The sequence below is a fragment of the Hipposideros armiger genome, unplaced genomic scaffold, assembly GCF_001890085.2.
Source record: "Hipposideros armiger isolate ML-2016 unplaced genomic scaffold, ASM189008v1 scaffold_9, whole genome shotgun sequence".
In the NCBI taxonomy this organism is placed as follows: Eukaryota; Metazoa; Chordata; class Mammalia; order Chiroptera; family Hipposideridae; genus Hipposideros; species Hipposideros armiger.
This window is the reverse complement of record NW_017731359.1, coordinates 7692759-7764847: the sequence shown is the minus strand read 5'-3', so window position 1 is coordinate 7764847 and position 72089 is coordinate 7692759.

Sequence of the window (72089 nt, the reverse complement as noted above, 5' to 3'; positions counted from 1 at the left end):
GCTTACTTATTGTCAGAAAATATCAAGACTTGGGCTGACAAAAACCGGAACCAGAGTGAGAAGTTGGCAGCTCATATTTGCTGTGCAACAAATCATAGGGATGTACCAGGCAGATATGTTAAGGGAATCCCTTCATCTCTTTATTGATATTTCTTACCTCGGTTCAGAAATGATTTATTTGTCAACTCTGCAATCATTCTTCTACCAGTGCATATGATTTTCAATTGAGACTGCCTAGGGGTTCTTCCTTTCTCATCCATATCAAGAACTCAATTACTACTTCTATTCCTGGTCTAGAACATGCAGCTACAGGGATGGGCTACAGAGGGGGTGTCAGGAAGGCTCTTGGTGGACATGCATGCAAGAGATTGCTACTGTCAGGTATTCCAACTGCCAGCTTGTCTGAAAACTTGACATTCAGGGTAAGACTCTCTCTCTTCAGTCTAACAGGTCAACAGTAGATTTAAACAGATACTATACTGGAAGTGGTTTCAGAGCTATTTACAACAACCTACTTCCAGCTGTGGAGCTCCATGGGCATTCCATATAATGAAATGGTTGGCAAATGCCAACTACAATGTCTCTCCTTATTTAGGTTATCAATGTGAGGTGAAAGTAAAATAAATCTACCCATCTATCTATCTTCATATCTCTTTAGAAATATAATTTAGAGCAATGGAAAGGTATATCATTCAGACAATAAAGGATAAGTGCTATCAGTCATAATTAAATATTGTTCAGGACATTCTGTGTTTATAGACTAGTTAATAGAATGAAATATGAGTCAGTTAAAAAATAAATACACAAACGTACATGCAATATGACACCAACTCTACCGATGACAAAATGTGTGTTAGGGGTTATGGATTAATCTTTATCTGAAAGGAAATGCATGAATTATATAATTACTATCTCTGAGTAATGGACTTTGGATGACTTTTGCGTTTTCTTATATACTTTTCTATGGTTTCAAATTTCCTATAGTTGCCACATATTTTTCTTTGTAATGCATGTTATAAAGATTTAAAAATAAGTAAGTAGAGGGGCATGCACCAAGCTTCTCATGGGCTGCTTAATAATCTTTTGCTTCTATTTAGCATTCAAGGACTTCCATATTTTAATTCTAATTTTCACTTCAGTCTTATCTTCATTACTCTATTAAAAACTTACAAAATTGACTTTCTCACTTTAAGAAAGGAGAAGGTTCTGGCCAGGGCACTGTAAACACACAAAAAGGAGAAAACACATATTGAAAACTTGATGTTGTTGCTTTTATAGTCTGACAATTGATATTCAGTGTTTAACTCAAAAAGGCTCTATCTCTCTAGATAACTTCACAAGCCCATCTCATTATCAAAGGGTTTACTTTTATTTAAACGTATCATGGTAAGGAAAAACATAATCTCAGAATCACTTAGCAATTTATCTTTCTCCATCCATATTTGTATATAATTTCCTTTTCCCACCATATAATCCAGACCATATGATCCACTGACCAGAGCCCATGTACAGATCACCTGTAGCTTCTACATGTCTTGGCTTCACTTGCTATTTCCATCTGACATCACTTTTGCAAAGTAATACTTTCAGGACAAAATCGAATGTCCCAATCAGTTAGCGATCATATCCCTCCTTTGGCCTCTTTGGGCAATTCCCCCACCATACCATTTTGCAAGTAGTTTTCCCCACTGCATTACTGTGTAACAGTAAACTTTAGGAAGGAAAAGGCTAGCTTCCTCTGTGTTCTCTGGTTGGCACATAGCTGGTCATACAAAATTAATAAATATGCATTAAAAAAGGGACAATCAAGGTTTCATTAGTGAAACTCAGTCCTTTGGAAATGTGCCTGGGAGCACAGAGGAAGTGTCTGACTGCAGGAAAGGGGCTGTAGGGACCAAGAGGGAAAAGGGGACAGGGCACCGAAACCACTTTTACTTCCACAATTTTGCCTTAGGCATGACCCAAGGTAGCATGAGTGGGAGAAATGGGTCCCTGATATTGCAATCGATCCCTAATATACTAACTGGAAATTGCTCCAATCAATGCAAATACTAAGAAAGTATCTCCAGAGCCAAAGCAAAGCTAATTTACTTCCTTTTCTTAAAAATAAAGATACCAAGAGTTATAATAGGAACAAAAAAAGAATGGCAGGGCAGGGAGCCCTGCCTTTTCCATGTTTTAATGCATTCTTCTCTTTGGTATAAAACAAGAAATAAATGGGGGATTGTTGAAAACTACATGATGAATACTATGTTATGTCTTTCAAATAGATGCATGTGTGTGTGTGTGTGTGTGTGTGTAAAGATCCCCCATTTATAGCTCACCTCTCTAACAACTCAGTAGTAGTACTTGGGACTTTAAAGATTAAAGAAGCCAAGATGTCATCAGGTCTGACTTTTCACCTACCTATACGGCAGACTCAGTCATGCCAGAGCATGCGGTCATTCAGCCACTGTGGTGTTACTGTCCTCCTTTGATATTATGTCACTCCTAGTCCACCACAAGTTTCTCAAAGGAAGCCCTATGTCCATTTTCTCTCTATATCCCAAACCCCTATCTTGGGAATTGTGGAAATCAAGAACTACTAGGATGAGTGAATACATCATTAAGCCACTCTGCTAATTCAAAAACTGTTACGTTGCTTATATTGTATTGAAATATCCCTGTCTCCCGCTTTCACTCAGCCTGACTCTGAAAGCATAAAGGAGGAGGCTGTTCCCTCTTTAAATTCTTGTTTGCAACCGCCAAGACTTCTGTTCTGCTTCTAACACTTCTTGTGGTTCCTGAATGTCACATTTTCATCTCTTTGAACTTATGATCTCAACGTTGGTTCCACTTCGCCAAGGCTTCTTGCTCATTCATAGACACTGGGAATCACAGATCCTCGTTTCCTGGATTTACGTTGCTTGCCTCAGCCCAGATTGGGTCATGATTTGAGCATGGAGGCTGCCTTTAAAAATACAGATTTCTAGAATCTAACTCTAGAGATTGTTTCATTCCATTAGGGAGGATTTCAAGTACAGAAATTTCAAGTTTTCCAAAGAAAGTTACCAAAACAAAGAAAAATATACATAAAAGACACATAAAACGCTTAAGAGGTGACGCAGTTGGTAATTCTCAATGCTTTTATCTCTATTTTGTACCTTTTATAAACACCACACTCCACAGAATAAGAAATCTTTACAAAATATGATTCTAATATACCAATAATTTAGTTAATTTTATGGAGGTGAGGAAGGCAATTATTTACAAAAGAACAGAGGTTGCCCAAGAAAATGACTCTATGCAGAAAAGCTGGCATAAGGAAGACAGGCATGAGGCCAGGAAAAGAACAGTCAGGAGGTAAAATTTACCACTGAAGATGGAAATGGTCAATAATAATATTCCTCAAAGCTCAGTGCACATATCATTGTATTACTAGAAGTAATAAGGTGGTATTAAAGAGTACCTCGTTAACACTGATTCAAGTATATAGTAACAAGTTTCTTCTCTTTGAACTATCTTTCAACCACGATGATTGCAGCAAGGAGAAAGTTTCATGTCTCTAATGCTTTCTAATTTCCACTTGAAAGAAAGTTGGCTCAGGTTCAGAGATTTCGGAGCACTGAGGTCTTGCTCATTAGAATTGAATAGTATTCTCTTGCTTTCTTAGGTTTATTTTTATTTTGTCTTTATAGCAAGTGATACCAGTTTTCCATGTAAAACACAAATATACCCAAACCTCTTTTGTACATGCATTTTAGTAAAATTGGTGAGATTATTAAAATTTTGAGTCAATATGGCCAATGACAATTGGTTATAACAAAACCATCCAAATGGAAAGAAATGACTGTAGCTTAAAAAAATGGATCAATAGCAATGGAAAAAAACAGCAAGTAATCAATCTCCCAGAAATATATTTCTGATTGATTGGGAGTGGAGAGACAATTGGTATGGGCTAAAAACTTAAGTGGCATTAGATTTTTTAAGGGTGTCCCTGTTGAGGTCTCCATGTCTCATTTAGAAACTACTGGGTCCCACACTGCCAGGGCAATTAATGAGAGAATGAATGAGAAAATGGATTACCTCACACTGCTTGAAATCTCCTCTTCCTAGTACACCAAAACAGGTCTATTTGTCAAGATTATCCAGAGAAACAGAACCAACATAACTTCCTTCCTTCCATTCTTTCTTCCTTTACTTTTCATCTTCTAATTATTGATTAATTATAAGGCATTGGTTCGTGTAGTTATAGAATCTGACAAATCCCAAAATCTCAGTCAGCAAGCTGAAGACCTGGGAGAACTGATGATGTAAGTGGTCATCCAAAGACCAGCAGGCTTCATACCCAAAAAGAGTGATGTTTTAGTTTAACTTGAAAGCAGGAAAAACCAATATCCCCGCTTGAAGACAGTAAGGTAGGAAGCGTTCCCCCTTACTCATCTGGGAGAGTAAGCATTCTGGTTTTATTCAGGCCTTCCACTGATTGGATGAGGCCCACCCACGTTAAAGAGAACAATCTGTTTTACTCAGTCTAAGGATTCAAATGTTACTCTCATCCAGAAACACCCTCATGACAACACAGAATAATATTTGACCCAATGTACGGCACTCCATGGCCTTGCTAACTTGACATATAAAATTAACCATCACAATGGGTATTAATTTAAAAATACATTGGTAGACTGTAAGACTTAGGCACTCTCTACTACAATGCTTGTCGTATGCTTAGTGACTAAGATTTGGTAGTTTCTTCCTCCTGAGTTTTCATCTTCCTTTCTCTTGTATACCGCCTGACATACTCGTATGTTAAAAGCTCAAGGCATGTTTTCTGAATAGAATGGAAAATCTGTCAAATTTGTAAATTTCTAAGCGTGAGCTTGAAAATGTTTCTTGTGGTATCTATATTCTTTTGGCTTTTGTCTCTATATTGCCTCTGCCTTCACAGGTGCCACTGCAGGAAACCTCCCTGTGCAGCCCAACCTCTGGCAATGTCCCCTCAGGAGCTCAGGAGCTCTAGAAAGAAAACAGTGTCTTAGGGAGCAGGACTGTATGAGGTACATTTATTTAGGTCAAATTTTCTTAATCATTACGACTATCATCCACAAACAAGATTCAACCAGCAAAGATACGGTCATATGCTTATGAGGTTTGCCAGGAATGGAAAGGATTTATGTTAAGTCAAAGGAAGAAGAAAGGAGACTCATAATGAGTATAAAAGGGATTTTTTTTTAACAAGTAAGTTGACTCTCAGTAAAATAGGTCAAAAAGGCTTTATATTTGAATTTTCAAAACAAAGAAGAAATTGAGAGACAGTGTAGGTGACAGGGTCATACTAGACCAGAACCTGGCTTTTAAAGGACTGAGGTTGTAGGTGGCAAATAAATCCTGAACTATCACTTAATTGTTGCATAAGTAGTGATTTACCTTAACCTTTCTAAGCTTTAGTTACTTCAACTATAAAATAAGCATAGTGATACCTTTCTCTTGGGGTTCTGATGACAATATTAGTGCATAAAATGACACAGCCACTAGTACACACTAACACATTTTCTCCTCCTTCACTTTAAAGAAAGAAATTAAGGATGATAATACATTAGCTACTAAAAGGCTTATATTGATTAGTTTAAATAGCCATGCAAGCTCATCATAAAAGTGAGTACATTGCAGGAGTTTATAAATGCCATTATCTTATCTACAGAATGTTGGGTGGAATGGTGGATGCGTGCATGGGTTGATTCCAACCAAAACAAAGAAAAGGGTGTCTATATATGAAATGCTCAAGAAGTTCAGTACTTGGTAATTCTCAATGTTTTTATGCCTATTTTTGCACCTTTTATAGACACTACATTCCACAGAATAAGAAATCTTAACTAAATGTGAGAATCCTCCTTAGTTTTGAGGAAGCTATAATTCAAATGAGAAGGAAAACATATTCTGTGGCAATGAACTAATTTGAGCATTATCCTGGAAAAAGTTTTCCCTTGAATTTTCACCCATAACCTTTCCAATGTGCATTAAGTGTGAATTATGTTAATGTTTATTTGAATATCAAATTCATCAAAAAGGCATTTGGGCTTAAAACTGCATTTATGCAATAAAAGCACGAGGGCATACAGTCTTACAAAAACCATTTTCCTCTTAAGATACACTTAGGTAAGACGTAGAGCATATTATACATTTGCTCTTGATGCATATTATTAAATGCTCTTCTCAGAGGAAAAATATTTGAAGTTAAAGTCCATAGAATGAATATAGAGCATGGGCAGGCCCCATTGTGTAACGGTTAGCACTCTGGATTTTGAATATACAAAATGGTCTATTTCTTCTTGTAACCATTAAATTTGTATAGGGAGTACTTAGAGAGAAATAAAATTGACATTGAGTAGCCATCACTTTATGAAATCTCAGAGAACTCTTCAGAAAAAAATTTTCTTATTCATATGTTTAGTGTTTGCCCAGTATCACAAAGTAAGTGGCAGAACAGGTATTCCTATTCCATCCATACTCAAAGTTATAGAGTTCCATTCTGATGCAGGCTATATGTCTCTGAAAAGATATATGGCTGTAACAATATTTTTAAAAACTATATTAAGTATATGCTATTGTAATTTGGAAATACAGAGAAATGGTCTAAAACTTAAGTAACATTCAAAGAGAAACTGCCAAAACTTATATTTGTCCTGTAATCACAGTTCCATTCCTAAGAAACTTGATGGTATTAAGTAAAGTGAGGCTTTTCTTTTGATGAAAAAAGTTTTTGAGAGGCTACTTTATGGGACTATAATTATTAACTTATTTTTATTCCTGACATGAATTTCAATAATATAAGTGATTTTTTAGCTCTAAGTCAAAACATCACTGAACAAATGCAGCTTCAGATGCTGTCTATCATGTTACAATGTTTCTAAAACTAGAATAATAAAACTATTATTTACAGAGGAAAAGAATCAGACATCCTGTGAGTTGATTTAAAACACTACAAAATTATTTAAATATATGCAAACATTATTTTAAGTATAAAACCCTGATACTATAGAACTTTAAAACTGAAACAAAAACATAGATTAAAACAAATAAATTTTAAAAGGAAAATCATTATTTTAATGTGCAACATAAGGTTGTATATAGCAAGTGAGCTAGTGATTTAGACTGAGAGTATATGGTAGGTAGTGGCAGTTTCCTGTGAATTCTTCATGAAATTGCTGAGCACAACGTGATGAGTCAGGTTTTAATGCCATTTTTTTTATATTCAAATCACAGAGAAATCTTCATTCCCACAGAATGCAAAGATGTGAGCTTGTCTTCTCTTATGCAAACAAATAATGTATATATTATATCTCATTTTCAACTAGCATAAAAACCCAAACAATTTCCACCTGGTACCAATACATGTATAACATTAGAAATTAACAGCAAAATATAGAGGGGGTAGGGAGATGGAGAGAGAGGAGGAGGGAGAGAGGGAGAGAGAGAGAGAGAGAGAGAGAGAGAGAGAGAGAGAGACAGAGAGACAGAGAGAGACAGAGAGAGACTGCACACATGGTAAAAAGAAGGTTCATAAGTGGTACCTAGTATACCCTTATTTAGAATTTCGGTATGCCAATATTTTCTGGAAAACCTTACCACTGAATACACATCTGACTTTGTGTCATCCAACATTTCTCAAACTTTTGTTTTTAAATCATAGATTTAAATAACATATTTTTTTTAATAACATACCCAGCAACATAGTTTGAGAAATGCTATATTAGGCTGTTAATTTTAAAGAGCACTTTTATATAATTGTTTTTATTAAAATGCATTATTTCAAATCTCTTTTTCAGTTAATTATAGTGAACAGCTAGGATGAAAAGTGCTAAGTGCATGAAATTAAGTAAATACAGCCAGTGGAAAATGAAAAGAATACATATTTCTCTTTCTTTGTCTTCTATATAGAAGGGAGGGAAAAAGGTTTTTGTATTTAAACTAATAAGTAAAAAAGGGTTTATTGACTTTATACTTTACCACTTAAAAATATAATTTTATCTGAAATCAGGAATTTTTTAAAAACATTTTGTCAAATTTGATACTGTCAAATAAGTTTTATAGAATTCACTTAAGTGTACTGGCAATCGTGATTGGGGTAGGGAATTATATATCCAATAATACAGCTCTATTTTAGTAAATGTTGCTTTAGTGTTTTGTACAAAAGATAATTGAGGTAATATATGAAAGAAAAATGAAATATATAAAGTATAAAATATACTATTTAACAATGGATATACCATTAGAGAGGGGATAAAAGATGCTTATGACAAATGATTAGAAAGGACTCTGTGTAAAGTGTGAAACACATATGCATAGCACTAGAAAGCGTGTAGATGTTCAAGAAAGCAAGGAAAGGTCTTCATAGATAGATATATGCCACATCCAAATGGTATGAAGAAGTATGACCTGTTTTGCTTTGCACATCCTATCGCATGGCCAGGCCCTCACTAGATACTCTGCTACTTAAATCCCCAGGACTTCATCTCTTAAACAGACCTTGTTTCTAAACTTGATCCCACTGGACCAGTTCTCAAACGTTTCTCGAGACTTCTTTCGATTTGGGTGAAACTCAAAGTGGGAAATTGGAAGAGAAAATGTTCTCACTTGTACCACTATCATTTCCATTTTAACTCTCAACGTGACAGTAGTTCCCCCATGTTAGACTCTTCTCCCTAAAAATGAATAATAAACTATAATGTCTCCAACATCATTCATCTTAACTAGCTTAGCTAGTTTGTCTATTTCTGTATTTATTTCATACATAATTAGGGGGTTTTCTCCATCCAGATTCTGTGGTGACTCTGAGAATCAGAACACAGTATAAAACAGCAGAAGTCACTGACTATGGATTTGCACAGCAAACATTTTAATAAAGGTTAAGACTTAAATAATTGATTCACACAGAAATAGCTAGCATTATGTGTGAGGGGATGACAGGAAAAAATGTCTTCCTGGAAGTGATAATAAGTCCTAAAGAATTACTTGGAGCTAACTTGGTAGAATTACCAAAAAGAGATTGAAGTCTATCCGTACTTTTCTGGAAAAGAGGGGAGGTGTGTGGGTGTAACACCACACTGATATAATCCTGATAAGGGAAGACAAATTTTATATATCCTATCGCCATCAGTCTAATGTAATTGCGTTACAGTAATGAAGTCATCAGAAGTTTTTCAATTTAAATTTTATTATCTCAAAGTGCTTCCAAGTACTTTTATTGTATACGTCACAATGTTATTTGGTAAAATTGTCTTTCCTCTTCTTATTCCATTATATCCCCCCAAATACTCCAGGTATTCATACTACTTGCAAGATGCTCAAATAGCATACTCTGACACACATGGGGTTTTCTTGTCTTTCAGTTAGGTTTCCTTTTTTATTGTAGTAAAAACATTAAGCATGAGATCTACACTCTTAACAAACTTTTATGTATAAAATACAATATTATTAACAATAGGCAGAATACTGTACATCAGATCTCTAGAGTGATTCATCCTGCCTAACTAAAACCAAACAGCTCTCCATCTCTCCGTTTCTCATAGCCCCTAGCAATTACCATTCTACACTTTGCTTCTAGGAGTTGGACTATTTTAGATAAATCATATAAGGGGAATCATAGAGCATCTGCCCTTCTGTAACTGACTTATTTCATTTAACATAGTGTCCTCAAGTGTCATCCGTGTTGTTGCATATTGTAAGATTTCCTTCTGTTTTGAAGCTAAATAATATTTCATTGTATGTAGATACCACATTTCCTTTTTCCCCTCATCTGTAAAGGGATATTTAGATTGTTTCCAATTCTTGGCTATTATGAATAAATGTTCAATGAACATGGGAGTTCAAGGAAAATATATAAATTATCAACAGGTATATAAAAATATAGTCAACATCACTAACCATCAGGGGAATGCAAATCAAAATCACAATGAGATATCAACTCACACCTGTTAGAATGGCTATTATCAAAACAAAAAAAACAAAAACAAAAACAAAAAACACAAAGGAAAACAAAGCTGTCAAGGATGTGAAGAAATTGGAACCTTTGTACACTGTTGGCAGGAATGTAAAGTGATGTAACAAATGCAACTGCTATGGAAAACAGTATAGAGCTTCATCAAAACATTAAAAACTGCCATATGATCCACCAATCCCACTTCTGCATATTCACCTGAAAGAACTGAAATCAGGATCGCAAATACATAGGTCCCCTTCTCTCTGGGTACTTTATCATTTCATTGATTTCATCTTTGTTTAGAGATTCCTCACACACAAATAAGCAGAGAATTGCCACCACTCTCTCTAATTTTTCTCTCTATATATGAAATTTTCTGCTCCTTAGAGGGTAGCAAGAAGGAAACGGAATGTTCAGGAAAAAGATAAAAAATGTGCCGGTAAAGACACAAATCAGATCCCACTTCTCTCCCAATTTACTGTATTATAGGTATTATAGTATATATTCTGTTTCCCTGCGGGGAGTTCACACTCAGAACTTCTTATATCAGAGGTCAGGCAAATTAGGAGAAGAGATTCATTCAAGATAGTTTAGTGGTTACCAGAGGGTAAGGGGGCAGGGGGGTGGTAGATGAGCATAAAAGGGATCAAATATATGGTGACAGGAGAACTGACTCTGGGTGGTGAACACACAATGTGATATACAGATGATGTATTACAGAATTGTACACCTGAAACCTATGTAACTTTACTAACAACTGTCACTCCAATAAGCTTTAATTAGTGTGTGTGTGTGTGTGTGTGTGTGTGTGTGTGTATTAAAAATAGGAGGAAATGTTTTACAAACTTACACATATTTCACTTCACTAGCGTAGCCTGGTTTTATCCGCCTACTTTAGAGATTTTGTACTAACTCCTTCTCTTAAATCTCCTTTCATGTAAAGTAGGTTTTCCAGATGGTACATAAAAACTCAAAGAACAAACAAGCTCAGAAATCAAGGCATGGTTTCCCTCTGCTAACCTGTTAGAATGAGTCTTTTTTCTTTTAAAAATCTCTAAAGGCTCAACAGACTTACTACAACTGTCAGACTTCCGTTAACACAAATCGGCCATTTAATGTAAATAAATAATCTCACCTTTGTAATGCTAACACTTAGCAGAAACAGAAACCTCAAAAGCCACAAAAGGAAGGCTGCCCTGAATTAAGGATGAGGTCTTCCAACATAAAAATAAAATCACATTTAGGTGTGGAGTACTTCCTCAGTGAACATGTAGATGAAGTTAGAATTAAGACTGTAAATTCAAAATATGCAAAGTCCTTAGGAACACCTGACTCAGTTGTTTTTCTTTACTCCTTGAAGTTCTTGGGATTCTACAGGTAGCCCTAAGACCCACCTAGTCATTCCAAATTCCCAAAAGATATTATTTTTTGGAATTTGATGAAAAATCAGAATTCCCAGAAATTCTCAGGAATTTCTGAAATCACAAGCAATTCTGTATTTCCATAGCACTTTTAAAATTTGTTTTAAAATAATGAATAGTTAAAAATAAACAGTGAATCTTTTTATGACAAGATTATATTAAATATTTTGGGAGGGATTTTGTTTAAAAATTATATAAAATGCATGGGTGGTTATTATTATAAACAAATATATTATTACAATTAGGGTAAAGACAGTCTATTTAATAAATGGTGCTGGGAAAACTGGACAGATATATGCAAACAAACAAAAGTGGACCACCTTCTATCGCCATATACAAGAATAAACTCAAAATGGATTAATGACTTAAATGTAAGATCCCAAACCATAAAACTCCTAGAAGAAAATATAAGAAATAGACTCTCAGACATCACCCTTAGTAATATTTTTACTGATATATCTCCTTTGGCAAGGAAAACCAAAGGAAACTAAACAAACGGTACTACATCAAATTTAAAAATTTTGCACAGTAAAGGAAACCATCAAAAAAATGAAAAGAAAAATACATCCTACTGAATGGAAGAAGATATTTGCCAATGATACATTTGATAAGGGGTTAATATCCAAAATGTATTTTAAAACTCATACAACTCAACACCAATAAAACAATCCAATGAAAAAGTGGGCAGAGGACCTGAATAGACATTTCTCCAAAGAGGACATACAGATGGCCAATAGACATATGAGAAGATGCTCAAGGTCACTATTCATCAGAGAAATGCAAATTGAAACCACAATGAGATATCACCTCATACCTGTCAGAAGGGCCATCATCAGTAAATCAACAAACAAGTGTTGGCCAGGAAGTGCAGAAAGGGGAACGCTTGTGCATTGTTGGTGGGATTACAAATTAATGCAGCTATTATGAAAAAAAAGTATGGAGGGTTCTCAAAAAATTAAAAATAGACTACTTTATGACCCAGCGATTCCACTTCTGGGTATTTATCCAAAGAAATCCAAACACTAATTGGAAAAGATATATGCACCCCTTTGTTTACTGCAGCATTATTTATAATTACCAAGATACGGAAACAATTGAAATGCCCATCAATAGATGATTAGATAAAGAAACTGTGGTACGTTTATACATTGGAGTATTACTCTGTCATAAAAAAAGAATGAAATGTTACCATTTGCAATAATATGGATGGACGGAGAGGGTATCATGCTAAGTGAAACAAGCCAGACTGAGAAAGACAAATACCATCTGATCTCATTTATATGTGGAATCTAAAGAACAGAATAAATGAACAAACAAATCAGAAATAGACTCAGAGATACAGAGAAGAAACTGATTGTTGTTAAATGGGAGAAGGGTTGGGGAGATGGGTAAGAAAGGTGAAGGGGTTAGAAAGTACAAATTGGGAGTTATAATACAAAAGAGCCATGGGGATGTGAAATACAGTATGGAAAATATTACAGTCAATAATACTGTAAAAACTATGTATAGTGTCAGACGGGAAGTAGACTTAGCAGGGGGATCACTTCATAAATTATATAAATGCCTAACTACTACACTGTACACCTGAAACTAATATAAAATAATATTGAATGTCAACTATAATTTATAAAATATGTAGCCATGGAATGTACAGCATAGGGAGTACAGTCAATGGTATTGTAATAGCTCTCTCTGTACAGTGTCAGACGGGTAGTAGACTTGTTGGGATTATCACTTTGTGAGGTGTATACATGTCTAATCACTATGTTGTTTTGTATACCTGAAACTAATAATAAAATAATATGTTATGATAAGATTATATATTTAAATGATATGCAAAATAAAGTTTCTCTAATAAGGGGATATTTGGTAACAGAAACATTAAAAAAGGGAACATTGCCACTAATGAATGTCAATTAAAATAATTTAAAATTAAAATAGCAGAGGTATATAATATTTAAAAGTTATTCTCCTTAAAAATGAAAGCTTAAAACATGCGTAGCTTAATTGTGCTGTCCTGTCGTCTTAATCTTTGAGGCACAACAATTTTCCAGATGTAGAAAAATTTATCTTATTTTGCATTGATGTTGGCTGCATTGTTATGGGTTCATTCAATCAGCTGCAAGTTGATATATGATATATGATGATCTATATGATGTTTCATATAAGCTCATTTCCTTTTTTAATAATAAAAATATTTTGTCTACTTGTATTGATTTTTATGTTGCCATTGAAATCACATTTATTTTTCTACTTTAGATTTTAGGTCAGTTTCTAATTTCATGTTGGAGTATTTCCACAGAACCATTCATATATTCTCTTCGCATTTCTTCTTTCAAAGATCAATAACATACAGTGAATATCCAAACATTGGAAAACTCCAGTTAACATTATTAGGTAGCATTTAATTAATGTAACATACAGAACTCCTAGCAAAACTTAGAGCACTTCACATAATTATGCATTAAAATTAACAATTTAAACATTAATTTGCCTCCAAAAGTTATTTCTTGGAACACTGCTCAAAAGATTTGTTTAATGTGTACCATATGTCTAAACTTATTAATATTTAGTATTTTTGCAAGAATGAATCACCTTTGGCAGCAACAGATAGCACCAAGAACATTTACTTATAGCAACAGCTATGAGGAAGATTAAATTATCAAATGGTTATTGTTTATTTTCTACACACTTTTATCCTGGTTCCCTGAGATAGCTACTTTATTCTTTAATTCTACATGTCATTGTTTCTTCTCTTGTTTCTACTTGATATTAATTGATTCCTTCATTCCAGTAGGATATCCATGTTAACTGTGAAGCCTTTATTTTCAAAGCATAATTATGATACTTTTTTCTCTTTTCCCCAAATAAACAGCCTCTCACAAACCAATGGATTAATACCAAACGATAAAATATTTGCATGATCCAAGTCCCAGAAAAACAAAAAAGAAAAAAAGACTTTGAGGCCAAAAAAAGAGCAAAGATCATATTTTTAATAATAATAAGTACCATTATTTATATATACATATATATACACCTAAGGAGGTCAGTGAAATTTAAGCAGGATAAGTCCCCCCAAAATTCATTCCTTTAAACATATTCAAACTGCTGAAAACTAAAGTCAATGAAAAACAGAGAAAAGTAACACACTATTAGGGAACACCAGTCCCAAATACTAATGATGTCCCATTACAAACCTTGGAGGATGTTAAAAAAGTGCCATAATACTTTTATAGAGCTAAAGGGAGAAAGGGGGTAGTCCGGAATTCTATACTCAGCAAAATTATATTTCAGGAATGAGGCTGAATAAAGGCATTCTCTCAAACGAAGAAAAATGAACAGAATCTGTTGCCAGTCAACTTCCTTTAAAATAATCACTAAAAGAAATTCTTTTAACAGAAAGAAATTATATCAGAATGAAACTTGGAATATTGGGAATAGAGTAAAAGCAACACAGATAGTTAATATCTTACAAAATATAATAGACTATTATTTTCTGAGATCTTCAAAATGTTTGATAATTGAAAGCAAAAAAGCAAAATATTATAACATCACCTGATGAGGTTTTCAATGCATGTAATTTTAATTTATAAGAAACTATAACATAAAGGAAAGAAGGTAAAGGGAATATATGGTGATGAGCTTTCTACATCTCATATGAAGTGATAAAATGTTCATACTAATTATACTGTGAAAACATTAAGAATCTATATTGCAATCACTAGAATAATCCATAAAAATACCATAAAAATTATAGTCCAATATACAATAGATAAATAAGAATACTAAAAATGTTAAAAATATGCCAAACATATAGGAAAGTAGAAACAAAAACCAAGAGGCAAAACAAAACAAGCAATACACTTGTGAATTTAACCCAAACACACCAAAATTACATTAAATGTAAATTATCTAAATATAATTATTAAAAAACAGAAACTGTGAGATATATTAAAAAAATATGACCCACCCATATGTTGCCTACAAGAAATTTACTTCAAATCTAATGATATAAATGAGAACGAGGAAAAAAACATATCAAATGAATGCTATTCAAAGGAATGCTGGAATGGCAATATTGATATCAGACAAAGTACATTTCCAGTCAAAGAAAATTACTAGGGATAAACAAGAAGCCTTAAAAATGACAAAAATATAACTAACTGAAAAAAACTTAATGATCTTAAATGTGTATATACTTTACCACAGAGCTTTTGAATACACAAGGCAAAACTGAGAGAAATGAAAGAAGAAACAGATAATTTCACAATAATAATTGAAGATAAGCACTCCATTGAACAGCAAAATATGCATTCAAATGCACATGGAACATACACCAAGATAGATCATACCCTGGATCAGAAAACAAATTTTAATACATTTAAAATAATAGAAATCATAATAAATTTTGTTCTCATCACAGTGAAATTAAACTAGAAACCAATGACAATCACTTACCTTGTTGGACAAGGTTTGCTTTTAAAACTCTACTCATGTAGAGCAGGTTTTCCATGTTATACATCAAAACGCAAAAATCCCCCAAAAGTATTACTAAATAGGAGTCAACATAATATATAAAAAACAATAAAGCACAACCATGGCTTATTATGAGAATGAAAGGGTTTTTTTTAACATTTGAAAATAAATAAACATATTCCACTATAATCACAGTCTAAAGAAAATTTACATAACCATATTAATTAATGACAAAAATGCATTTAACAAAATTTGACATCCACTGCTAATAAAAATTCTCAGTAAATTAGAAACAAAAGAGTACTTACTCAACTTGATAAAGGGCATCTAACAACAACAACAACTGACACCTAAATGAATGGTGAAAGATTAAATGTTCTTCCTCCAAGTTTAGGAACAAGGCAAGGGTATCAACTCATACCAGTCCTATTAAACACAGTATTCCTATTAAATAGGAAGCTCTAGTCAGTGCAAGATGACAAGCTAATAAAGTAAAAGTCATACAGATTTGAAATGAAGAAATATATAAAATTGTTCTTACTTGCAGATGACATGATCATCTAAGTAGAAAATCCCAAGGAGCCTAAAAACAAAACAAAACAAAAACTTAAAACCTTCCAGAACTAATAAGTGAATTTAACAAGGTTGTAGGATGCAAGGTCAGCACATAAAAATCTGCTGCATTCCTAGGTACTGGAAATGCAATATACGATTATAAACTGAAATTCCAAAACAATATTGTAAACATTTAGAATAATTTTGAAATACTTTAAAAAGCTCCAAGATGAAATACTTATGTATAAATATATGTAAAACATATACAGGAACTGTCTTCTGAAATCTGCAACACAATGATGAAAGAATGAAAGAAGACCTTAACAAATGGAGATGCATACTGCGTTGTTCACAGATTGGAAGACTCAACCTGGTAAATATGTCAGCTCTCCCTTTTTTCTTTTTTTTTTTCTTTTACAGATTTAATTCCAATCAAAATTACAGCAGTATATTTTTTTGTAGATACAGGAAAGCTTGTTCTGAAATTTGAAAGTGGGTGGGGCTGACAATACCAAGATGGTGGAGCAGGAGACCACAGCCTCAGTCCCCTTACAAAGAACAACAATTAGACAGCTATTAGCAAGTGAAAATAGCTCTGGGAGAGCTCAGGAGTCCACCCAAAAAGCTTCAGCAAGGCATAAGAAGTACAGGAAGAAAAAAACAAACAAACAAACAGATAATACTGTATCCACAAGCTAAGTTGAAAAAGTTACTAAATATTCCATTAACTGCCCTGCTAGCGTATTTTCCTGGAAACAATTGGGACTCCAGATAACCACCTGCACAAACCCCTGAGGGGCTTTCGAGGGATTTGAATGGAGTAGGTTGAGGCAGCCATTACAAATTTTACCAAGAGCTCCTTATAAGAGTAAAATCCCTGCCTCTGGGAGGAGTTTAGACGCCGTTTTCTGAACACGCAACGTACGAGCGACACCGGCCTAATGAAGCATGAACCCTGTGCTGTACACGCTATGACAAAAATTTCCATTATTAATGTATATATTAATTTGACGGGATAAAAGCACATTTACGGGAGCCATAGCCTTGGAAGTTATTCCCCACGCGCTCCTTATTTGCTGCAAATAAATCGTGTTGTGTGTGGTAACTCCCCTTGGTGTGTTGTCTGGTTCTGTGCTCATCAAGGAGCGAACCCAAGTTAGGTTCTGTAACCAGTTCGGTTCTGTTAACAATACAGCATAACATGGGTGGGAGGAACTGTCCCAATGTGCCTGCCTCATCCCATCCCCCAGGCTGGCTCTGCCTGGCACCAGGTGCAACTCCCAGACCTGAGAGAGTTCCACTGGGCGAAGGAGAGCAACCAGTTTCCCCAGCCTTCCAGGACTGCCTGGAAGACCCACTTCGGTTTCACCCCACCCAGAGACTGGCGAGAGCTAGAAAATGGGACAGTGACCACGCTGTGACCGCAGGTGGGAGCTCCCAGAGACCTGCTCTGCACAGGGCTCCCACAGCCTTTGGCCTGAGGACCTCAGCAGCCCTTGCAGATGCTGCGGACATCTGCCGCTTTCGTCGCTGAGGCCACTGCTGTGGCCTGTACAGCCAAGAACGCCAGCAGTTTCCTCCACTGAGGAAACCAGTGGTCAGCCACCACAGACCTCTGCGTTTTTTGCGGCTGCCTGAGCCATAGGTTTTCAGGTGCGTTTGCAGACACCAGCTGCCTGCGTCCCTAGCTGGTCCTATCCTCTTCCTCCTCCTCCTCCGCTGGTCTGGCCAACACCACCACAGACAACCATCCCCAGCCTCCAAAGCAAATGACTTACAGCTGCTCAAGTGCCTGGATCTGGATTTGGCGGGATTCCGTCACCAGCCTCCACCACCGTGCGCATGCCCACAGCTAGCACCTGCAGCTTGTCAAGTCCACCAATAGCCAGCCCCACAGATGCTCAAGTACCCGGATCTGGCGGGATTCCATCAGCTTCCAACGTTATGCGCATGTCCACAGCTAGCACCTGCAGCTTGTCAAGTCCGCCAATAGCCAGCCCCACAGATGCTCAAGTACCCGGATCTGGCGGGATTCCATCAGCTTCCAACGCTATGCGCATGCCCACAGCTAGCACCTGCAGCTTGTCAAGTCCGCCAATAGTCAGCCCCACAAACGCTCAAGTACCCGGATCTGGTGCGATTCCTTCACCAGCCTCCACCACCATGCTCGTGCCCAGGGCTAGTCCCTGCTTCCTCAGGAGTGCGCAGCAACAGCCAAAGCCCAGACGGCTGTTCTGACGCCTGGATCCAGCCTCTGCTCCCTGTTGGTTTGCAAACGGGTCCTCCTCTGCGGAAGGCAAGAAGAGACTGAAGAAAGTGGCTGACCTCTGCAGATTGGTAGGTGGCGGTTTTAATTAGCAAGGGAACTTACATACAGGGCTTGATTTGGAAGGCCACAAGGAAAGTAGGTCTCTGCACTTGCGGGAGACCAGCTCCCTCAGGTCCAGGGGTTCCCTCAGGTGGAGGCGGAGTCGGAGAGGAAAACACGTGCAAGACACAGGAGGGCTTTTTCAAGAAGAGAAGTGCCTCACTTTATTTTACAGCAGGCCCCTTTTTATACCGGGCAGTTTAACCATTGTTCCATTAGTATCAGGGTTTTACTTCCTCATAATTCTTATGCTCCAGGGTACAGCTGTACCTTTTCTATGCTAAAAACTAACTTATCCCAACTACGCCCAAATCCCTCCACCCTCAATGACTTCGACCTAGACCTGAGCTTCTACATAATCGCCTAAAGGATGGTTACCATGACCACTCAACATTTATTCTGAAAACTATTGTCTAAAGAGGATCTTAAGATTTACAGGGTGTGTACTTTGACCTTTACTAAGAGACTAGTAGTGTGACTAAAATTGCTTTTAGTGTATAAAATATAATTATTGTGATATATCTATTAGAAGGGGTGTAAGATCTTTGTCCTACTGGGGGGCATCCAAAGAGGAATTTAAATTCTTTAAGATATAAAGCAGTATCTGTTTCTCAGTCAGCGCTTCAGAATTTGTCACTATTGCAGTGTGTTTGGCCGTGTCAGATACTGAGGCGCAGACGGCTCCCGGCATGCACTGGCCCGCAGAATCTTAAAAGTTTATATGGAGGACTTACCCGGGTTCAGTCACATATTCAGTCCAGAAGGTCTGAATAACATATTACTCTCAAGGTTGTGTCTTCCAAACGTCTCCAGCTATGGGATTGGTGGGTAGAACATGCCCGCCAAGGACGGGGGGTGGGGTGAGGAGCCTTTGAGATAGCCTGGGTCCAGCTCACAGGTCAGTCAACCAGTGGTCACATCCTCTCGATGACATCCTCCAACACTTTATCCCTGTGGCTGGCTTTTACAATCTTACATGCCCCTCTTCTGAAACATGCCCTGAGTGGGCAGCAGGGGTTTCACTAGCTTGGAAGTGGCTCATGTGGTGGCTGCCTGCATCATCATGGTGGGATGTCTCATTGTAAATTCCAGTAGCTACACATTAAAAGAGGAGAGAGAGAGAGAGAGAGAAAGAAAGAAAGACTATGTGTGTATATATATACATATATATATGTATATATATATTTCATATATAGGTAGTAGTATTGTCAGAAAGTGGGCCCTTCTCAGTGCAAAATCCAAGTCCTTGGCAACTCGAGCAAAGAATTGAACGAGATGCCGGAGTAAAGTACTGAAAAAGTAGTTTATTTGAAAAGAATACATTTCAAAGAGTTTGGAGCGGGCCATGCACAAAGGTGAGGCTCAAAAGGCACAAAAAAAGGGAGGGAGCGATCAAGAAGGGGGAAGGCATCCAAAAAAAAAAAAAAGGGGGGGGGAAACTTCTCAGGACTTGGAATTTTTATCCCCTTTCTCTAGAATGGGCTGCTCCCCTAAGAGCCTGGGACCACTTGATTAGCACCTTTGATTGACAAGAAGTACTGTGCAGGTGTGAGTGACTGGTCTGATCTGATCTAGTTGGGTATTTTGCACCCATTTGTTTCAGGGGTAGATAGTTACAATGAAAAGTTTCGGGTTGAGAGGGGAGGTCACTGGGCGGTCACATCCTGTGGGATGTGCAGGAATGCAGAGACCCCATGCCTGCCTCTAACTGCCTGCCTTGTTTTCCCCTTGAGAGACGCGATCCCCATGAAATCTCTATGGGAAGCTGAGGGACAGGCGGTCTCTTCTTCTGTATCTGCTTCCTGCTGGGCAGGGGCGTGGAGCTGTCCCTGCCTATTGGGGGATTCACGGAACTCTCACCCCAGGTGATCTCCGATGAGAGGAACGGGTCTCGAGATCCACCTGGAAGACCGCGCTGTCTTCTTTGGTGGTGACTGGCAATCTTGTTGGGGTATCCTCTGTATCCCTAAGGTCCCTGAATAAGGAAAAATAGATTTTAATTAATAAATCTGTTAGCTTTCATGAAGCCTATGGCCATTCAGCCTGTCATTCAGGTGGCCTCAGTTGCCTGGGCCCAGAATGGGTTTGGCATTTAGCTTACTGGCCTGGGGGATATTAGGAAGTCACAGGCTTTCAAGTAGTTATCTGAAGCAGGGGTAGGAGACTTCTATTGTTTAGGATTCAGAAGCTGATTTGCAAAGCAATCAAGAAGCAGGGGGATAGGAGGAGTCTAGGATTCAGGCTAGGAGCAATCTTTTAGCCTAGGATTCACAGACTGATGAGAAGAGTAATCAAAGCCAGGGGCTAAGAAACTAAGAAATTAGGGCTCTTTCATGGGAAAAAAGAGCCCTTTATTTTAATGTAATTATAGTACATTGTGGATAGGGAAAGGCAACATTATCCACAAAATTCTGCAAAAACACAGAAAAGGAGCCTCAAATATAGCGCCAAAATGTTTCTGAGTCCTGGAAGATGAGTAGGAAGGAGTAAGTTAGCTAGTACACCACAGGAAAGAACTACCACATGAGAAACAGAAAACAGACTTGGAGTTTTGAAAATGTGGCACACTCAGGAAACGCGAGGAATGCTGTGTAGGTGGACTTGTGGGGAGAGACAGACCTGACAAGATGTCTGGAGCTAGTTGATAATAGAACTTTCTTTCCATGTCAGGGAGACTAAATCTGATGCTTTGATTCTGTCTTTGATTAGTTCTGAAACCCAATCTAAATTTTCTTTAGAAATTCAGTAAGCAAAACCAGATTAAAACTGCAGTTTTCCTGTGTGTTTGGGGGTAGGGGTGGGGTGGGAGGGTGGCGTGTAGGGGGGCAGGGAGATTAGCAAAACTAAAGACCTATTCCCTACCACTTTTCTGGCTGGTACTCCCTAGAATCGTCCCTAGGCAAAATTTGAAAAACATGGTAATAATAATTGGGCAGTAACTAAGGAACTTCTGGAAGAGGCATGGTAAGATCATATTTACAATCTGGGGAGGAAAATATACATACCTCTGATCAGTATTCACATAAAAGGGAAATCTCTGAAGAACAAAAATTATAAACACCCTCTCTGGTTAAGTTGATCACCAACGTACCATTGTCATTATGTGGCGAGGACAAAATGAGACACCTTTCGTTCTTAGGTAAAATATGAAATGCTTAAGGGAAGTTTTCCCACTGTCTTGGTCAAAGCCTGGCAATGAGGAAGAGAGCTGACCTAAAATGACTTGGGGGGCTTATACTTTATTAGAATGCATTGACCAAAACAAGTTGTTCAACAAATACAATACTTCAAGTTTTTCATTAAAAGGAAAAATCAGCTATTTCAAACATCCCTAGATCAGAGGTTCTCTGTGTTCTGCAGGAATATTCATGTATAGCAAGTTCCCCGGAGATATTCATGCACATTAATTAGAGTTTGATGATCTCTGCATCTAGACTGTCAGCTGGAAAGCTGTGTCTCAATCTTATCCATTCAAACATTGGGTACACCTGTTACATCACTGCATGGAGGAGGAGATTTAGTGAGTGCTGGTAGATGTAAATATTACAGATGAGGGAAATAAGGCAGAGAGAGCTTATAAGGCTTAGCTTGTCTACCATCATATAATCTTTCACAGGCCTCCTAAGAACCAAGCTAGGTTACGTTACTTAAAACAATAACAAAGGTATTCACTAATATTCTTATTTCACCCCCGCTAACACAGCCCCTGTCTGGATTCCCAACTGGACATTTCATATCTCTAAGATTTATACCTCAAAGGAAAGATTACATTTAATGAGCAATGATTAGTGAATCCAGGTGTTTCAATGCAATCAGCTGTTTTAGAAAAACAGGGATAGTGAGATGTGCTTGAGGGGATGTCAAGGCAACTGAAATCATCAATGCTTCAAAAGGATCATTTTGCCAAAAGTTTCAAGTTCTGTTCACATCTAATCTCTGACAGCAACTAAAGAGTAGAACAATCATTCCAGTTTCCTATTATCTTTTCCCTTTGGTCTCTTGAGGATGCGCTAAGAATGTGTAAAATTGGGCATAGCCAGACTTCCAGAAGAATCAGGAAGGTAAATCTAAAAGGTTTGAAGCATCTAATAGAGAGAGGACTCTTTTTTTTTTCTTTTTTTTTTTTCAGTCAACTTTTTATGTGCAAATTTGGATCAGGAAATCCCACTTATACCCTAAGGGTATTAAGCTCCTTGGAGCTCTCAGTAACCATTGGGCATTTGGCCTCCTGTAACTGAAGAGTAAGCACTGAGGATTTTTTCTGGTTCCAGTAGGATGGACAAGGTCTCCAGAAAAACCCTGACCCTGCCTAGAGCTAAGTAATAAATAATTAAGATGTTGGGAGAGATATAGTGACTCACCTGGCTTGATATCTTCAGCGGCCAGAGGACTTTCAGACTGTGAGACTGAGAGTATGTTCTTTTCCGATGGCTTAGACAGGGGGGGAGAATCAGTAGGAAGTAAAGCAATTATGCTCATTGTGTAACTTAATGACACAATGTAATGTGTCTGCTAAGTGGATGTGAATATATGTGGGTTATTAAAGTAAGGTTATGGATCTGAAGCAAGCAATAACCAAGCTCTAAAACATTTATGACAATATTTAACAAGCTAATATTAAACAGACTTTTAAGAAGTTTCAAGCAACTTCATGTAATAAATGGAATTAAGCAACAAGAAACAGCAGCTCCAAAAAAAATATCAGTCCAATCAATCTTTTTCTCATTTGGTAATAATTGATACGTCTTATTCTCTGAGACACTGAACATATGCATTTCTTTCTGCATTGATGTATTGAAACTCATTACCAAAGGGCTTTTTCTAAATATCTTCTGAAATATTTATATAAATTACAGATATAATGATATTGTTTGTACCTTATCTTTTATTTTATTCTTTTTTTTCAGCACCCAAATTTTAGTGCGTTCTAATCTCAGCATCTAATTGTTGTGTTTCTGTTAGTGGGTGCAGGGAGACGATCTCAGGGTTTATAACTCTCCATCTGCGCTGTCTATTCTGGAAAGTTGACATTTGTTGCGTAATATTGCTTTTGATATGTATAAATATAACACATAAATGCATTTTGCAGGATAATGTGACCTTCTCATGTATTGATAGCATTCACTATTGCTAAGTGTATTATGGAATGTTGATACCATACATTTGCCCTATACCAAACTGAGACTTTTACTTTCTAATTTAATCCATTAGTAAAGAAAATACTTTATAAATTATTGTTTTATTTGTGGAAAATATACATAACATAAAATTTATCATTTTAATGATTTTTAAGTTTTTTAAAATTTAAGATTTTAAAATTTTTAACGTGGTTTTAAGTATACTCACATTGTTGTGTAGCCATTACCACCATCCATCTCCAGAACCCTTTGCTATCTTGCGAAGCTGAAATTCTATATCCATTAAACCATAACTCCTCACTCCCCTCTCTCCTGCCTCTGACAACCACCACTCTGCTTTCTTGTCTCTGTGAATTTGGCTTTTTTAGATATCTCATGTGGTGGAATCATGCAGCATTTGTGGTTTTGGGTTTTTTTTGTGACTGGTTTATTTCAATTAGCACAATGTCATCAAGGTTCATCCATGTTGTAGTATGTGTCAAAATTTCATTCCTTTTTATGGCTGCATAATTGTCCGTTATATGTATAGACCACATTTTATTTATCCATTCATCCATGATGGACATTTTGGTTGCTTCTATCTTTTGACTAATGTAAATAACGCTGCCGTTAATATGGATATACAGATATCTGTTCAATTCCCTGGTTTCAATTCTTTTGGGTGTATATCCAAAAATGGAATTACTGGAACATATGGTAATTTTGTGTTTAACTGTTTGTGAGAAACTGCCATACTGTTTCCTGCAGCTGCTGCCCCATTTTACATTCCTACGAGCAGTCTACAAGGATTCCATTTTTTTTTCACATATTTGTCAATACTTGTTATTTTCTGTTTTGTTTGTTTTGTTTTTTGGGGTGTGTGTGTGTGTGTGTGTGCGCGTGTGTTAATAATAGCCATCCTAATAGTGTAAAGTGTTACCTCATTGTGATTTTAATTTCCATTTTCCTAATGATGAGTTACGTTCAGCAGGTTTTCATGTGCCTATTGGCCATTTGTCTTTCTTCTTTAGAGAAATGCTATTCAAGTTCTTTGCTCATTTTTAAATCGGGTTTCTTTTGTTAAGTAAATTACATCATATATATATATATATATATATATATATATATACACACACACACACACACACACATATATATATACATACACACACACATACAGTTTTAGTATTTCTGAATTTATGGCTTTGGATATTACTGAAGTGCCTTAATAAACAAATGAGGTTTTCCTACATAAATTTTCATAGATTACCTCTTTGCATCTTTCAGCAGGTGTACACACATTTTACTATGTAAACTGGTATATTTTAAGCTGAACTGAAGTGGTATCTTAAGATTGTCATAGAGCAATGAAGTATAGTAAGTCCCTGACTTACGGACGAGTTCCATTCTGGGAGAACGTTCGTGAGTCGGATTCATTCCTAAGTCCGACAAAATGAGTCTTATACACCTTTGACACAAATATACAATGTAAAGCCAGTGGTTGAACGATTCATGTGATAAGAATGAGCGACGTCTACCATCGTTTAGCCTCAGTCCAATCTCTCAATTATTTTCACTTTTGTTTCCATGGTTATTGTTTTGCGCTTCCTAGCAGTCCCCTCCACATCACCACTGCTTTTCCTCTTGCTTCTGGGCATCTTGGGCTCCGATTGAGCACTGTACTGCTGTACACTATCGCACTGAACAGTAAGCACACAGCAGCACAACTGTGACAACGTCTGGCAGACACGGGAGCTACTTTCGCAATTTGTTCGCATCTACAAATGTTCATAATGCAAGGTCCATTCGTATCTATGAAAGTTTGCAACTCGAATGTTCGTAAGTTGGGGAACCTACCGTGATGGTCAAGAAGGCCAAGCCAGTTACCTCTTATAAGCCATAATTTCTCCAAAGGAGATAATAGAAAACTAGTAGCTATTAGTTGTGACATAAAAATAAAGAAAAAAGTGTTGACATAAATTAATTTTACTTTAGAGATAATAGAGCTGAATTTGGTTGAAAACGGTTTAGTGTAATGCATGAAGCAGTCAACCAGACCTCATGGACCCTGATGTACCTTTGGCATCTTCACTTAGATATCCATCTGAAAGCAGTATATCTGAAACAGAACTCACCCTTCCCCTCTAAAAACTGATCTTAATTTTAGTTATTCCTTCCAAGCTATATTACTACTATTTATGTATTCAAGTCAAAAGTTTGGCAGACATCTTAGACTCTTTTGAACACTCTCATTACTTGTCATCCAATCCAAATATGAATTCAACCTTCACAAGTAGCTCATAAATTTATTAACCTTTTTTCCACCCCTTTTTAATACTTCTATGTCCCAGGCCATCATGACTGGCAGATTGGAACTCTCTGATTTCATTTCTTGTCTTTCACCAGTCCATCTTCTAATCATAAATCTTTCTAAAATACAAACCTGTTAATGTGTCACTCTTATCTAATACATTTTTATAAGGTTCTCAGTGCTATTACAATAAAGTCAACAGTTCTGATTTAGGGCCATTATGACTGAGCCATGATTTTTTATCTCTGCATACTCGTTTTTTCTCTCCCTCAACCTTCTGCCTTAGGTAAATTCCCCAAAAGCATATTTTCAATTCTAGGACTTAGCACACATTGTCATATGTGTGTGGAATACCCTTTACCTCTTCCACCTTTCCAAAGATGACTTCCACTTCTGTATCACTTATCATTTTAGAAGAAAGTCCATGATTATGTTTCCTTGAACCCCAAAATTTAAGTAAAATGGTCCAACTCTGCTTTCACTCACCTGCGACTCCCCTAATTTGTCACATTGTGTTATAATATGCTTTTAATTCATCTATACCTCTGCCAGTTATGCGTCACTTTTGTACATAGTTTTATTCAATCCTTTGTTTGATGTTCTAGACTGAATGGTGTCCCTGCAAAACTCATATGTTGAAGTCCTAAAGCTCAATATCTCAGAATGTGACTGTATTTGGAGATAGAACCTTTAAAGTGGTAATTAAAGTTAAATGAGGTCAAATGGTTGGGCCCTAATCCAGTATGACCACAGTCCTATATAAGAAGAGGAAGAGACACCAAGGATATATATGCACAGAGAAAAGGCCATGTGAGGACAGAGTGAAAAGGTGACCATCTGTAAGCCAAAGAAAGAGGCCTCAGGAGAAACCAAATCAACTGACATCTGAATCTCAGACTTCCAGCCTCCAGAACTCTGAGAAATAATCGTCTGTTATTTAAACTACCCATCTGTGGCATTTTGTTATGGCAGCCCTAGTGAACTAATACACGTCATCAATGACGACGGTCAACAAAAAATAGATTGAATTAATACAACTTAGAAAGGCACAGTCGAGGAAGATTTTTATGGATTTCTAGTTGAACTTTGTTATGATTATTTTATAAACACAATTTCTGTGCCTACTGTGAGTCATGTATTCTGCTTTTTTTTTCATTTATACCAACGTTGCAACTTGCCATCATTATCTCGAATTTTTAGGGGATGAAGCTGAAGCTCAACCAATTTATCTGAGCTTATGAGAATAGCCAATTAATGGTAAAGCTGAATTTCAAACCCATGTTACTGATCCTAAGTGCAAACCTTACTGTTACAACCTGCTACCTCCTAAATCATCTCTAATTATGTTTATTTTAGTTATTCTATAAATAAGGTATTATCACTCTTTGAATACCCATTTCTGCAATCAGTGAAACTTGAATTTAAATGTGATTTTATGGTATATACTTTGGACAAACCACATAAATTAATCTTGAGACATAAGATTGGCTCAGTGTTTAGTCTACAGTTGGCTTGAGTGTGTAAGACACTAATTATTTGATGAACTTAGAAAGTTCACATTAAAATGCCAGTTTAAAAAGCATGTTTTGATTATGAGAGTCATACCATTAATACATGAGAGTTTCATTTTAAATAAATTATTCTTGCAGCACACATTTAAACCTGTTTGTGGCAACATGACATAGTTGAAAGCCTATTCAACTTATAGTTCGAGGCAACTGGTTTCATGTTTGACCTACAAGACCTGTGAGTGATATGTTCTTGAAATTCAGGTCATCTCCATAGATGTCATTTTCTTTTAAATAGTGTGCATCCCAAAGAATGGTTGCAAGGCTAAAAAGAGAAAACTCCTAGAAAACCCTGACACACATTAGGTTTTTAATCAATGTTATCGCTGTTACCTTTGACATGAAGGAAGGAAGATTTACTTGAAGATATTATAACAAAACACCTTTTCAAATCTAGAGTAAACAGTATCTAAAAAGTCTTAGGAAAGAATTAGAAATACTGATTTGTATAATTTACCGAGAGCAATGTCTTACAAGTATAAAACTCTGAAGACATCTGAAATATTTTGTCATGAATGCTCCTTTCTTTTTCTCACAGTACTTCCATTGGAAAACTACGTTCTCCATCACTGGTTTTCTACAGTGAGAGCAGAGCTTGAGGGAACAAAAGGTGGCTGGTGCTTTGGTCAAGCCTCGGGAACTACTTCCGAAGTTCCAGGGAGAGGAGCGCCACCTTTGCCGGGCCTGTAAGTGGTGTTTAAGCTTGCTTAAATATTCTCTTATTTGGCCCATTGTCATCTCCTTTATTACTTAATAGAAGGTCACTTCTTTCTCCATCTTAAAGAAATCTTTAATATCATGCCCATCCACTGTAAAGCCATTAGGGCTGAAAAGAGGAAGGGAATGGGCTACTTCTCTCAATAACTTACTCTTACTAATTGCTGTAGAACTGGTATGTGAATAATGACATCCTGCTAGTATGGTGTGCTCTGGTTGTGTTTGATTTGCTATGAAGTGTGTCCTAAGTTGATGAGCCCAGCCAAGTTCACAGTGGAAGAAATTGTCTTCCTTCATCTTTCTTAACAGGTTAATGAGCTCTGGTCATTTCTTGATTGTTTCTGTCATGTTTTTGAAGAACTAACCTAAATGTTGCTTGTTTCTTATTTGGGGGGTTCTTAGTTGATAGCTAAGAATTAATTTTGCACATTAAAAAAAAAAGATACATGTCTATGCTATTAATGTTAATGCTGCCTTTTCTATGTTTTGGCCACAAATACTTTTCTGTATTTCCATCATAATGATAAATGCCTACCTGGCTATATGTCCAAGTAAAATACATATATTGATTGGGATGCCAAAAAGATGGCGAACCAGGGGGCTCCTGGCTATAGTCGCCCTCAAAGAAAGAGCAACTAGCAATTATCCACAGAAAAGAATGTCTTTGTGAAAATTTCACAACCTAGGGGTAAGGGTAAAGGACCCCTTTGGTTCACACACACACACACACACACACACACACACACACACACACACACACACACACAAAACAAGAAAAGCAACATTAGAAAGGTAAGAGGGACAGTGTTACTTAGATGGTATCAACCCTCACAATATACTATATGTATATGAAATTATCATGTTGTATACCTTAAATATATGAATCTTATTTGTTAATACCTCATTACGCTGGATAAAAATATGCTTAGTGATGTGGCTGGGGCTTGTTAAGGTTAGTGAGAGATGATATACTGTACCAGGAAGGCAGAATACAGTTTATTTTTATAATTGGTATTGTTTTTTCAGGAAGTAAATATATAATTATTTTTGCAATTTAAAAATTTCAGAAAAGTGACCTCAAGTAATTTGTTCATAATCCATCACAGAGAACCATTGTTAATTTAATATAGTTTATCTTATATATAATTTCCTCTTATGCATATGTTCATATATGATAATATGACGTGTGTGTGTGTGTGTGTATATTTTTATGTTAAGATAATGCATAAAAATCCAGATGGTATAAAAACTGTGAGCATTACTCATGATTACATAAGTTCTCATCACATAGATATAGCTCCATTTATCTTTCTTTTTTTCCCCAACTGGTGTATATTTACATTGTCTAATATTTATATATGAATAAACAATGAATAAATGTTGAGGTGTTTTGTTGAACCCCTAATATTCCAAGGAGAATAACTTCAAAATCATTGATCTCAATTATGGTGATGGATTATTTGGGTTCAGGGAGTGTGTCTTACCTTTACAGCTCCAAGCACTAGACAAATTCTTCCTGCCATATGGTATCAGCTCAAATATTTCTGAGAGAATGATCTAAAGAATGAATACCTATAAACATGTACTCGGAGGTTGCTTTCTTTCTTGTTGCTGTATCTCACAGGAGTACTCAAAAGAGTTAATGCATTGTGCCTTTCATAAGAATCTAACTTAATCTGTTCCTCCTTTGACTAAGCCATAGTAGCCAAATCTAATCATTATCCCCAAAGGAAATGTTATATGAAATGAAATAATTATACTTTTACTTTTTCATATTCCTTACAACTTTGCCATTTATGAGGAATACACTCTACTACCTTTAGGAATAGCCAACTAAATGCCGCAATAGTTTATGATCCCCCCTCTTCTAGTGGCGGGAGTGGGAGTGGGGAAAAGGTGCTACTATTCATGTTAGATTTCCATTACTTATAAAGGTAGCTTTATTTTCCCCCTGAGTTTTATTACTGGCATTAACAATTGGCACTCAGTTTTTACAAAGCAACTCTATTTTCATCACTTCCCAAAGGTTATTACATGCACAGTGAACAGTAAAGGAGAATATAGCTGAAATGGAACACACATGCTGTCTACACCTATACTGATGGACTGCCCCACACTAGCCTCCTCATGGAAGATTCAAATTCCTGTAAATTATCATTGAATTTGGTTCATGAAGTTCTTGATTGCTCCCAGAGGGAGATGTTCAATCCATAATCCCCAAGGTTTTGCAAGTGCTCTTAATTACAATGCTTTGAATTGTACATAGAACAGGAATAGAAAAATCTGATTCAATTGGAATATACATTCAGCTGAAATGGGCGTGCATGGCATAATTGCATTATGATAGCAAAACATTATTCCATATCAATAATACTAACTGGATTTTGTTTGGGGAATAAAATTAATTGTCCTGAACTTCATTTGGTCTGGAAACAAGAGCTAAGTAACTTTGTTTTGATTGCTTCTTGGAAGGTGATTGAAAGTAGATAATCATTTTTGTCACAAGGTCTAGTACTCAAGCACAATTGAATAAGCCATGAGTGGTGAATGTGAACTCCATTCTGATTGGAGGCTTCAACTATGAAATCCATTAGATTTGCTGCTTTTGTTTGAGCAGCTGTTGATCTGCAAATATATTCAGTCTAAATGTTTAGATGAACCATTTAGACACAGTGTGCAGTCTGCATTGTTTTAATCCAATAAAAAAGTATCTACAGCTACCCAGTTTTGCATTTATTTGCTTTATAATGGATCCAAACACATTATCATGAAGGGTTTTTTTTGTTTGTTTTTTTTTCAAATGAGCATTTACATAGCTGCATAAAAAAGAAACTGGCTCAAGTATTTTGGTGAATTGTTGGCAAGTTATCTTTATGAAATGATGTTTACCTTAGAAACATTTTCCTAAACATTAAATTTAAGAGCTAGTCACTCTTCTCAAAGGTGCCTCCAAGCAATAATAGAAAAGTGAAGATTGTCTGGAATTTACCCGAAAGAGAGATACTTAACAGTAACTCGCCAAATAATATGCCATTGGATAGTACAGTGATATGCATGATTTAAGTGTATTTTAGTTATTTTTGTTAGTGCAATGTTAGCTCAGCACTGGTCACTTCCTTCATACTGGATATGTGTGTCAGTGGGCCAGAAAAGAAATACGTAGTCAAGAAGGACTCCTGTCAATCACTTTTTTAAAGTCTTACTATCACTTTAAAAACCCACAATTCTTTTCAGAATAATAACAATTATTCAACTGTGAAGTTTATCAAGATTTCATTTGTTCTCTCCACTATGACATGCTTGGGTTTGGAGGTTCTACAGAAAGAAGCTGTGTAAACCTTGTGCTGTTCTATAACTTCTCTGAAGTTCACTTTAATGACTTGTGAAAATGGAGAAAGTACTTTTTACCATGCAGGCTCACTGTGAGGTTTGAATGGAACATTGTAATTGACAATCACCAAGAGTGATGTCTGTGTACAGCTATTAAATAGTGCATAAGTACTTCCTTCTTTAGGCAGCGTTATCAAAATCTGGGAGAAGGGTTTGGCCTATGTGAGTTCCCATAATTTTCTACAGCTACTGTCACTGAGAGGATAGGGCTGTTTGTTTTGGGGGGAAATCAATAGACTGGAAAAATAATAAATTTACCTGAATCAATTGCATAAAGGACAAAAACACCTGTGATTTTTTTTGTCACCTTTTAATCCACCATTTGACCATTGGGGCAGGAATAGCCAGCATGGGGCGAAAGATTGTTTTGAAGACCACCAGGTCCATGGAAGAACAACCTGATAGGGTTACATCCTTGACAACAACTCTGCCCTTATATCCCATTGCTGCTGATCTTGGGCAGCCCTCAGAGGGAGGGAGGGGTGGTGAACTGAAGGTACACCTTTGTCTTCTTGTCTGTTTATAGATTATTACTTCCCAGACCTCTTGTTTGCTTTGTAGTTTCTTCAAGTGCTTCCTAACATCTGTATCATAAGGACCCCATAAGCTAAGTAAATGAGTTCTTAGGCAAAACTTCTTATTTTTTTAAAAAAGCTATTTAAAGGGTATCACTGATGTAATAAACCTTTCTTCAGGAGCTACATGTTTCTTCTCATTTCTCTTTAGAAGCTCCATAAATAGTTGGTGAGAAGTTTAATAGAGGTCAAATAAGTAGAAGTTGGAATCTTAACCTTATTATTGAATTAATGGTGTATCCCCAACATTGCCCTTGGAGAAGCATTACCTTTACTCAGCATGTGCAAACAGTAATCAGAGGAACGGAGTCAGGATAATGGTAGCATGACCTGGCATTTGTACTATACCTCATACCTGTGCAGAGCATGTTTGAAGCACATTATATCATTTGGTTATTGTTTTATTTCAGTGTGTCAAGTGTTGTGCCCTGGATTCCACAACCCATTGGCCTCATAGGGGAGAACATTGTGTATAGCTCTTTGTAATTTGGCTGCAGCCTAACTGTCAGGTTTTTCTTAAGAGAGGATCTTAAAGATAAATTAAACTAATGCAGAATTATGAGAGCATATTAAAAGGAAATGAATGTAGCCTAGAGTTTCAGAAGAGGCAACCCTGCGGCAGTGCATGTTGAGATGTGAAGACTGTTAAACATTAACTGCTTAGGAGGTGGGAGGTGGGAGGCATTCTTAGTTTAGGAGGCAGTAGTGGGGAAACAATAGAGGGACAAGAGGCATTGAAGGAACTGAGAAAAAGGAAGCATGTGTTGAGCAGAGCAAATTTGAAGGAGGGAGGAAGGTAGGGAGGGAGAAAGAGAGAGAGAAGGAGGAGAGGGGAGGGGAGGGAGGGAGAAAGAGAGAGAGAAGGATAGAAGGAGAAGGGGAGGGGAGGGAAGGGAAGGGAAGTGAGATGGGAATAGTGTTGAGGTGGGAAAGGGTAAGGGATTCGGGGCTTGAACATTGAGAGCATTGTAAGCCATGTTGGGATTTTGGACACTCATCTTTAACCCTTGGAGTGTTGAAGATGACAGCGCCGTGATCACACTTGGGATGCATGGTTACATAAAAGGAAAATGACGATTCTTCCCTTTAGCAGTTTAATAGAGGGAGAAAGCAGTAGAGAAAGACATTAAAACACTATAGAACAACATGATATAATTAAGTAAAGGGAGATATCGTGATTTATAGGAAAGAAAACCAATACAAACCTGAAGGACATGTAGCACGAACTGATATCTGAGATGAGTATTAAAGAATGAATAACTGTCAGAGGAAAATAAATATGTTCCAGACAGAGGAAATCACATATACACAGAGGTTCAAAAGAACATGGTCCATCGAGGGAACTGCAACTAGATGGGGATATTAAATATTGTACAGAATGTGGGAGAAAGATAAGAGGTGGATTGCAAAAAAAATGTGCAGGGGACAGTCTTGAAGACCTTGTGATAAAAATGCAAAGTTTGATGGAAAAATGTTCAACAACATTAGTCATTAGGGAAATGTAAATTAAAAGTGAAATGAGATATCCTTTCACACACACCAGGATGGCTATAATAGGAAAAAACAATAATGTATCAGGGACGATGTGGAGAAATAAGAACACTTGTATTTTGCTGGTGGGAATATAAAATGGCGCATCTGCTGTGGAAAACAGTTTGGCAGGTCCTCAAAAAGATAAACATAAAATTACCATAGAACCCAGCAATTCCAGTCCTAGGTGTATATGCAAAAATATTGAAAGCAGGTACTCAAATAAGTGTATACACATGTTTACATCATTACTATTCACAATAGTCAAAAGGTGGGAACAATTCCAGTGTTCACTAACAGATGATATGTACATACAGTAGATCATTATTCAGCCATCGAAAGGAATAAAATACTAATACATGCTACAGTCTGGATAAACCTCAAAAATGTTGTGCTAAGTAAAATAAGCCAGGCACAAAAGGTTCCATATAGTATGATTCCATTCCTGTGAAAAATCATCCATAATAGGTACATATGTAGAGACAGAAAGCAGATTGGTGTTTTTCAGTGAATGGAGCATGGGAAGAGATGGCGAGTTGTTACTTCTTGGGCATGGGGTTTCTTTTTGGAGTGATAGAAATATTTTGGAACTAGACAGATATAGTGTTTGCATAATATTGTAAAGGTACTACATGGAACTAAATTGTTCACTTTAAAATGGTTAACTTTATATTTTATGAATTTCCCCTTAATAAAAATAAAAAAGAGGATTTTAAACATTCTTAATGGTATAGGGAGCTCTGAAAGGAAGAAAGACTAAAAGTAAAGAAAGAGAGAAAAAGGAATGGAGGGAGGGAGGCATGGAAGGAGGAAAGGAAGATGGTAAATCGCACGTGTGTTTCTGAAAACTGACTCTACCTCACAAAGAAGACAAGGATCTTGAGGGAAGGCAGTGTCTTCTGTGCACTCAGATTTAGATTTCCTGGAGACAGGTCTGAGAAGGCTGAATCCGAAATGTATATTTGGTACTCATCAGTTTATTAGGAGCTGTTTAAGCCTTGCAATCAAAAGGACTGTTCCTTTAAAAATAATTTCAAGTCCACATTTTCTGACTAGCTGTCAGGCCTTCTAATTATTTTTAGGCTGAAATATTTTAAAGAAAATGTAAGAGCAAAACTCAGAGAAATATCTTCAGGGAGGTCACATTGTATAAAGCATCTCTGCTGAGAGCTGGATTTCAGAGTTAGGACATAAGCAGAGCCAATTATCCAAAGATTTATGAGCAAATTGGTCTGACTGATAGAAAGGACGTAATCCAGTAACAAAAATTTATGTTTTATTCCCAAACTTTAAAGTGGTGTGTGTGTGTGTCTTTCCCTTAAAGAAGCTGACTTTAAGGCTAGACAAGGTCTGTTAATTACATGACCCTGAATTCTGTTACTTGCTTGACATCCTAGGAAAGGATTGGGATCCAGACCATGTGATCTGACAGATTAGCTCACGTGAAACAATTAACTTAACATAATGGAATAGTTTTGTTTTTGTTGTTGTTATTGAGTTTTTTTAAAGATTTTATTGGGGAATTGGGGAAGGGGAACAGCCAAGTTGTTGTCCTTCAATCTTAGTTGTGGAGGGTGCAATTTTTTTATTCCTGTTGGCTAAGTTCTACCAAATAGCCCTGGGAATAAAGAAATTAGGGATAGTAATTTCAGCTAAATATCTTCTCATTCCTGGGTCTCATTTATGTCTTCGTTTGTATCATCAGTGTGTTGAACAAGATAAGGAGTCTTTTGCATAATGAATCACTGAGGGAAAGTGTTACATTTAAATTCTTGGGCTCCATACAAATGCACTCTGACCCAATGGTACTTGATCCTGATACCATTAGCATGAGACATATTGGAAAACACAAAGCTTAAGATACCTTCCTGTTCAAGTATTCTATGGTTCGATAACTGTATTTTGCTTCCTATGGCAGGAGTATCTTTACCAGAGACATGGTAAACCACACTCATGGAATTTTTTGGACATGACCAGTTACACACAGAGACATGTCAATGTCCTCTTCAAACAAAATACATTCACGGTGTCTTTCTTTATTCACATTATGAAAAACATAAAGGCCCTAGAAGAAAGGAATTGGATTAAAACCTTAAGACTTGAAGTTTTTTAATATTTTTATAGCTAGGTTTATTTCAACGGTGGTATATTAAGCTATCATTTATTTAGCACTTATGATAAGCCAGACCCTGGCATAGGTGATTCAAGGATACTAGAGCATTGCTCATGATCTTGAAAAACATCAAGGTTAGATAACTGTAAAAGATATAGTTGTTTTAAAATGCAGTAAGTATAATTAACAAAAAATAATAATTGATGCAATAGAGAAATAGTACCTGAGGGGACTAATTACCTTGTTAAAAGAATTGAGCTATGTTAATAATAGTATTTAGGCATAAGAAACAATTTTATGTAGTCAAGGAATGACATTCCAATGATGACGCAGTTAATATTGGCTGGATTTGATAGATCAAAGGAGACATATTTGGAGAGATCTACATTTTATATTAAATGATATGTACAAAGACTTAAACATGTGAATAAATGCTTCTTTCAAACTTGCCACATTGGACAATCAAACAACCTAGTATTTAATATCAAGCATGTAATTGACTCAAAGCAATAAGTTTCTGGCTCAGCTTGAGGCAACCAGCTGATGAGGGGGTAGGAAATAAGATGTCTATTGCCAAAGGAAGTAGCACATATTGAAGGATGTCTATATACTCTGAGTTTTGATGCCCTCATCTGTATAGAATGGTAGCATCCACGTGAAGACAGAAAAAATAATAACTAGTATTAATTGAGGGTTATGCTGTGGCGGGCACTGTTCTGAGCACTATACATATAGTGTCTAATCTGATCTTCAAAAACTATCCTATGAAGCACTTGCCATAATTGTGTAATTTACTGCCACAGGAGCTGGATTTAAAGAAGCTAAGTGTTTTGCCTAAGGTCACACAGCTAGTAGCAGAATCAGATATAACCTATATTTTATTTGATACCAAATTCTTCGTTTCTTACCTTGACCATCACACAGTACTGCCTTCTCACAAGCAGTGGAGCCCTACACACCTAGTCTAGATAGAGATGTTGCATCTGTTTACCAATTTTAAGCTTCTCATCAATTCAGTGAAAAATATAGAAAAGAGAGCATGATAATAATAGTTTTCTCCTATCAGACAAAGACAGCACCATTAGAGCCTTCCACTTGTACTCAGAATCACAGGACCCCTCTGAATGTGCCATCTATCAATTCACAGCGTGAAAACAATCAAATTATAGTCTTTGGAGGAAAGGTAAATCCAGCCAGGAGATGGATGATTTTTTTTTTCCAAATAAGTGGAAGTTGCTGAGCTAGCCTGCAGAAGACTCCACGTTAATAGGCAGTTGTAGCTGCAAAGGAGGAAAGGGGAGCATGGAGACAAATATCTTAGCAAGAAGATGTCTTTAAAGTAGAGGGAAGCTGCTCAGCCCCCAGACTCCGAGGCCGGCCATTGTTCAAAAAACTCAATCACCTCCATATAGATGTGATGGCTAGGACGTCATGCAGCACGCAGAATTAAATGGTGTTTTTTCTAGATTTATTCGTTTAGGGATAACTCTCATAGCCTGAGCCATTGCTAGTATAAGAGAAAAAACACAGAGAATTATTTTTCTCAGTGCATCATCATTTCATGACCACTCTGTTATCATGAATATTAGTACTATAAATAAAACAGAAATCCTGTAAAGATAATGTCGAGACAGAGAAGTAGCCTGTGAATGACAGACTGATTGTGTCATATTAACGAATCACTACAACTGACACATTTCAGAACTACTTTAGAAATTCAAAAGACTTGAAAGTACACCCAGTCAGATGCCACTGCTTCACAGCTGGAGATCACAGAAGAGAAATGACCTTGTCAAAGTCATTGAGAAAACTGGTGGCTGAGTCGCAATTAAAATCTGTATTTTCTAAATCTCATCCAGTGATGTTTCCGGTGTAGTATGTTGATCTAGTTTTTCCTCTCATTTACATTTAGAAAAAGTCTATAATGATGCTCAATGTATAATTCAGATATTAGTTAGGTCAAACAGTCCTTTGATATTCAACCAAAATAGGACTGAGATGTCGTCTCCCATTCACAGGAAGGTTCAAGTCTCTCCCTCTGACTATTCACGGATTGGATTGATTTCTTTTCCCTCCATGCTCATGCCTTCCGTTTCTTTCTTCAGCTGAATTAGACAACTTCTCATTTGTTGGGACACGCTGTCCCTTTGTACCACTGCACTGACCTCAGGATAGCACCTCTGTTCATTACCCCAAATACGTTTGCCATCAGGCGTTTTGTGTATAGGGACCATTTATTGAAGATTAGGGGACATTTGAATCTCGTTATGACACAAGACCAAAAATGTAAAAACACAAAATATTAGACATTTTTGTTTCAAAATTTTTGAGACCACCTTTCCCTGGAAAATGTTCGCTGGTCATCTGTGGCTATTGGCTCTAGACTTCCAACATCCTCTTTCCCTTCTCCTTTCAAATCCTTTTCCTCCACTCTTTCTCCTGTCTGGTAGGAGCTGACATTTCCTATTTTCTCTTGCAGAAAGGTTTTTGTTTCTGTGTTCTGTTTTTTGTTGTTGTTAATTTTTCCTAGCCTATGTTCTAGGTATTCCATTTCAAAAGCAAATTGCTCTGGGCCGGCCGAGTGGCGCGATGATTAAGAACTCGCTTGGGATGCCAGAGGGCCCCGGTTCGGATCCCACATATGAGGGCCAGTGACACTGCCCTCCACAGCTAAGATGCTGAACAACAGCTCAACCTGGAGCTGGGCTGCCATGAGTCGCCGGCAACGGCGTAGGCTGCAGCCCCTGTGGCAGTGGGTTGCCATGGGCTACCGTGTGTAGCCAGCAGCCAGCGTGAGCGGCCGCAGTGAGCGGCCGTCCAGAAGCCGGCGACTGATCTGCCTCGCCCGGGAAGAGCTCAATGATGGTGCCAACTTGGGCCAGTGAAGCAACATCCTCCACAACTAGATTGAAGAACAAAAATGACAGCAACTTGTCTGTTCCCCTTCCCCCAATTCCCCAGCACTGTTCCCATCCCCCCAATTCCCCAATAAAAATCTTAAAAAAAAAAAAAAGCAAATTGCTCTGACAAGGTAGTTTCCATAAAAGGAGGAACCCTAGTGCCATATTTGCCTCTGTAATACCAAAGTGTTTCCCCATCTATCACTCACCAATCAAGCTTGGACGGAAGTAATTCTCCCTTTGGATTGGACACATGTGTTTATCTAACTTCTCTATGTATTTCTATAAAACCTAAGTCACATGTTTATTTATATATATTTGTTCACACCCAAAGTTTTATAAAAGATGAAGCAGGAGGGCTGGACTATGTCACTTTCACCCAATAAAAGCCAACTGAAACATCCAAAGGCACTAGGAATAAGGGTAAACTTGCTTCTACACTGAAATAAAAAAAGGAAGCCATCAGATGCCACACACCTTGAGGTTTCTCTGTTAGAAATGCCTCAGGTAGCATGACCATCTGAAAAAAAAAAAGAATACAAATTAAATATCACTGCCAACTCCAATTTAATTTTTTTTTTTGGTCTAAGTAATTGAATAAAAAAAATTTTAGAGGACTCTCCCCTCCCTACATGTCGAGTTTAGTTGATGCAGGACAGTGCTCGATCCAAAGATAATCCCTAAAAGAGGGAATTTCTAAACTTAGTGTTTCTTTTTTCTATGCCCGTTAGCCAGACACATAGGCTGTCTCAAATCACTTTGACTGTGACACAGAACATATATAATAAAGGCATTAAATATACAACCATTTATGTATCCCAACACTCTCATAGTTAGTGATTTGTACCTCCTATGTGCAAAATGTCCGCCCTCAAGTAATTGACACCAGCCTGTTATATTTGAAAGGCCAGACCTGGAAATTCATGGTCTGATACTTAAATAATCTTAATTTTTTTTCCTATCTTTAGCTCCCTAGACTTATTCAAAATCAGGTAATAAAAATGGACCCAGAAAAGCAAACCTAAATGGGAAAAGATGAGGTGAGTGTCTCAAGTTACAATGCCAAGAATGTATGAAATGGGGAACTTTTAAGGGAGGACAGGGGCACCCAAGTGTGTTTCTGGCTTTTGAAATGATGTGGAATATGGGATTGAGGGGCACAGGCTGAGAGAGAAGATAAGAAATTGTATATGAGTTTGCTTTTTTTATGTATGCATACTTTTGTAGGCATTATGCAAAATCCAGAACTGTGTTGGATGTTGTGGGAAATCCACAAAATGTTTAAAATTCCTATTTTCTTTAAATATTTTTGTTTTACTTGGGAACAACACCTGTATCTCTCATTTGAATAAATATAATTTTTCTACATTTGACAAAAATTAATTCATGTGATCAGATTCTCAACAGCCTGTAAAAAGTACAATTTTCTTCTGTCTGATGTTTTCCTGTTTAAAGCATAATCATTTTGACATCATTAAAATCATTTATATTGTTTTAACATTTCAAGTAACTTACAAAGCAGAAAGAAGAAAGTGGCAGATAGCACCAAATACAGTAACCCAGAAATTACTTGTATTCAAATTTGATGATAACAATGATAACAGTACAAATTAGTAATTAAATAGACCTCTCGCTATCCTTACATACAAATAGGAACATGGACAGATTGATGGAAGAAAGGAAAGGAAAGAAGGAAAGAGGGAGGAAGAATGGCGGAAGGAAGGAAAGATAAATGATGGATGTTTTATTAGAAAGACAAAAAGGAAGCTGGAAAAGTAGATGAATGGATGGCTGTATTGATTGATGGATGCAAAGATGACCAGATAGATGTCTGTAAACAGACTATTTCTAAATGTATATTTTAAATAAATGCACTTCATTTGTTCTATTTGAATTTGAGAGAAAATAATCTGACAAAAAGCTAAAATCATTGCTAAACTTAAGATTCTTTTTTTCACATTAGGGAATATAATTTATTAAAAGATTCCTAAGAAATTTAGAAAATACATTATTAAAATCATTAAGAGGTCAGAGTCATTATTTTCCCTACACGGTTAAGGCAGTATGGATTGACTCCCTTTTATGCAAATAAGAAAATTAATACTTGGAAACTTTTTACCCACATTCTGTTCTTTATTGCTAATTCATCAGTGCTACTTTGTTAAGGATTACATAAAGTACATTCTGTTCTGAACTGATAATTTTTCAGCTGTCAAGACTTAGTTTTATAAATGGATTAAAACTGAGTGCCAGTTTTTATTATGGAATATTGAAAAACACAAAAGAACAGAGAATAGTACAGGAATCCCATTATTAATCAGAAACAATTCCTGCACATCATACCAAGTTTGACATATTGATACATGTTGCTTTGGCATTAGAGAGGAATCGCAAACTCACAGAGGCTCTAAATTGGCAGGAACTTCGAGAGCTTTTGCCCTGTAGGGAAATTTGGCATTGAGTTGTCAGAACTAGGGGTGGGGTGCTATTGCTGCTGTAAAATATCCTCAAATGTGTAGGACAGCACACTACAACCAAAAAAATTTCTCTCATCCCAAATGTCAGTAATTCTAAGCTTCAGAAACCCTGCTGTGATCCAATGTATCACTCAGTGCACAGTTGGTTTTTTTAATGGTATTTTTGTCTCTGGCATTTCCAGAGTCTACTTCAACGACTCAGTCTTCTGGAAGGTAAAAACTCTTATTCCTCTGACAAGTCCTCAAAGGACTTAGTTTCTAAGCTCTCTCACTGTCTTGGTCAGTATCTTCTGAATGCCAGAGTTTGTTTCGGAAGTCCAGAATGGACCAGTTTCATCTGATTAAAAGAGCTTTCTTTCTAATTACTTCCTGGAAAGCTATATTTGAAGTTCCTGAACTAGAAGTAGTCCTGGATAAGAATCATCCGTTGGAAGACCTTTTATCAAGACTCTAATTTCTGCTACCAGTTTCTCTAAAGCCATAAACTTAGTTGTCTGCTTTCCACTGATGGGAGATTATTCTCCTTTGCATAATGTATAATCCTTGAACATGTTTGAAGCCTTTAAAAACATCTTTGCGTTATATTGGCAAAAATATGCCAGGGTTAAATGCTTATATTTATATTATTTGATTCTATAATTAATATGCCTATCAATAAATTTTCAGTTTAGCTAAAAATAGATGTTAGCAAAATTTATGAACACACCAAGAAAGGACGTGATAACTTGTCATCAGTTCTCTCAAATGGAAATTTTTCAGTGGTGCCTCTGAGAAGTCAGCAACAACTTATACACATGTGGAAAGGTACATGCAGAGGCCCTATTTTAAAAACAAGTTAAAAATGAAGACACAAAAAATGAAAAATACAATATTTATGTGGATAATGAATCAGAATAATTGAACAGGGTTATCTTAAGAAACAGAGAATATACGAGTATGGTTAGTGTTCTCAGAGTAGATCCTAAAGAAAGATGTGGGCTCCAAAGTTAAAATTCCTTAGCTCAAATTTCAATGCTATTAGTTCAATTTCTTCATCTGTAAAATAGGCATTCTAAAATAGCACCCGATTCAAAGGCTTATGCTAAGAATTCTCTTAGGTAATGAATGTAAAACTCTTAGTTCAATCATTGTCACCTAGAAAACACTAAAACAAATACTAGCTATTATCATTAATCATTGTTATAATCTATTCCAATCACACAGACCTTTTTTTTTCAGAGGAGGTCAATGGGTTTTAGTGGGGTGAAGTTACTTTTTCAAAGGATGAAATTCAGTCAGTGGCACAGTCAATATTAAAACTCTTCTGCCATTGAATCCATCTGCTCTGCTTTATTTTGAAACTACAATTGTTACCAGATCCATTATTTTTAAACGCAGAAGCTTCTATGGGATGTCCCACAGAGAACGTAGGGAGGCACTTACTGAGTACTTTCAATAAGAAGTTTGCAAAATTCTACATGCCAGAAATGAGTTGCATGTCTCTAAGTTTTCTTCTCAAACGCTCATTTCCTGGTCCCTCCTTTTCATCGCTCTGCTCTTCGATTTTATGACTCAAATGCAAGGATCTGCACTACTTGGCTGGTGGAAGCATCCAAGAAAGACCTCCATGATGAACCTTGACTTCACACCTCTGCTCTTTCCTGCTTTCCTTAATTAGATCTAAACCTTCCCAACAGCCTCCCCAGCACGAAAACCTTGTATGCGCTGTGATTTGCTCATGTGTCATCCTTGCACGTACGTAGCCAGTCAATGGCCTAGAACACAACCTGAGGTAGACTCAGAAAGATGTCCAGGACCCCCCCAGAGATGGACGATGGGAGACTGCAATGGTTGGTCTCTCTGTGCATCTTTCCTGTTTATTTATTTTAAATGTTCGACCCTTTATTTCTAAGCAATTAAAAATGGATAAGGGAGATCTTTTTTATCCTAAATACTCCTTACATTCTTACTGAATATATTTATTTCTGCTAATCACCTGCTCTTCTCACCCTCTAGCACTAACCTGGAGAAATTGTTTTCCCTCATCTTCATTAATTCACTCAACTTACCTGTGCATTTGGTGATTAATTCAAGAATTCATTGATTGATTGCATGGAGTAGCTACAATATGCCATGAAACTATGCTAGGCCCTCCAAATATAAAGATGAGAAATTAAAATGATTTTTCTCTCGAGGAAGTGGAGACGTAGTAGAAGGTAAAACAATGTGTTTGTAAGGAAGTGGATGGAGGTGCTCTAAAGAATAAGTTCGGGCCGGCTGAGTGGCTCAGTTGGTTAAGAGCTGGCTTGGGACGCCAGAGGGTCCCGGTTCAGATCCCACATATGAGGCTCAGTGACACTGCCCTCTACAGCTAAGATGCTGAACAGCAGCTCAACCTGGAGCTGGGCTGCCATGAGTCACCTGCGATGGTGTAGGCTCCAGCCCCGGCTGCAGTGGGTTGCTGTGGGCTACCGTGTGTAGCCAGCAGCCAGCGTGAGCGACCAGCAGCTGCAGTGAGCAGCCGCCCAGAAGCCGGCAACTGATCTGCCTCACCCGGGAAGAGCACAATGATGGTGCCAACTTGGGCCAGTGAAGTCAACATCCTCCACAACTAGACTGAAGAACAAAAGGACAGCAACTTGTCTGTTCCCTTTCTCCCAATTCCCCAGTGCTATTCCCATCCCCCAATTCCCAAAAAAAAATCTAAAAAAAAAAAAAAAAAAAAAGAGTGCTGTTCGATGCCCAGCCCAAGCTGAGCTGCTGCTGAGCTGCCAAGAGGCGGCAGGATGACTCAGCTTAAAAAAAATAATAATCGGGCCGGTCGAGTGGCTCAGTTGGTTAAGAGCTTGCTCAAGAGTGCGAACTCTGAGCAACAGCAGTTCAAGTCCCAGCCGCTGCTGAGCTGCCAACAGATGGCAGGATGGCTCAGCAAAAAAAAAAAAAAAAAAAAAAAAAATAATAATAATAATAATAATAATAATAATAAATAGTTCAACTGATGCTCAATGTCTTACTAGAAATGTGCTAAGTATCTAAACAGGAGTGGGTATTCCAGACAGGGAAAATAACTTATAGACAATCAAGAAGAAAGGCAGAGCTCTAAAGCCCAACTGGTATTCTATGAAGTCCTATTTCAAATCTCTGTCTCACAAATAACATTTGTTGCTCTAAATGTCTCTATGACATATACATTCTAGCTTTGTAACCAGGAAAACCCTTGTTACTCCAAATAGAAGTCGGGACCCTTTCAGCCAATTGTCCAGAACAGAAGTATTATGTATATATAACATTTAACTTTTAGTGATCTTATCTCCTTGCGTATTCCCATGGCCACTTGCAATGCCAAAGTGTAGAGCAAATTACATGCAGGAAATCCCTGCTACGTCCAGCTGACAGCCACTCCGCCCATGCTTGATAGTAATTGAATATTATCCTATGTTTGACTTGTCAATCAATGGAAGCCAATGTCATTCTTAGTTTAAAAAAAAATAAAACTTTCTATATCTGCAGAAACCCTTAATCAAACTCTAACCAATAAACTACCAGAGTTGCGATGTTCAAAATTAATGCAATGGTCTCCTTTGTTTTCCTGTGTTCCAAGGCTTAAATGCCAGCCCCACTAGTAGGTATACAGTAGGACAAGAGGTGACATTATGTAAGTGGCCAGCAGTAGAATGATGCTAACCCAAACTAGACCTTCTCTGATGTTGGGTAGAGGCTTCCTTTTATGAAAGATATCCTTTTGGTAAAATGTTCCAAATATGTTCTTAAGTTGTGACTGTTTGGGAATTTTAACATTTTAGCAGCAAAGCTTTAAGAGAAAAAAATAAATAAATGAATAAACACCTAGTCTGTATGGGAGGGCATTTGTTAGATATTTAGATTGAAACACAATTCCTTTAGGTTCTTTCTAGACTAGAAATATATTTGGCACATGCAGGACACTGAGACTATTTCAGAATTGCTGGAATATAAAGGAGGAAATGCAGGGGGGTGGATGATAATGGAGAGAAAAATATGAACCAGATTATGAAGTGTCTGATACAGCTGTCAGGCGAGTTGCAATTTTTTCATTTAGCCAACTGGAAGCCTCAGAGAAATTTTGGGCAAAAGTTATTATAAATTCATATCTAGTGGCAGGATTTCAATGGGCAAGTGTGGAAGAGGGGAGATGGCTAAGAAACTTTGAACAGGGGCACTGGCGGTGGATCGGAGAATGGACACAGACATATTTAAGGGGTAGAGTGCAGCTGAGTTTCTAAATTAATGACTGATTAGACGCAGGTGAAACATAGAAAACAATTTAAGAGATATTTTTCTAAATGCAAAATAAAATAAAAGACTTCTCTGCATCCAAATGCCCTCCCCCGCCATTTCAGAAAATAATCACTTATTCCTCACCATGCCTGGTTTCCCTTTGCACCCACAGACAGTACTGGCGTGGTTATTTATAAGTCTCCACATCTGGAGAACTAATTTGTTTGTGGACTGTTCCAGCTCCACAGAGTAGTTAGCAATCACTCAGCTGCACCAAGTTCATTCAACCCTGATAATTAAATTAAATATCTACCGACATCAAGGAGACAGCAGAAACTTACTAACAATACCAAAAAGTATTCCAGGCTCCTAAAGAAAGCCACACTGCATTACAATGGAGACATATGACATATTCTGTCATGGGGTGATGGTCAATTTAATATTCCGCTCATATTCTAATGTGTCTGTAGTGTAATCTAGCAGAATATGGTCTCACAAGTGGAGTAACACATTGGCGACTCAATATAATAAGACTGACGTTACTATGGAGTTCAATATCACATGAGCATAACCTTACTGAAGAAGATTTAATTACTTGAAATACCAGAAGGATGACACTATAACAATATCACTGCAAGGGCCTTTAGAAAGAAGAGCTTGAGTGTCATGGGTGCTGACTTCCTCACATTCACTTATTTTACTTCTTTAATTTCTGCATTCATTTTCTTAAACTTGTCGCCATGAATTTTTGCACAGGCTACAAGTCTTAGAATCACTACTCTTAAACATTCTTTTTCTTTCTCTTCCTTTTTGAAAGGATGTGTACTTAAAAAATAATAAACAATACAAAATAATCTCCCCTGCTGTGCCTAAGCCACAATATGTGTCTTCTCTAAAAGTGAACACGCCATCAGTCAGTATCTATCTTAACTGTGATAAGCTAAGAGTATAAGTGTTTGCATATATGCGTATCTGTCTGACTTTGTGTCTTTTCAATACATTGGCATATTTTACTTTTCTGCACTGTGCTTTATTTAATGCATCTCGGGCAGTGTTTCAAGTCAGTATATATAGTTCTTTTATTATGGCTGTATAGTACTTATTGTATAGATGCACCATGATTTATTTAAATAATACCCTATTGATGGCTATTAAGGTCACTTATAGTCTGTTACAGACTAAGTTGTGTCCTCTCAAAATTCATACCTTGAAGCCCTAATCACCAGTATCTTAGAATGTTACTGTATTTGGAGACAGAGACTGTAAAGAGGCAATTAAGTTAAATTAAAGGGTGGGCCCTAATCCAATTGGACTAGTGTCCCTATAAAGAAGAGGAAGTTTGGACACACAAAAAGGCACCAGGGACACATGGAGAGGAAAGACCACGTGAGGACATGTAAGAAGGCAGTCATGTACAAGTAAAAAATAAAGGCCTCAGGGCCGGCCGAGTGGCTCCGTTGGTTAAGAGCTCGCTCAAGAGTACAAGCTCTGAGCAACAGGGTCGCCAGTTCTATTCCTGGCCCGAGCTGAGCTGCTGCTGAGCTGCCAACAGGTGGCAGGATGGCTCAGCTAAAACAACAACAACAACAACAAAAATAGAGGCCTTAGAAGAACCCAAACTGTGGGCACTTTGATCTTGGACTTCTAGCCTTGAGAACTGTGAGAAAATAAGTTTATGTTGTTTCAGCTACTCAAGTCTGTGGTAGTTTGTAGCCCTAGCAAACAAATACATACTCTCTTGCCTTTACAAAAATATAGAAATTAATCTGTATGAGGTTATTGATACATATTTCTGCACATTAGAGTAGATATAGAGGATAATTTCTGTAAGCAGATTTACTGAATCCATCTAAATTAATGTTGATGCTTATCACACCTTCACCAAAAAGGATTACCTTTATAAATAAGTGGAAAAATGCTATCTCATTTTTTCCAGTTTAGTTTTTAACCCTTTAATTTTGAGTTAGCTTATATATATTTTTAATATATATGTTTTAATATAACAAAAATGGGATACTTTCCTAACTTTCTTTTGAATTTTTCAGTTTTATTTTTCTGTTGGTATGTTTGCCTTTCAAAACGGAAATGTTGAATTTTTATGTTGCCATTATCAAACTTTGTTAAGTGACTTTAGGGATTTATTTCTTATTTAGGAAAGTCATCTCCATTTGTAATGTGAAACATAATTTGCAATTCTTTTACTCATATTTTGATTTTTAACTAAAATATCTCTGTGGTCAATCTAGAATGTATTGGGTATAAGGGTAGATATACATAAATTAGTTATTTTATTATATTTAATATAAATATAATATATAATAGTGTATGCATATATAGTAGTTTTTAAATTTCATTTAACTAACAATGTGAGTTCTTCCCTTCTTATTTTTTTCTAAATTTATCTCACTATTCCTACAAGCTTATGGTTTAGAATCACCTGGTTTATTTTTGAGTACCAACTTCTGCTGATAACTTATTCTTTAAATATGTTAAATTTTTAGATTAACAAGGAGACTCAATTTCTTTAAAATATTGAGTTTTACTCACACCCAAAAATGATTGTCTTTTTATATAATATCTAAATGTTCTTTTTGTCATTATATAGATTTTGCACATTTTTAAAGATAACTCATAGATGTATTATATTTTTTGGGGATCCTTAATAGGATGTCTTTATCCTCACTATATTATTCCTTGTAAATGTTTTCTATTTAAGCAGCTGTGTTTTGGGGAGGTTTTTTGCACATTAATTTTCTAACTAATCATCTGAGTTAATTTCCTAAAATTTTTTTTCAGTTTATTTTCTTGAACTTATTAGATATGCTAGCGAAAAATTAGCTTCTCTTCACCCTTGTTCCATTCTCTTTTTTATTTCTTTTCAATTCACTCTTTAGGTTCTGCACTATCTGCCTTGCCCCACCTTGAATTCTGTTGTTTCAGTTCCCATGACCTCCAAGGTTCTGGGTCTCTTGTTTTTTTCACACTGCCTATCTTTTCAAAATTGCTCTCCACTGTCTTCTCATCTCTGATCAAACAGTCAGCAATAATAGTGGAATCATCCTGCGTAAAAGCGCCAACATGTTCCTACTCACTACATGGAATGCACACGCACAGGCACTGAGAGTCTATCACTTTTACCATATGCATAGGCTGATGAAAAAGGGAAAAGGTCAGTGTTTCAACTGTGACTGGGTGTTAGAAGAGGCTATACACAAATCCTCTTTGGTCATTTCTACGTAGTTAAAATTTAATCCTGGGTAATTCCAGTGATTCAGTTGGCAGGGTAATCTATTTCAACTCTCTCACCCACATTTTGAGCCAATGGTCTCATTTGATCAAGGCACAACTAAAACTCCCCAAAGCAGACATTAGGAAGTAAATGACCTTGATGGTGTCTTCGTCCCCAGCCTTTCAAGGACTGTCATTCCTCAGCTCTAAAAGGCTGTGTGATCCAATTAGGCAAATTGAAAAAGACTGCTTTTATGCAAAAGCATGAGAAAGTTAATTGAAATCAATCCATGTTCAGCAAAAATGCTACAGACATCACTGATAATTTAGAGCAATTAAAACATGTTGTCCCGAAGCAAAGCAAGACAGAAACATTAAGTTTAAAAGTCTGTTAAAGGAAAATTACCAAAAATATTTAAATTATATTATTTACTTAAAATGGACTTGGGACAGCTAAACCAATTAGAAATTTTAAGGCGTCTCGTTAGTCGGAAGCTGTGTTCTTCCAACCATTGAGACAAGAATTCTTCACCTTGTATCCTTTGTTATTGCAAAATAATCTGTTAAAAACAATGCATTCACCCTAGTTTTAAGTACATTCTTCATGAAAATAGCTGTTGCAACTCAGCCATCAGAAAATAGTTTATCTATAAAAAGGGGCATTTTAACTGGAATAGTAGTTTTCAAGCTATATTTTGAAGAGATCTAAATTTCTAGGAGGTAATTGGACATGTATTGATAGAATGAAGATGGGACAAAGAGCAAAGGAATACAGTGTTAAACAGAAACCTGGAATGCCCATCTCATGATCAATACATAAAATCTCTTTTATTTAATGTACATGGGAAACAGGGATATCTAATATATGGTTTTTTTTGTAGTTTTCAAAACACTCTTTTATGATATGCCATATTTTAATATAGATTACAATTATATTAAATATATAATATGTTTGCATATATCATCCTCCTAATAATTAGTTCAGGCCTCCCTGAAGAATACACATAATAGACAATAAATTGAACAAAGTTGGTCAGTTATTCATGATATTTTCACTTTATAGATGAAGATATTGACACTCATAAATATGAACTAACATGTTCAAACTCATGCAGGGATTAATGTGATAAAATGAGATTTGACTTGAATCCAGTTTTTGCTAATTCTAAATCCTTTGTTTTTGTGAATGATTTTTGTTTTGTTTTTCTCCTGTCGCTACTGCACATCTTCCCTGGCACTTGGATATGGGCCTACACTCACAGCCTCTGGCAGACTTCTGTTTCTAACTGACTCTGGGCACCTCAGAGCTGGTGCCCCAGTTCTTATGATGATTTACCTGCTTATCCCACCAGATTGGAACCATGAACATCGCCTCTAGCCTCTGGGTTTCCCATATTTACTTATAAGTTAAATATACCGATGCCAATCAGGGGACAAAACCTGTCACTGAGTTAATCCTTGAAACTTCAGTCATACTCTTTCCCTGACTATCGTTTCATCTTTCTGTCCTGACTACAAGAACCTCACGTTCCTCTTGTCCAAATGTAACCTGATTCATACAAGATTTTTTTTTGCCCTGCATGAACTCAAGGTCTGTTGTTAAGCTTCACTGATCAATAACATGTCAACTTCACTAATCCATGTGACACAAAATTTACTATGGAGTTTCCTTTAAAATAAGATTTCAAAGCATCTTAAATATTTACTAAACAACCCCAAGTATAGGACTTGGTGAGAGAGAGAGAGAGAGAGAGAGAGAGAGAGAGAGAGAGAGACAAGTAAAAAGAAAGCCTACTTTCCTTGTCCTCTATATAAGGGAATCAATCTCTCATCATTGGATTTATTCATTAAATAGACATGCATTAAGCACCTACTGTATGCCATGGCATACTGCTTCCTCAATGACTTAGCTGAGCCTACCTCCTCCCTTTTCCCTTCCAATGGCCTTATTGCAGTTTATTCTTCAGTTTCTTCATATGTTCTTATCTCCCTTGCAGACAATAAATGTCACGAGGAAAGGGACCAAAGATCTCTATTCATAACACCTGTATAAATTACACGAAATCCAAACACTCTCCTTAGAAGAAGCACAAGGTCCCAATTTCCTGCCAGTGACTGCATCATAGCAAGTCAAAGGGGCCCCTTGTTTCTGATTGTACCAACTCAATAAATCCACTGCAAAATTCAATGTGCAATGGGACATAGCAGGCACTCAATAAAGATTTCATGAATGAATGAATGACTTCATTCATTAGAGTGTTACAGTGGGTGACTATAAAGCAGCCCCCCTCCCCGCACCTTCGAGCATGCTCCTAGTACTCTGCACGGGAATCTGAAATTCTCTCCAAAAACTGGGATTTGAACTCCCCTGCAGGAGTTTTTGCCTGTGCCTGGCAAACTCCCAGTTCTTTGCAGGAGATGCTGCACTCATCAATTACCCCAAATATTCTGATGTGGTATCTTGTCAGCTCTGAACTGAGATCAATAAAGTTTTCCGGCCTATGTTAAAAATTGAAGGCAAAAAAATCCATTTTACTACTGAAAATACAAGCTTCGTAATGAGGTAAAAACCTCATTTTGTAGATGATTTGTTCATTTAACTTCTGCTAAGGACAAAAAAATATGATTTATTGATTTTGATTTTCTAATAAAAAAACCATGTCACCTTTTAATAAGCAACTTATTACCAGATGCTGGGGTCTTGGGTCCCATAAACAAGGATTATGGTTAAAGCATATTGAAAGGAGAATTTCAATATAAAAATCAATATAAATATGTAAAAAGTTAAATGAATCAAGAGCAAAAGCAATTTCTTCTCAGGGCTTTATAATAACATTTATAAAACAACCCTCAACCCATTGCTTGATCCTAAATAGAGAAGTTAGAATAGTAGCATTGGAAAAATTAACAGAATACGTATAATCATAAATAACTAAAAAGTAATAATAGCAGCTACCATTTATTAAGTGCTCATTGCATACCAGGTTCTGGGGTAGAAATTCAGATCACCACAGAGAACACGTTATGCTTTGCCTTGAATGCATGACAGGCAGGAGACTTGGTTTTTTTACATAAATTATCATATTTAATACTCACAGGGATTCTTGGAGCCCTGTGTTTTAATACCCTCTGTTTCAGAAGCAGAGGCTCAGGCATGTGGATTCACTTGTGCTGAATCACAGTTAATATATGATCAGGTTTAGATAGTTGAACTCTAAATTTGGTGATATTTCCACTAAACTGCACTGCCCTTCCCAAACACAGGAATATACTAAAATAAATTCAGTCAGTTACCCTGTCAATCAGTGAAGTTTTAATTATTTTTGAGGGGGATTATAGGTTGTTGTATTTTTTTCCCCCCCAGTGGGTCATCCCACAGGTGGTTCTTGGCTATTGCTCAGGCTGGTTTTAATAAGCACTGGCATTTAAATTCTTGCATGTGATAGCAGGGACTGTATAACCGAAAGCCAGGGCTTATTTTCTGTGTGCAATGTTTAATCAAAAGTGACCCATAATTTCAAGCTCCAATACCTACCACCACTTTATTAGCTAGACAGTTGTTACCTTTGGTGCCATCTCAGTCAAATTTAAAATTTGGTGAATGATCCTTAGAGGCATTCTCGCTACTGCCTCTCCTTTGGTTGCCCTTTCTAAAAGCTCAAAAAAGCATCTATCCTTTGCTTTCTTAATTTCCCCTACTTATGACAGATGAGCTGAAAGACATTAGACATGCTAGTGAGGGTTTTCTTAGATGAAGTACAAAGTTAGTAGCGTGTATGTGTATATACATGCATGTGTGTCTATGCAGATGTTCTGGAGAAGAAAGAGAGCATTTAATTCCATTAGTATAGGAATGCAACATTTTTCTCCAGCCTACATCTAAGCCACTGTCTTATTCAGTTCAATATTCCAATAGTATGTCCCAACTCATCAACAAAGAGGGATATTGTAACCATCTGACTACAAGAGGAAGAGAAATACAGCCCATTAAATCTATTATATGTCAGTTACGAGGCAAAGGATACAGGTTCTGCCCCCCCCACCCCATGACAATATAAACTTATGTTTTATACATTTTTATTTTATATAAATTTATACTTTATAAAGAAAAAAATGGAAAAATAAATTAACCCTAAAGCCGCAAAATGATGTAATTGCCCATAATATTTTCAGATTACATGTCTGCCTCCAGGTTTGGTCTTCCTTCCTTCCTCCCTTCCTTCCTCCCTTCCTTCCTCCCTCCCTTCCTCCCTCCCTCCCTCCCTCCCTTCCTCCCTTCCCTCCTTCCTTCCTTCCTTCCTTCCTTCCTTCCTCCCTTCCTTCCTCCCTTCCTTCCTCCCTTCCTTCCTTCCTTCCTTCCTTCCTCCCTCCCTCCCTCCCTCCCTTCCTCCCTTCCCTCCTTCCTCCCTTCCTTCCTCCCTTCCTTCCTTCCTTCCTCCCTTCCTTCCTTCTTCCCTTCCTTCCTTCCTTCCCTCCCTCCTTCCCTTCCTCCTTCCATTTGATTTATGTATGTAATACTTTATAATGTCGTAGGGCTGCTTTTATCTAAAGACTTAAGAAAGTGAGTTTCACCATAGAATGGGAAATGAAACAACCAGAGGACTGTCCATGAGGGAACTAGAAGTCCAGAATGCCACATGGAGGGATGGTTGGCTATATTTTGAGAAAGAGGAATTGAAGAGAGCTGAGAAGCAAGAAAAATAAAGTCCAATAGAGCATAAATAGTGAAAGGGTCAGGTAATTTGTTGAGACTGTCCGTATTGATACTGTTTCGTTTTGTTTTTCCTAATTGTCCCATTGTATGTTAAATTTTTGAGTAGATTTATTGGGTTTGTACAATCAGAGACAAGGGACCCCTTTGACTTGCTATGATGAAGTCACTGGCAGGAAATTGGGACCTTGTGTTTCTTCTAAGGACAATGCTTGGGTTTAAAAGGTCATGAAGTTTGGGTCCTGTTTTTATAGATATGACCTCAGATGAATTTCTAAGTTTCAGTGTGTGACCTGCAAGACACCTTGTGAAATAAATAAATACATATAGGTAAGAGTGATTAGAGTGAGAGGGATGGAGCAGGTTCAAAAAGAAAAAGAAAAAAAAAGTGATGACCAACCTTGTAGATTTACCCAAATCTTTGACAGTTATTTGTGGCAAAGGAAAAAATACTTTGATTTTCCTTGCACATAACTCATCTGGGCATTTAGAAATACTGAATTAATTCAAATCCCTGTATTGTGATTCTTCAGCTCAGTTTTTCAATATGGGGAAAGCTAGACAGCCACCTTTCGGTTCATTTCATTTGTCAATTCTGACACCTTCCTGTGGAATCTTTAGGCAGCCAAGTATAGTAAAATAGTAGACTGATGGTATTAAATGGGCTTAAAATGTTGAATTAAATTACTCTCCTGAATAGCTGCCTTGCTTTAGGATTAACACAGGTTCTTTTGCCAGAAAATAAGATTTGGAAGTTAGAAAGATTTTGCCTATTGCATCCTGGTTTGATTCCAGAACAATTTCATTGGTTCCAAATATATTCCCCTTCTATGCATTTCTTGATGGCCACCAATGTACTCAGCCTTGATGTCTAACTCTCCAATCCATTCTCCTTAGTCACTGTTGAGTAAATATATATTTGTACACACATATAGCTTATGGTGCTGATGAACAATATTAATGATAAGATATTTAACATTAAAAGAAATAATGTAAGAGGGGAAGAAAATGTCAAAACTCAACAACATCAGCCATTCTTAGCTAAGTTTTGCAGAACACTTTCCAGATGCCTCATAATACTACCATGCCTTCCACAGTTCTTTGATAGAAGTTTCAGTCCACTGACAAGTAACATTGGAAGAACTTGGATCCATCCAAGCTCAATGATAAACTTGCTGGTGTTGGTGCTGGGTTAGAAGCTTAGATTATGCAGGATGGCCAAGGTATTTGGGGGATAGTCAAGGAAAAAGATAGGACCATGAGAGACGATAACATGAAACAATCTTTATTAAGCAGTGCTTGGATGGTGTATGAGAGAGGAAGCCCCTCACATTATATGAAAATGCAGAGGCTTTGGTGAGGAAGCCAGATGGGAGGAGAGTAAGGAAATTTCTGGGGGAGTTGGGAGTTGAGATGGGAGACATCTTGTATGTCTAGATGCTGCTGCTCAGCTGCAAGGTGGGGAGTCTGTGTAAGAGAGCTTTGAAGGGCAGGAGTGGTTTGAAGTCTTATAACCATGAGGCTATCACTTCAATGGCCAACAATGCTGGGTAAAATATGCAAAGTAGGCAGGCTCTACAAGGCTACAACTTTGATTATTTGGGTTACTTTATAACACAAATTTTGGTACCTTCAGGCTTTTGAGCTAATGGTTTTCAATCTGCATTGAAAAAAAATAAACAACCTAGGGACCAATACATAGAGGCCATCTTTGGCTCATGTATGTGACAGATTTATAAAGAACTCAGACTATCAAAGGCTAAGACTAGGTTCTTAGACAAGGAGCAATGAAAAGACCTTCTGTTTCTTTTATTATGTGAATTTTAAGGGGAAAAGGGAAGGCAGAATTTGGAGAAGGTTGAGGCTGACATATTAATACTATTGAATCTTGGCGAAATGATACTTTCCTGAATGATGTTTGGGCACTATGACATATAACTCTCATGCTGTTATCAATATTGGGCAATTAATAACAACCCCTAAAATTTTCTTAACTAAAATAATCATTCTGTATTTCCCTATGATTCCAAAGGGCTACAGCTACTAAAAATGTCTAGAGCGCAGTAACACAAATAATAAATGACTGTAACCACTTGGCCTCACCCTTGCAGTTAAATTTCCCATCACTGTACATCAAGCAACTTCCCTAACAGCTTCACAAAACAATCCATGTGGATTTATTTGTCATTGTTATTTTGTTTTTGTTTTAGACCATCTTTGAGCTAGCAATCTGTCAGTGCCGTGTTGGGAAACCCTTGGATGAATTCTTTCTTGGTAAACTCTTACTAATGGATTGGAGTGAACTTACTAGTTACCTCCTCTGTAAAATGTTCTCTAAATGTCCCAGGTTAAATGAATAAATGTGTCATCAATATTTCTAGAACATTTTGCTTGGGATATTTTTATAGGACTTCCCTTCTTCATACTGTAATGAGTTTGTTATGTTTCCCATGCTGCATACTCCCTTTCAATGACATAATTTAGAATCTCTATCATCTAGCATATGGTCTGATACATAGAAGTGCTAATGGTTTCTTAGATTAATAAAGTAAGTATATTGCTTTTTAGTGACATTGTAAACTGTTTATTTATCTGTCCTAATGAAATATGATTATGTAGTTTAATGTGCACTAAAGTGGAGGTTTATAAGTGATTAGATACATATAATAATGATTATTTTATAAAGTGGATGTGCATTCAAATTAGCAAGGCAAGTTAAAACAAATTCCTGTAAATACCATGAATGGATTTCAAAATGTATTTTTTAAATATGAGAGAATATTTCAGAAGGTTCTGTGACTCACCTTTGACTCTCTGGGGAAGGTAGATTCAATCGCCCAGAAAGTTCTGTCCAGTAGTTTAGTGGGGGAGCTTCTTTTTGGATGGCAGCAATAATTCTTCATGTCATGGAAAACCAACATCATTGGATTTTGCCCTAGAGAAAAATCTGACAATTGTCAGAGTAATGGGAAAAGTCACTCAGGGCATATCCGCTATAGCATGTTACAGACCTAAATACACTAACTTCACCTGCACACGCTATTTGTAAATTTTATTTTTCATGTAAACCATCTGTTGGTCTGGACCCTGTGCTGATTTGTGCATCGTTTTGAAAGGCAAAAGCAGAACACCTGCCTTCACATATGTTTCATGAAGAACCAGATGCCCTGATGTAAACTGATGAAAAGAGAATTGGCTAAATTTTTGGTCAATTAAAAAAATTGAATGCAATTATAGAATTTTTATGTACATATATGATAATCAGGAAATGACCTATTAAAGGTCTGCAGGCCTAATTACTTTTTAGGCTAGTTACAAATTACCTAGCTGCTTTTTTGCTATATAGACTAAATTTCCAGATCATACTTTCCCTTTCTTGATGCCAAACACAGAGCTTAAGTCTTGGAGTAGAGCCACACTTGCAAATGTATTTATTATTAAATAAATAGCTGTTTTGAATAGTTTCTTTATATGATATGCATAGTTATAGAACTGCTTGAGGATGTATATGGTACAGTGTATGCAATTCATCTCCTTTGAACCCTTTTCTAAGCAAAAGTAGACAAGGCTAGTCAAAGTACTATGAACAGTTATTACCAATCAATCATGATGTACACATTTGCATTAAAAACTTAGAAAATTACAAAGATAACTGTACTGACACTCTGTCATTCTTCTTACTTCCATTCAAATGTCGCTAATTCCTAGAGATTTTATTTGATGAAACTGTAATCTCACTAAGAATTATCTAATATATTATTCATTTGCATGCCATTTATCATAATTTGAAATTATTATATTTATGTTTTCTTTTTGCTTTATTTTCCATATATACCATGAAAATTGAGCTCTAAGAGGGGAAGAACTTTTCAAACTTTATCACCTCTGTATTCCTGATATTGAGAAAAATGCCTGATAAATGGTAGGCACTCAATGAATATTGGTTCAGTGTGTGGAGACAATATTATAAAGCCTAAGATGCACAAAAATGAAATGTGTCTGATTTACACCCATTAGTTCTTTTTTCTCTAAAAAAATTTTTGTCCAAAATAAATACAATGTGATCCACATATGCAATTTTACATTTCTAGTAGCCCCATCAAAAAATTAAAAAGAAGCAGGTGAAATAAATTTTAATAATATATTTGATCTAACCCATTATAACCAAAGTATCTTAACATGCAATCAACTTCAAATGATTAATTAGATATTTTATATATATTTTTTGTACTAAGTTGAAATCTGGTGTATATTTTATACTCGCAGCACATTTCAATTGGAGGAGCCTCATTATATATATGGCCCATGGCTGTAGTATTGGGCAGTGCGGATCTAGAATATAAGATTTGTGTGGGCATTTGGTAAAAAATGAGGCCAACTAGTAGGGCTGTGGGTTATAATTTGAAAATCTGCAATGGCAGAATGAGATAGTTAAAACAAGTAGACAAATGGTATTTTCAACTCAGGGAATGAGGTGACCGGCACTGTGCTTAAGAGAAAGCAATGTAACGCATGGTGAAGAAAGGAGATGGTAAGAAAGCTTTGGATGGAAGTCAGTTGCCATTAAATAAGTGAAAACATATACATATTTGAATTGAGGTGGACCCATGGACACAGATAGATGGGGCAGATAAATCAGATGAGGTAAATATTGTCAAATAGGCATTTATTCAATATAACTTCAGAAAATCTTTATGATTCTATTTTGTACCAATAAATACTTCCACGTTTCATTTAGTGTGATTTGCAGTGATAATAACAGTTAAGAATTATGAATCTTTTCATTCATAAAAGAAATCTTCTTGCACCTTTAAATTACACTCAACTGACAGCAAACCTACTGAAAAGCAAATTGATGGATGAAACATGAACATAACATTTTAAAAACCGCACCTCATCATATCAAACTTAGTGGATGTTCAAAGTAGAAGTACCTTCTGCGGCTACATCTTTATGTTCAGCAGAAGAGAAGAGAGGCTGTATAAATAGTGATTGCGATCCAAATGCTGTCCCCATCATCTCTGCTCAGATAAAGCCACCAAGCCCATAAAACCTGCCTCAGACCTCATTTCCTCAGTTAAAATATAATGTTTTCTGTTAGCCTGCAATATACCAGACATTGTATTAGCACGTTATCTCACAGTGATCCCAACTGCTGTCCATCACATATCTTTCTTCTTCAAAGGTGTTACATGATTTCTAAGTTCTCCTTTCAATCTATTCCTTAAAAACAACAACAACAAAAAAAAAAACAGTTGATATATGCAAAAGGCTTAAAACAAACAAGTCTATGTGCAAACCACTTAATATATGATGTTTTATTTATTCTTTCCAACAACCTTATAAAGTAAGCAATGTTGTTATTCACATTTTCCAAAGGAAAAACAGGCTTAGAGATGTTAATTGGCTTCCCAAAGTGAGAACAAATAAAATAGAGAAGAGATAGAAACACCATGGATCTGGCATTTGTAAAGCAATCATATCCAATATCCTTTACCACTATAGCATTTTTGTTCCAGTTATTATTCTACCCTAATATGACCATCTTAAGAGCAATGCCCAGGAGAGTTTCAAAAAGGTTGTCATTAATGTCAAATTAAAGAAAATGAGGACCAAGGACATTTGTTTTATTGCATTTCTTGGCGAGATCAATTTTAGTTGGTAATTTCTGAAGCAGTAGTTTAGATAAAAAATTGGGAAGGGAAATGGCTCATCACTGTAGAGCATATGGTGATTGGTGATTAAATACAAGGCAATGCATTTTCATAGAGAACTTCTAAAGCCCCTTCCTCCATCTCTGTTCAGATATTGGGTTGTTGGAAAAGTCATGACGCATGTCTGCCACAGATTGCACTAGTTCATTTTTGGAAGTACTAGAGTCCTTCGCATCATGTTCCTGCTTTGTCATTTGAGAGCTGACAGTTCTAGTTTCATTCTAAAAAAAAATTGAGTGATTTGGTTGAGTTTTGGAGATTTTACAAGTTGAAGATGGAAGACCAAGCTGTGCATTTTGCCATATTTTACTGTTTTACTTCCATAAAGGGAAGAATGTGCATCAAGCTTGTGAAAAGTTGCATAAAGTTTATGGTGACAATGCTCTACAAGAACATCAGTGCCAACGATGGTTCACGAAATTCCGTGCTGATGATTTTAATCTCAACCACGCTCCTTGGTCAGGGAGGCCCACCGAGGTTGATGATGACAAAATAAAGGCATTGATCGAGTCAAACCCATGTTACACAATATGAGAGATTGCAGAAACATTGAACATCCATCATTCAAGCATTCGCAAATACCTGAAGAAGCTGGGATATGTAAGCAAGCTCGATATTTGGGTTCCGCATGAACTCAAAGAAGTTCATTTGACGGCGCCTATAAACATCTGCAATATGCTCATTAAACGTAAGGAAAACAATCCTTTTTTGAAGCAGCTGATAACTGCTGATGAGAAGTGGATTGTTTACAACAATGTGGTGCACAAACGGTCTTGGTCCTGAAGTGATGACTCGCCTCAAACAACATTGAAAGCAGACATTCATCAGAGGAAGGTTATGCTCTCAGTGTGTTGGGATTTTAAAGGTGTGGTGTTTTTTGAGCTCCTACCAAGGAACCAAACAAGCAATGTGAATGTGTACTGTCGGCAATTGGACAATTTGAACGAATCCATCATCCAGAAACATCCAGAGCTTGTTAATTGTAAAGGAGTTGTGTTTCATCACGACAATGCAAGACCACATACAAGTTTGATTACCTGTCAAAAATTACTGGAGCTTGGATGGGATGTGTTGCCACACCCACCATACTCGCCTGACCTTGCGCTGTCAGACTTCCACTTGTTTCATTCTCTTCAAAACTCCTTGCGTGGTAAAATGTTCAATTCAGATGATGCTGTAAATCAGTACCTTGTTCAGTTTTTCGCAAATAAAGACAGGTCAGTCATTCTATAAATGAAGAATTATGAAGGTCACTGAAAGATGGCAAAAGGTTATCCAACAAAACGGGCAATATATCATTGACTGATCTTTGTTCTTTATATAAATAAATATCCTTTGAAAAACAGACAAAATATGTAATGACTTTTCCAACAACCCAATATATACTTTTACTACCTGGGAAGTCACTTATAATTATTATCCAGTTCGAGCCTGTTCTACCGGATTGTCATAGACACTCAAAGTCAACAGTGACTTTAGAAATACTTAATTCAGCCTTCTACCATAAACCTTTCATTATCTCTGGTGTCTCAGGATAAAGGATAGTATTTGCTATCCTGGGTTTAAATGCTGGCCCCTCCATCATTTAATTTCTTTTAATTGTTAAATGAATGTAAAAATATTTTAATTGTTAAAATGGACATAATGCAAGTTTTAGCACTGGTCTGAGATTAGAATAAAGACATGATCCATATATGCATTAATATATAGAGTTATATATTGTAATATATAAGTGTGTGTGTGTGTATATATATATATATATATATATATATATATATATATATATTTTATTTTTATTTTTTTTAAATGTTTTCCCAATGTGGTATATAGTTTCCTTTTCCCTAAAGACTCTCTAAGAACGTTCATTCACTCATAAAACAACTTCAGTTTTCGGGCTTCATGGTTGTCAATGCCCAACTCAGAGTTGCTAAAAATAATTTGAAAACATTTTCTCTGTGACAGAGAAATAGCTGCTCAATAATATCTATCCATTGATACAAATAAGATGTCCCTTTACAAAACACACAGGGGCTCAATAACACCAAAGATGTTTTTAAAGTTGAATTTTTATGTCCTTCCTTTACTCCCAGCTTAAAGTCTTTTGTGTCCCAACCCTTTCAGGGTAATGACTACTATTAGTTCAGCAACTGCTCTCACTTTCAGATTAATTTTTCTTCTAATCATTTCTTACTGGTCATTTATTTTCCGTTTATCAGAGTATTGAGTAATAAGTGAACTGATCCATTCTTAGTTGTTTTGAAGATCCTGTGCTTCAGTTAAGGGGGAAAAAAAAATAGAAAAATACAGTGTAGTGTGTGGTGGCCAGCCAAAGAATTGGAGTTGTCCAAATTGAGCTTTGCTCTGCACATGCTTGTTAAGAGCTAGCCCTCTGAATTACGTTAGATATTAAATATTTACTGCAAATCGATATACATCAGTGAACTTAATGTAAATGAGGGAATATTATTTCAATAACAAGAAGAATATAATCGATTATCTACTCACATATCTAAGTCCTTATGTATTAGTTACTTTTTTCCCCCAGAGCCACCACCCATACCCAGGGGACTTTGTATGGCAGCTTCGTCGTTCACTGGCTCACTGCATCTCCCTCAGCCCCAGTTACTTCATGCGCACAAAGTTCTGATTAGTGTATCCACCCTACAGGTCTATTGTGAGATTCAACAGGCATCCATACACAACTTCTTAGGACTGTGACTCGCCATATAGTAATCAATAATATCTGCTATTCTTTCATGGATTTCTGAGTTATACAATATGTTTGATATCCAGAAGGTTACTTCTAACCTTCTACTTTGTACTTCTAGATACAGCACAAAATTTAGGGGTACGGTATAAGAAAGCGTAGTCGTCATGAACAGAGCAGATCCTGTTGATGCCAATGCCGTCACTTAAATTATGCATTCTATTTTTTTTCTACATGCTAAATAAAATTGACATTTAGAAAAATCACAGTGACTTGACACATTGATTTCGATCAACCTACATAAATATTGATATTGGCAGAGACATTTTAGGCATTAATGATAGTCTGACTATGTAAAAAGGGCCTGTCTCCATGACGGAGAATTCACTTATAAGAAACTCGGATAGGATCAAATAGAAGTTGATATGTGCAGTAAAGGCAGGGAAGTTAGCAAACAGAGGTATCACTCTTCATCCATGGCCAAGGCTAATAAATGTGTATTTACATAAATTGATCAGAGCTATTATCACATGCTGAGTGGGTTATCTTATGTAAATGGTGACACTTGTGAAATTTAAAAACACTAATCATAGTTATCAGCAAGCCAGTCACATGGAAATCAGTTAGCCTTTGCACTACAAGACATTATGAGTAAATACATTATTCTCGCCTTACAATAATTTATTCCTCCACCCTATAGGTAATGATTGAAATATGCAATGAAAGCAACCATAACCCTGAAAAAAAGCGTTTTGGGATTGTGTCTGGAAGTAAGCCAAGGTTATGATGATGAGATAGCAACTTCACTATGTCCCTCATCATTGTCTGTGTGTGTTTCCATAACTTGAGTTCACACAGATTTATACTCAGTTTCCCTATAAAATGGAAAAAGACACAAAACTGTGTTTGCTGTGATTTATAAGACTTTTAGTTTTCCACATCATGACTATATATTCTTATGTTTGAAATCAGAAAGATCTCTTAATACTTCTTAGTCTGGTCAATACTGCATTGAGAGGAGATTTTCAAATTTGTGTTTTCTCCAGCACAGAAGAAATATCATTTAAACCAACTTCTGAAGTCTTCTTACATTTCTGTTTTACATCTCTGCATTGAAAGTTCTTAAGAAATGCCTTTATCAATTCTGCAATGAAAGCAATGCAACGAAAATGATAATCTCTATCTCATAGGCAATGGTTATTTGTTCCTGGAGCAATTTCTGTTTGGCAGTAAATTTAGGGCCATTTCCAAAGTCAAGAAAGAATTGAGGGAAGTGGAGGATTACAAAGTTATAAAATGCAAGTTGTCTTGTTACAGCATGAAATGATTGCAGCCAATGCCACTCCTGGGGAGCAGTGCTTTGCCACTGGTTTTTGCTAATGGAAACCTCTGACTGACTGCAAGGAGAATGCTGCTTTATGATTACTAGTGCAATGCCATTATTCAAAGTCTCAGTCTGATTTTAACATGAAGGACACCATCACCACTGACCCCTTAAAGCTGAGTTCTCTTAGGCAACGAACAACTCTTCAAAGATTGAGAAGTATCAGTTAGAAGGACCCCCAGCCTTAAAGCCTAGATGTCAAGATGTGAATCTTAATTTTTTTTGAAATGTGAGCACCTGATTAAACTTTTGTGAGCTTTTCAGGATTTTAGAATTCTCTCCTACTGACCCAACTAGATTTCTTAGTAACTGCTCAATCAACAAATACTTACTATTGCTTAATTTATTGACTCATTCATTCGGGAAATATTTGGGTAGTGACTTCCATTAGATGAAACTCTATAGACGTTTCACTACTGACTTCATTTTAACAGATGAGTCATAAAATCTGCTTCTGCGTATGGCCATCTAACTTAACCCTAGGTTAGAGTACATAGTCTAGAGCTCAAGTAAAAAGACAGTTTACCCTTTGCCAAGATTATAGATTTATAGTCCATTAGAATACTGAGACTCCTTCTAACAGGTCATACCTTTTTTTTTCTTTTTAATAACACATTTTCATGTTGCCCATGCTATGATGTTGGGTAGCACTTTAGTAAGGAAGGTGCTCTACTTTCCATTGAAAGCATCTTATGTTACTTCTCTGACATACTGGTATCCATTAACTTCCCAACACTCCCTCTGATGGACTAAGTGAAGAGTGAGTGCTGGGCAGTGTCATGATGTATCTGACGTTAGCCCTCGTTCTCTTTCATTCTCCAAACAAGTACTGAGCCCCGAGTATGTTTTATTCTGACTCTGGAGGTACAAAAGCTGAAAGAGACAAGATCTGTATATTTAATACCTCACATTTTATAAAGAGGAGCTGAGATGTGAAGGCACTGCCAGTAAAACAAAAAAGGATGCTGTGCTTATACCGATGGTGGGGGCAGGAGGAAGCTCCAAGAGTCAAGAGAATTCTCTCAAAATAATCATTTTAAAAAATTGCTCCTACAATTATTTATATATTTATTTGCCAGGCCTTATATATTTTAGGGAATTGTATCCAGCCTAAATGACTGAAAGTCTAGGTAACAGAAGTCACACTATTCACCTGTCTCTCTACATAAGGAACTATACTGGAATAGTCCGATGATGTGTTCTGGATGGAGTTACAGATACTCATGTCAGTGTATACAATCAAACAGAGGGTATATTCACTGGCCATTTAGAACACATATAGTTGCTTTGCTCATTACTACAATATGTCAACCTCAATTATTCTAGATTTTCTTTCTTCTTCTTTTTTTTTTTTTTAATCAGGGCTAGGACAAACTACATAGGGACCTAAGGGAAAGGAAAATTTTAATTGAGACTCCGCTCCCCCTCCCCCCCCCCACCACATTTGCTGGGCATTGAGGGAATTTGCATACTTAGCACCAGTACATCCCAAATGTATCTGCAGATTCTAGGCTCATATTTATTTATTTGTAACTGTTTTGATTAATCACTGCTAATATTTATTGAACACTCACCATGTGCAGAGCTCTCTTCTAAGTGGTTCTGAGACCCCATCTCATTTAATCATGACACTCATCACAGGAGACATTTTTCTCAGATGAGAGATCTGAGCTATAGGAAGGTTAAGTAGCCTCTGTGAACCAAAGCCTGGCAAAATTTCACAGTCTGAGAGATTTCTTCCCTGGTAGATGAGCCACAAGATAATAAGTTATGGAGAAGTTGCAAGTCTAAGTTCTTAACTAACTGAAGCTGTTGTGCAAGTGAAAATTGACCCAACTACTTTGTAGCCAAATCAGCATATTTCACAGTCACTTCTTTTTTGCTTTCTCTGCAGAATTCCACACATGGCTCTGCTTAATGTTAAGCTACGCATGGAAACCTGGTTTAATTGCAACTGAAGTGGCACTTTTCTCCCCCCTCAGTGTTATTGCTACTGCAGAAAGAAATGACTTTCTGTGGACTGTAATGCATAGCTTATGTTACCATATTGTATCTGGATGCTACAAAGTTCCTAAAAAATTGACAGTGTACATCTTGATATTTGCCTTGGCGCTGGAATGGTACACAAGGTACACTTTGATACAATAGAATTAGTAACTGAGTGAGGCCCTAAGCAAAATATGCCCAAATCACCAATTCCTCCTTAATTGAATTATATAATATTCTATAGTTTATTACATCTTTCTAGTTAAAATCAGAAGTGCAACTATCATATTATTTTGAGAGCAACTTTATAACAAAGTTAGCCTATCATCATATTTTATGTTTCTTAGAAATGTGATTGATAGAAATATGGATACATCAATGGAAATAATTTTATTCATTAAAATTTGGTTTCAGATAATTTCACATTAGCACTCAATACTATTGTGAGGATGGGAACAAGTATTAAACCATTATTTGGAAACTTAATAGAGGATCTGGGGACTTAAACACTTTTGAATGTATATAATCTATTTTTAAAAAAATGACAGGTATTCCTCTGAAACCATTTTTTTTTAAAGATTTTTATTGGGGAATTGGGGGGATGGGAACAGCGCTGGGGAATCAGGGGAAGGGGAACAGACAAGTTGCTCTCCTTTTTTTGTTCTTCAGTCTAGTTGTGGAGGACGTTGCTTCACTGGCCCAAGTTGGCACCATCATTGTGCTCTTCCCAGGCGAGGCAGATCAGTCGCCGGCTTCTGGACGGCCGCTCACTATGGCTGCTGGCTGCTGGCTACATACAGTAGCCCATGGCAACCCACTGCCACAGGGGCTGCAGCCTACGCCTTTGCCGGCGACTCACGGCAGCCCAGCTCCAGGTTGAGCTGTTGTTCAGCATCTTAGCTGTAGAGGGCAGTGTCACTGGCCCTCAAATGTGGGATCCGAACTGGGGCCCTCTGGCGTCCCAAGCCAGTTCTTAACCATCGCGCCACTCAGCCAGCCCTGAAACCATTTTTAAAATGGGTGAAAATATGTAAAAATTTCGGAGATGATAAATATTAGAATGTGGCCTCTATGTGAATATTTCTAATACTATAAATTGAACCTGTATGGGTCCAGATAAATTAATATTTAAACTTAACACACCCCTATTCTGCTTTAAAAATGGCATATCTGAACTATTAGCCAAAGCCAAAAGAGAAGTTAGTCCAATGAACTGAGAGTTGTCTGCTTACTTAACCATATATATATATATATATATATATATATATATATATATATATATATAATTCCATATGTGAAAAATCTATTTCTGAAAATATATTACCATTTTTATGATTTTTATCATGATATGGCTACTCATAGCTAGTTGAGACATTCAAGAGTCTTTTTACTTTGGTAATTGTATTCCTCATTCTTGCCAGGGGAAAGTTTATGTTGTTAGAAAAATAATTACCTATAGAGTAGATAGGAAGCCAAATAAGTTGTCAGATACTGGAATGAATTTCCCTACTAAAATGTAACACTCTCTGTTTAACTCCCTAAACTTGAGGGACGGAGGGAGGAAGGAAGGAAGGACGGAAGGAAGGAAGGGAGAGAGGGCGGGAAGGAAGGATTGTGAACTTTGTAGATACTAAGCCCAAGCACATGGGAGTGTATATCATTGGGTTCTGTATTCTGGGCAGTTCTGCCTCCTCCTGGATGCCTCCCATGCAGAACTACACGTTCCCTCATATTCTATCATCCTATACATTGCAGTCTCACATATTTCGTAGAGAGGCATCCTCACTTGGATTATCGTATCATCTTTACTTATCTGTTTCATCTTGCTTCTGCGTCAGCTCTTGCTAACACTGGTTTACTTTACAGAGGAGCATGGACTAACCTTCAGGCTAAGTGATTGTCTCATATAGTCAGGAGATGATTAGGTTTTATATTAACTATTGATTATTGACAATGGTCTTTTAACCATAGTATCACATTGGGCTGTGGATTTTCAATTTCCCTTTCTAATGTGCATGTGTCAGTGTATGAACACATAGACACACATACTTGAACTGTCTAACATAAGTATGACAAACGTATCTTTTCAGTTTTCAACAAATATTTTTGGGAGGGGACATTGATATAAACATATGAGCTAATCATACTCATTAGTTCTTGGTATATGATTGTCATTGATCTGTGCAAGTCCCTCTACCTGGCTTGTCAGTTTCCTTTTCTGTTCCGCCCCCACTCACATCCTTCTTCTATTCTACTGAAAGTAATTTCAGTATGTACTTGTTACATTTATTTGGGTGCATGTATTTTTAATTTACATGAATAATATTGTACTATAGGTCTTTTATAAAAATGTTTACTGGGCTGGCCGAGTGACTTGTTGGTTAAGAGTTGGCCTGGGTACACGAGCTCTGAGTAGCAGGACCGCCGGTTTGGATCCCACGTGGGCCAGTGATGCTGCGCCCTCTACAGCTAAGATGGTGACCAAAAGCTCGACCTGGAGCTGGGCTGCCATGTGTCACTGGCAACAGCATAGGCTGCAGTGGGGCAGCAGTGGGCTGCTGTAAGCTACTGTGAGTGGCCGGCAGCTGGTGGGAGTTGCCCTGAGCTGCCGTCCAATGGCCGGCGACCAATCTGCCTCACCCGGGAAGAGCGCAATGATCACAATACCAACATGGGCCAGTGAAGCAACATCCTCCACAACTAGACTGAAGAACAAAAGGACAGCAACTTGTCTATTCCCCTTCCCTGATTTCCCAACGCTGTTCCCCTCCCCCAATTCCTCAATAAAAAATTTTTAAAAAAATGCTTACTGGATACTATGATTGTAAGATCTATCTATACTGCTTTGTGAACCTCTAGTGTATTTCTCCCAGCAGTTTTTTTTCTTTTTAGTAATAGCTATTAATCCTATTGCACATCAAAATCCCCTAAGGAAATATTTACTTGTTTGTATTTGTTTTGTTTTAAGACATATACTCTAGATACACTGGAAAATTCTCATTGGAGGTCTGGAGTATCAGCAAGGCTTAAGCCTTTGTAATACTTTGGTTTAGTAAAGATTGAGAACCAACAGTAGTCTCTAGTTATGCATAATTCTTTATATCTCAGTCTATTCCTTTTGTGATAACAATCCCTCAACAATTCAATTCAACCTGCTTTCTTTAATAATATTAGCATCTGACCAATGCTAATTATTCTCTGAATAATAGACTTGCACCCTCTGAAGGATCTAATATTAACTACTGCTTTTTTTCCCTTAAAACTTGATCTTATTTGGTTCCTTTATTCTCCCCAGTGCCTGAGACACAGACTTGGGGGTAAGTATTTAGTTTTTTGGAACGTTATCTCAGGAAGAAGAGTGAAAGAATAGAGACTGATCAATGGAAGAGAAAAACCCAGTAAAGGGTGCATTGTTGAGCAGTTTTGCCTTTGTGAAAACTGGGACTCAGTCCCATTGCTGACCCATTATGGAACCATGTAGACCGTCCCACAAAACGCTCCTTCCAATGATCAGAATTTAAGGCCTTTATCCAATAACTCCCATAGCTTATTGGTTATGAGTTACCCCTAGAGGTGTTAAGTAAGCTCCTCTCCCCCCGCCCCTCTCCCCCGCAAGCTGTGTCAGGCTGTGTCTTTGCCACCAGAGCAGTGAGTTGACATTGGAGAAAGCCTATGAGTTGCCACAGGGTGTCTTGAGATGGGATGTTGGAAGTTTTCAAAATGCTGTCCACCAGAGCTGTGAGGAAACTAGATGGGCCAAAGAATGTGTTTGAAGCTCAGGAAGTGTCACCTTTGCCTCCCATCCTACTGGTCTTCATTCTTTCTTCCTACCTAAACATAAAAAATGTGACCCAGGTACTGTGCCAAGATCAAATAACCAGGAAGAGCCAGTCATTTGCCATTAAGGAGATCATGATTCACTGGAAAAGGAAGATCATTTTAATTCAAACTGACAGGGGAGGAAATATGCAAATGAGACAATTGAGAATGTTGTCCCTAAATCGCCTTTAGAAAGTGATAGAAAAGGCTTATTGGAAGAGCTATGCCTGAGAGGCTTACAAGGAAGCCTATGACAAAAAAAAAAAAAAAAAAAAAAGGCTGTTTGGTTGTCATGCACTGGCTCTTTTCCTTTCATATGCCTTAAAAAAATTAATTATTCCATTTTTGCCCTTCTCTCTTTACACATTTATTCATTGTCATTCTGTACAAATTCCCTTTTCTATTTGATTCTTTGATTAATATTTGGCTCCCACGGGAGACTAGAGACCACTGGAGCAGAGCCCATATCTGTTTTCACTTATCATCTCTGACTGTCAAGCCCTAACATAGTGCCTGACATACAGACAAATAAACAAGAAGCAAAAGATGAACTGAAGGAGCCAAGAGGCTAATGTTTTAGTCTTCCCTTTACTGTAAACTTATTATTGTATGTTTTGAGGAGGTCCCTTGTCTGTTATAAGGCTGCGTTTTCAAGTAGATCATCAGACTTAATGATCTGAAAGGAGTCTTCTAACTCAGTGTTCTATAACTCGACATACTGTGAAGGCAGCTTTGACAGTTGTACATTTTGATAAGCTGGTGATAGCCATGATGACAGCCTTTCTTTGTTGAGGTGTTTGCCTTGGAAAAGAAGTGACCATTTTATGTTTACATGACCGTAGTGTTCGCTACCTGTGACCGTAAGTCACCTCGGCATGGTTTCAAACCCCTTCCTCTCCTACCTGCCACAGATACTACGCTTCTATATAATTTTACTCTAGAAAGAGAAGCTTTTATTATTCGAAGGTCAAACAGCATAAATACGAACACACTTCCGTTTAGGAAAATCTTCTCAGTCCTATGGTCCCAAACATCCAATCAGCAGACTTGTAATCCAAGTATATTTAGAGCCAATGTGTCTTTTGCTCTTTATTATAAACTTCTAAAAACAGCGCGTGGAATTGCTATGTTAATATGCATCAGGTAATGCCGTAGTTGAAATGTAGTGTCTGGTTAAGTCCTCATCCCCTGGCTGATCCGTGGGCCTCAGGTAGGCGTCGCTTCAGCCATGCGCATGTCTCCTCTAGGAAAGTTAGAGGGGAAAACACAGACCTTCTCACACATTCACTGTAAAACATGGTAGTCATGGACCATCGTGGGACGTTTTTAAAAGCAGAATGAGTCCTCAGCAGTAGAAAGAAAGGCACAGATGGGGTCTGAAGAGTCTCATTTCCTGAACCCAGGCCTCCCTTTCTAACATCTATTCTCATAGTCAGAAGAGAAGTCACACACCCATACTAAGTGTACTTTGTCCTCTGACCTTTTTCAGGCAGAAGGGGACACATATCTGTACTGGGTATGCATTTACGACCACAGAAGAAAGAATATACTTGGACAGAAACTATCTAGTGAGCTAAACATTTTCTTTAAACTTTCTCAGCTATCAGCAGAACACAATGTCCCATGCTAAAAATTATGTCAGCCTTTCCCCCCAGAAATCACTCCATAAAAATCTAACTCTGTACCATTTCAAATTCATCTAGGAAAAGAGAGATAAAGTACCTTTAAATCAAAGAGATTTATGTATTCCAATAAAGCTGCAAGATTTTGTTTTGATAGCAATAATGCAAGAGCCAACAAATTAAATGCTCTTGAGGAATGATTATGGCTATAGGAGTTATTTTGTTTTTATCAGGATTGAATAGCTGTGTAACTTGTCTCTTACGGTTGTACAGATTACTGTGGTATTGATAAGTGGCTTATGAGAAATGGTGTTGAATGGGGAGGAAAGTATAATTTACTTTTAATTTGATTTCATTTAGTGAACCTGACTTTACAGCTTGAGTTACAGTTATTTATTATTTACCAGTCATGATACAAAGTTACCTGGCACCAGGGACATCAATTATGCCCCTAGTGAGGATCACTGTCATTGGAAGGAACAGCACATACTCTGCGTGGGTGTCGGTGATGAGTAAATTTGAAATTGCCTCTGACCTCTTAGGGAGTTTCTGCAGCTTCACACTCTGTTGCCACAGGGTCCTTCTCTGCACTTGGCATTCACTAAGGAGCCACAGAGGCAGAATGGGCTGATCAAGTGATCCAGAGGCCAGTCAAGATAAATTAGATGCTTAATTTATACACCAGGCATTGCAGACAGACTAATTACAAAAAGACATTTTGATAAAGTAATGTAAGACTCTGCACGTATTAGGCAGAGGCTGCTTCCCTGAAATTATTGCTGATATGTGTTCTTGGCTTTGAGATTTCCCATGCACAGTTGTGCAGTGAGCACTCTGAAACACATTCTATAAAGGTATGAAAAAAGTGCTATCTGGCAACCTTTTCTAATTTTATGCTGCCCTCTGTGACTGTTTTTCCTTTGCTTTGTGTCTTTTATTTAGCAGCCACTGAGATGGATATGAAATTGTTAAACAGGACATCCAAAGGTATGATAATTGAGAAAGATGCTGAAAATGAAGCAAAAACAATATTTATAGAATCAATCACTAAAAAATGGGGGAGAATGGACCTTTTGCCAAATAATGCTGAAACTAAAAACTTGTCTTTTCTCTTAAGTATTTAGGGATGATAGTAGTATGCAGAGAACCAGTTGCAAAATGAAAGTTAAAACACAGTGATAGACAAAGAGAAGCTTTATGGGGGCA